The 72,089-nt window shown below is 33.5% G+C and overlaps 4 protein-coding genes across 5 annotated transcripts; 3 read left to right on the top strand and 1 right to left on the bottom strand.

The window, feature by feature from the left end:
- The first annotated feature begins 23,597 nt into the window (after positions 1 to 23,597).
- Positions 23,598 to 25,855, top strand: LOC101217866 (11S globulin). The gene is made up of 4 exons (XM_011653139.2): positions 23,598 to 24,185; positions 24,273 to 24,511; positions 24,604 to 25,134; positions 25,225 to 25,855. Exons 1-4 carry the CDS (start codon positions 23,858 to 23,860, stop codon positions 25,630 to 25,632), a joined length of 1,506 nt encoding a protein of 501 aa, XP_011651441.2. The 5' UTR covers positions 23,598 to 23,857; the 3' UTR covers positions 25,633 to 25,855.
- Positions 25,856 to 26,056: 201 nt separating this feature from the next.
- On the bottom strand, positions 26,057 to 28,216 carry LOC101218102 (patellin-6). The gene is made up of 5 exons (XM_011653138.2): positions 27,766 to 28,216; positions 26,937 to 27,635; positions 26,686 to 26,810; positions 26,452 to 26,593; positions 26,057 to 26,355 (listed from the first exon to the last, which is right to left on the bottom strand). Exons 1-5 carry the CDS (start codon positions 27,880 to 27,882, stop codon positions 26,086 to 26,088), a joined length of 1,353 nt encoding a protein of 450 aa, XP_011651440.1. The 5' UTR covers positions 27,883 to 28,216; the 3' UTR covers positions 26,057 to 26,085.
- A 7,030-nt stretch (positions 28,217 to 35,246) lies between these two features.
- On the top strand, positions 35,247 to 39,316 carry LOC101221181 (rho-N domain-containing protein 1, chloroplastic). 2 transcript variants are annotated; one of them, XM_004151939.3, is made up of 2 exons: positions 35,247 to 35,422; positions 37,845 to 39,316. In XM_004151939.3, the coding sequence occupies exons 1-2, from the start codon at positions 35,383 to 35,385 to the stop codon at positions 39,020 to 39,022; spliced, it is 1,218 nt and encodes a 405-aa protein (XP_004151987.1). In that variant the 5' UTR covers positions 35,247 to 35,382; the 3' UTR covers positions 39,023 to 39,316. The 2 variants fall into 2 exon arrangements, with proteins under 2 accessions (XP_004151987.1, XP_004151986.1); XM_004151938.3 differs by having other exon boundaries at positions 37,830 to 39,316.
- Positions 39,317 to 64,458: 25,142 nt separating this feature from the next.
- Positions 64,459 to 71,126, top strand: LOC101218342 (protein LIGHT-DEPENDENT SHORT HYPOCOTYLS 3). The gene is made up of 2 exons (XM_011653137.2): positions 64,459 to 65,155; positions 70,860 to 71,126. Exons 1-2 carry the CDS (start codon positions 64,597 to 64,599, stop codon positions 70,883 to 70,885), a joined length of 585 nt encoding a protein of 194 aa, XP_011651439.1. The 5' UTR covers positions 64,459 to 64,596; the 3' UTR covers positions 70,886 to 71,126.
- The last annotated feature ends 963 nt before the right edge of the window (positions 71,127 to 72,089 follow it).

Below are 72,089 nucleotides of genomic sequence, written 5' to 3'. Positions count from 1 at the left end.
TCCACATGCATTCGACAATATATAAATTTTAATAATTAAAAACATAATTGAAACATGCAAATACAAATTATTTAAGTTTAAACCCCGCAGATGCAATGAAATAGAATGGAAAGCCTAGAAATTCAAGCTAGAAAAGAGTATACCGTTAGCCTCTAATGTAGATGTTGGACACGGATGAGCTAAATTGACTAAGAAATCAGAGTCCATTTGGACTAGAGGTGGCTAGAATAAGAGGTGGTCATACCTAAATAGCGGAAGTCATGTTTTAAAGAATCGTGCAGCGCTTGGGACAACGTCGTTGTGCAGACGAGAACCATCGTGTGAGATATCTTTCAAGTGTTGCGACGTTCAAAGCAACGTCGTGATGCTATGCACTTTTCATACAAAAGTGAAATGCTACCTTCCAACATCGTGCACAAAGTCATAAGTCACCGTGATGTTGCAAGGATGAGGCCGATTAGACTTGTTTTCGCTCTTTTGACATTAGTTGATGCATTTAGATGTTAAATATGTCTGAATAAGCTCAATTATGCTCATGAAAATATCTAGTAGACAAAAAGTTGGGTGATGTTAAAATAAATTATTGGTTTGGATTTCTACGAACACTTATTTTGTTTTTGCCAAGAATATGCCCCATATTTTACTTTTCCCTCACAATTTCTAGATACACCTATTCTTCGTTACTTTTTCCTACACTTTTATAAAAACCATATTCCTCATCCCCCCATTGTTAGAGTTCCCTCTTAGTTTCTCTTTTTTTTTTCTTTCTAAAACATCCCTCTCTTTTTCTCTCTAATTTCTTCTTCTTCTACTCCAATCTCTCTCACGAAAAGGAATGTTGCCTCCTCCCTCACGAAGGAAACCGCCACACCTCCTCCTTCACAAAGAATACCCCCGCTGTCACGCTAGTCGTCAACCACCACGCAGCTGGTCGCCTGTTCGAGCATTCACTCATCGTCGTCACATCGTGCCTAGGATCCTTGTCAATGAGTTTTTGGCCTCTTCTTCTTTAAATTCTCAGTTTGTCTCTCTTTTAAACGTTTCTGCCTTAGTTTATCTTTTTCTTTCAAGTACGGTCTGGTGAGTGCTGAACTACGCTCCTGGCTCATCAAGCGTTGCACTGACTGAATCTTCGTTCTTCAGTTGAAAATTTACCTTTCAACGTGGGTATGCTAAAATTTTGAGGTATGTCGATAATTTACCTTGGTGATCTTGCGAGGTAAAGTCTTTTGAACTTTTCTAAATAGTATTTAATCTATATCTGACATGTATATCTAAACCCAAAATATGGTTTTATCAATTAGCAAGGTTGTGCTTTTGGTTTATTTTATATCAGTGGAGCTCATAAACTGAACAATAGTATGAGCTAGATTAATTATATAATAAAGTTCAAATGCCTAAGTAGGGACAATTATAACACACAAAACATGGATGAATATCATGAGTGTGTTGAGTAAAGTTAAGAATGATTGATTGTAGATACATTAGATAGAAAATCTTACATATCTCTCTTGAATGTGAGTATATTTATTACTTTCATCAAAAATCTTTTCTTTATTTCTTTAGTTTTTCAAAAAATGTTTTTAATAGTTTGGTATAAAACTTACATTTTGTTATTTTCTGTTGAAGTGTGTTGGAATGTAGAATTAATGTTCTTACTGCCTGGTTGTGTATGAATTGTGTTTTGGTTCTATCATTGATGTGTGTGATTGTGGTTCTAAGTAATGTCATGCGAAAAATGGGTAGACTTAATCCCTTTTGTTGCATGTTTAACTCTATTGATGTGGCAAATTGCATGTGTACAAGTTTTCCTCTGAACTCTGTTCGGTCTTCAATCGCTAAATGCAGCCGGCGACTCATCCTGTTCGCGTCCCTCTTCCCGCCGGCGAAGCCGTTGCCGCACACGTCTGCCACAGCCAAGCGGTTCGTCGTTCGTTGATGCTGGAGTGTTGATCGGCTGCGCCTGCCTCCATCCGCAGAGCCCGACCACCGACTGCCACATATTTCCACCATCCGTTCGCATTAGCCCCATTCTGTTTCCGTGGCGCGTGAAGTCGGTCGAAGATCCGACTTCGTCTTCTTCCAATCCTCGCGCCAAAGTTCGTCAAGCCGACGTTTGTTGATTCGTTGTAAGTTGGAATCCGATCTGAAATTAATTTTCCTTTGCAACTAAACCGTGCACAGTTTTGGCTTTGTTTGCTATCGTTGGATTTTAATTGTTGGTGAAATGCTTAATTTTTGAAGGTACACTTTGAATCAGTGAGCGACTCTTTGATTTTCCAAAAGGTTGAGGTGAAATTGATTCTCCACTTCTTAGGTAAGTTGTGGAATTTACTTATAGGGTGAATTGGATGGATGAAATTATTTAGAAAGACGTGGATTTTACGTTTGTTTATGTTTAGGATTCGATTTATTGGATTTAGTTCGATTGAAGAACTTGCATAAACTTGAGGTAGAGATTTCTACTACTAGACTCTACCATGGATTTCAAATATGTTGACTGTGTGAATGTCTCTTAACTGAGTATGAGTGTCGAAAATGATGTGTATATTGATGAAGAAGTGATGATGAACGTACGATATGGTTGACTGATATGTATATGTAGATGTAGATGTGATGACAAACAAGTTATGACTGTCTAATATGTTTATGTGAACATTATGGAAAATGTCTAGAATATGTGATTAGTATATTAAAGTATGGTTAGAGTATTTGTGAACCGGGAGGAGTATTATGCATATAGCTTGATTGCATGATGTGTTGTTTTACCACTGGCTGACTTTATAATAGAATTGAGAAATTTGACTGTATATGTGATGCACTGAAAGATGGATATGATGGTAGTTTGAGTTGTAATTTGAAGTGAATGTTTAAAATGTTACAACTAGCTGAAGGAAAATTGTTAGTTTTTCTATTGGGGTGTGCCTTGCAAGTGTCCCACGGGATCATCACATATTGTGCATCCTTCGGGAGTGTCGTCACGTGCCCGAGACGACGTGAAGAGGCTGACGTCCTCAAAAGAGTTATTTTAAAAAGAAAATAGGAGTCGTCACCAATCTTTTTTACATTGGACATCGAAATAAAGTAAACTATTTTTTTAAAAAAAATGGTCTGCGAAAAATAGAGTTGACTTTGAGAGTCATTTGTGTGTGGGGAAGATATTAGCACCCCACAACACCCATTTGAAAAAATGGTTGTCAAATTTTAAATCTTGAATTGAAAATATTTTTTTATTTATTTAAAAACTAATATCTTATTTCACCCCTCGTTACTCTAATATTTGAAGCAACAATTTCATAAAATAAGTGAAATAATATTCTATTAATTAGACTATATATTGAGGGAAATTTCTCACCTTAAGAAAATGAGAAAATATTATAATTTCTCAAAATCTATCACACGCTAGTCTTGAAATAAAGACTTTTTTTTTTAAAAAAAAAACATGATTAAATTCATTTTTTCTTGTGATCACATCTTGGACTTCCAAATATGTGATCCCTCACCTTAAGAATTCTATAAAATCGAACTCCCAAATTTTCTAAATTTCATCATAGGATTTCTTTTAGCGAAGTAGAAGTGAGTTATTAAAAAAGTTGATTAGGAAAAACTTACGAAATATAGATTTATATTTTAAACTTTTTTAAAAAGATTAAAAAAGATAGTTTTAAAGTAAAAATTTCTAAACGGTTAAAAAAGGAAATCGAAAGACTTCAAAATTAGGTCAATAGGAAATAATGCACAATGAAATAAAATATATCACACAACGAATTACCGATAAGATTTTATTTAAAAAAATATATATTGGGAATCGATCTTGGACTCCCAAAAAACCGATTCCCTCACCTCAAGAATTTAGAAATAATGGACTCCAGATATTTCTAATTCCATCATCAGAATTTTTTTAGAATGATAAAATGTAAAGATGATAAAATGTAAAGATAAATATGATGCAAGAAGAAAAAAAATTAAATAATTGATATAAAATATCATGAAAATATTACAAAGTGTAAAAAATATTCATAAATTTAATATTACATGATAATAATTATTACGCATGCAACAAGAATAAGTGAAAATAAATATATAAAAAAATAAAATAGAAACGGTAAACGAAAATAAATAAATAAATAAACAATAATAAAAAGGAAAGAAGAAAGAAATTAAAGAAAAAGAAAGGGAATTAAAAAAAAAAAAAAACTTGCCGCCACTCATACTAATACTACTAGTAATAATTATAATCATAATTATAATAATAATAATAATTATTATTATTATAATTATAAAAGGAAGTAGTTATACAAACGAAATTAATAATATTAAGTTTTTTTAAAAAAAAAATATATATATATATATATATATATATATATATATATATAAAGTAATAGCAATAACAATAAAATAATTAAAAGAGAATAAAGAGTAATATGAAAAGAATAATAACAATAATAAATATAGTAATAATAAAAAGAAAACAGTAATAAATATAAATACAAGTAGAACAACAATAACCATAATAATATATATATATATATAATAATGATATAATTCTCTATTGTTCATTCTTTCCCTCTATATCCCTCTATACCAAGATTTTAAAAAAATCTCGTCTTTTTCTCTTTCTTTGCTTTTCTAGGAAGAAGAAAAGGTTAAGGTTTTTTTTTAATAACAACAAAAGTAAAAGAAAGCAAAAAAAAAAACAACAAATCTTATATAATTCTTTTTCTTTCTCTATATCTTTAAAGAAAAACGAAGAGGGAGAAAAACGAAGAGTAAATTCCTACTACATGCAACCTCTAACAAAGTCTATTTCAGCACGAGATTTGATTTACTAAATAGAAACCCTAAAGATTTTTTTGTAAGAAATTTTTCTCTCGTAAAATATTCTTTGTTTAAGAAACTCTTCTCAAAGAATTCTTTTTTTTAAAACTCTCTCCCATTTCCAAACGACAAGGTTCCCTATTTATAGATTCGGAGTGTACCACAAATTAGAAAAAAATAATAAGAATAAAATAAAATTTTGATAACGTATTAATAAAGTAAATTTTATTTTTTCCTAAAATAAAAGAAATGAAATATCAAGGGATTTTGTAAAAATAAAATGATTTATTTTTTTCCTAAAATAAATTGAAAAAAATTAGTTTCTCTTTTTCCTAAAATGAATTAAAAAGATTTTATTATTTTCTTTTTCAAAATGAGTTAAAAGTGATTTTACTAATTTATTTTTTCCTAAAATGAGTTAAAAACAAAATTTTATTAATTTTTTTGAAACAAAAATAAGTTAAAAAGAAGATTTTATAAATTTCTTTTTTTTTTTTTTCTAAAATGAGTTAAAAAGAAGAATTTATTAATTCCTTTTCTTTCTTTAAAATGTGTTGGAATTTTTTTTATTAGTTTCTTTTTTCCTAAAATGAGTTTAAAAGAAGATTTTTCTTTTTTTTTAAAAAAAAAATGAATATAAATAAGTTAAATGTAGTATTACTAAAGTAATTTTCTTTTTTCTAAAAGAAATAAAAATTTTCTAAAAAATATATTATTATAAAAAAAATCTTTTTTTGTTTAAAGAAAATAATAAAAATATGTAGGATAAAATTAGGTGGCTACAGAGAGCACTAGACTCATATGTGCTTTCTGCAGAACATTAGACTGATATGTGCGTCCTTCAGAGCGTTAGACTGATTATGTGTATCCTACGGGGTCAGAAGATTGTTAAAGTGCAGGGTACCCTCAATAAGAAGTTAACAGTTTTATTTTTTCCCTACTGGGGCCAGTAGTGGGTCTCTTACTGGGTATGTTACTACTCACCCTTTTATGTTTAACTTTTCAAGCAAAGGTAACTCGAGGGGCAGACCGACGAGGGACAAGAAGCTGTGATTGCCATAAGGAAAATGTCTTTTAAACTGCTACCGCTGGTGATTTTAAATTCTCTTTGTGATTGAACTGAGTTTATGAACAATTATTTTGTAAACAGTACTTTTAGAATTTTATTTATTTGAAATAGGGCTCGAACTTAAGTTTTCATTGTTCGTTATGGTTTCAAATAAATTTCACCATATTTTGTGTCAATCAAATGATTTTGTTTAAAATAACTATTTCAACTTAGATAGAAAAGTTGGATCATTACAACATTAAAGATGTGTCGTGAAAGGGAATGGACATGAGCGTAATGCATGTATTGTTGAACAAATTTTGTTGAAGGCAAAGAATACTGAAGGAAAGCTCTTTCATTACTACGTGATACAAATAAAGATCATAATTCCTTGAGGTGATATAAATTACATACTACTAAAACAAAATTAAGACGCGAACAACCTCGTGGTGCTTTTGCCATACTTGCTCACCTTTCGGGATGCAAATATTGAATTCATTAATTAATTCATATCTAAATCCTTTAGGTAGCAATGTCAATGATTTATCCACTAATTAAAGCAAATAACCTCCTGGCACCTTATTGTCAAACACTCTCGCATTTCTGATATGCATGTTAAGGAGAAATCCATAGAAATGATTTTATCATTTAAAATCCTTTATATGCTTGTCTAGTGAGGTCTTGGTTACTTGCTATCTCGAGTAGTTAACTCTCAATGCCTGATTCAATCTCTTAAATAGAATTAGGTGTTGAATAAAACTCTGACTAAACAAGATAAACATTACAAACTTCTAGATTTTTGAACGAGCTGACTATACTTCTTTGTTTCATTCATAAAGCAAAGAACTAAAAGTATATGCAATGAGTAAAGAGAGAGGAGAATAAAATTGAATTGAGATTGCATTAACAATAAAAGCATTAGTCCACTTGGCCAATGTAGTTCACAATATTAATACAATACAAGTAAAGATTACAAATGACAAGGAAAGATAACACATCAAACTGCATATATAATACAATTTTTTGTATTCCTTCGCCCCATTTTTGCCTATTATATAGAATCAGAGGAATGAGAAATGCTAAAGCGCATAGACAAATGGTTAGGGATGAAGCTAAAGACCTTTAATGAAAAAATCAACACACGCTAAAATAAAGAACTTGCTCTCATATTTATAGGCTTTTCTTGATGGGATTGCTTATGGCCCTAATGTGCCATTAATTCCACTAACTTCTGAACACTATCGTATAGCGTCGAAAATGTGATTTCGTTCTTTTCGCTGACAATCTCACGAACTTCGATGCTCATAACATTTTTTGTGGAAACGTTTTTTTCATAGCCATTACGAGGGAAAAAGATATACGGGGATAAACTTCAATTTTGATTATATAAGACAACTATTATCATTTAATATTTTGGAATAGGACACATATAGGAAATTTTAGTTGGCTATTTGGATTGAAATTGTGTAATTGTTGAAGACATTGTTGAGAATAATGAAATTATTGTTGGTTTACATATTATACTAAACTTTTTGTCCTTTTTCTTGTTGTGTAATTGTTCGTTGGAGAATTTGTTTTGTTTATGGATATGCCTTATTGAAACAAATGTATGTAATGCAGGAAATGAAAAATGAAAAAAGAAAAATTTAGTATTTTTAATATATTAATAAACGATATACATGACATTAAAAACATGTCACATATACTATCTTATTTGAGTCAAATATATCATTTTACTTGATGGATATATAGTGTCAACTATAAAATTTTACTTGACGTATACATAATGTCAAACATATTATCTCACTTGACAGGTAAATAGAGTCAAATATATATCTTACTCGACTTGTAAATAGTGTCAAGTATACTATCTCACTTGACAGGTAAATAGAGTCAAGTATATTATCTTACTTGACATTAAAAAATCGTCAACACAATCTCTTTCTTGGCACGTAAACAACGTCAAATATACTATCTTACTTGACACAAAAATGATGTCAAGCAATAGAGTACTTGACGTTTCTTTAGTGTTAAGTAATAGGACTATACTTGACAGTCGATTACTTGACACTTTTTAAAACGTCAAGTATAGATTTACATGACACTGTATTAACGTCAAGTAATTCAATTTTTGTAGTAGTGTTCCTTGCCTTCTAATGATTCATGCCACCAAGTATCTTTTTGTATATTACCTAATTAATTGACACGAGAAATGGCCGCCTAAGATAGCTTTTTCATTTTGCGTTCCACCTCATTTCACTATAATCCTGTAGTAAAACATGGAAAACCGTGATAAATAGGTGTTTTATTTTTTGCAACTCGTAGATCGCATAGTTCTTATTTTTTGTCTGCTTTGTTAAACTTTCTTCTCCTTTATATCGCAGTGTTACTTCATTATTCTACTTAAAAGGTTATAATAACTTATACTTCTACAAGTTATCATACCCCTAAATTTAGAACAATGCTTGTTCTCAAACATAACTTCCATAATTAAAGAAAGGTTTTCAATTCCTTTGGAGTGATGACTAAACTTCTGATCATGCCTCCTAATTTCAACTGGCATTCAATCCTAGCTCTCATTCACTTATCACATACTACCTACTAACAATTTTTTTTTTGTTTGTAAATGCGGCAAACTTAAGTATTAAAGTATCCTTGTTCAATTCCAAAATATCTTATTTTCAATTTTAGAAATGTGCTATTGTTTCAAGAATAATTGATTCTTCTCGGGAAGTCTTTTTATTAGGTTATACATACAAGGAGTTGATCGAAAAATCATTGGTTTCTTATGAATTTTTTCCTCTTCACAACTAGTTATAACTGATCTTATTATCGTTTACTCATAATGCTTCTTATTTTTTTGGTTGGGATGCGACAACATTGAAGTTTTATTTTTAAGGAATTGCGATAAAATGACAAATTACTTTTCGCTTTAACTCAAATCTTATGCACCCCCAAATTTAAGAGAGCAACAAGGTCCTCATTGTTGAAACTGAATGATATAATGAATTAGAAAAATTTAACAAATGAGGTTTGAAGTAATGCATGCTCGTCTACTAGCTAGAGTTCCTAAAATGTTTTGCAAAGTGATTTCCTTGACTAAAGAATGAGTGCCTAAAGTACTAAGGTGTAGTTAACTTGACATAATTAACATCATTAAAGTTATTATTGTGCGACTTTAAAAGAAAAAAATACTAGCTACTTAAAGCACAAACTTAACACAAGCGGTAAGAAAGGTAATTGCAAGAAAATAAATTAATAAACTTGTAACGCCACATGTATTGAAATAAGGTAAAGTCAAAAGCTACAAAAGATATATGAAATAAAGTCAAAAGAAGCATTAGAGAACACCCATAAATTTTAAAAGTCCTTTTGTGCTTCAAGAGCATCAAGGACGATAGGATTTCCAGGATTTTCACTAAAGGGTTCTTCAAGATCAGGTGGGATGATCAGAGCAGGCATGTGTTGCACACATACTGCGTGATGTAATTCATGATGTGGTTTTGAACTGCTGGTCTTGCTGCTTGGATACTCATTTAGTTAGGTTGGATTGTGCCTTGACCTTAGAGGTGAGCTCGTTGTGTTTGGTTTCGAGAGTATTGAGTTTGTTTTTCAAAAATTTTGTGCTTCTCGCACAGAGCTATAAAGTTGTTTCTAAAACATTGGAAGGTTAGGTGATGAAGGTCAATAACTTCTTGTATCACATCCTTAGTCTCCAAGTAAGAATCTTAGACTCGACTATGCAGTTCTTTGTGAGCTTTAATGAACACCTCAAATGATTCATTCCTTGGCTTGCAAACAATATCGTCGATGAATTCAACACATATTCTACATTGTTGTTGGTTGCATCTTCTTGGGGTATTTCATCATTAGGCTGTGGAGGGAACTTATCTCATCATCATTGTCAATGATCATCGAGTTACCTTTGACGTGTGAGCCATCAACAACTTCCTTGGAATCCTTGATAGGTTTACTACCTTTGTCAAGTCTCAACAAAGGTACAATCAAGGACACTTAGATTACACCTTGTTCACAAAGTCTCCCAAGATTAGAAAGATTGTTGTGTTGATTATGTTGGTGATATATAATTAAAGTTGCCTTCAACCACCAACTTAAGCTTTTGGGTGAATTGGTAATTTAATATATTACATTGTTTTTGTGAGACCTGTTTCTAATTGAGTAAAATTTGGTTAAGTTTTTTTAAATTTACGGTTTGGATAAGAGGAGGCAATTTGAAATAAGACTTTGTGATAAGAAGTTGGCGTTTTAATCAATCCGCGAAAATGATTAAGTGATAAAATCTTATATGGTTAAGTATAAGTTTTGTGATTAAGAAGTTAGTTCGCAAGAAAGTTTTGAGAAAAGAAAGATTTGTGGTAAGACCTATAAGTTTAAACACTTTCAAGAGAAAGAGTCTTTGCGAAAAAATGTGGGTAATCCACAAGAGGAGTTACTACGTTAGGATCTTCAAAAATTATGTTAATCGGTTAAAGCTATTTGCGGAATGGAGTTAGGCAAAGAAGAAAATTTTGACAAGGGTTAACATGTAAGATTAAGGATTTAAGCATGACTAAGATAAATATTAATTTTACACATGTAAAGTTTTAAGTAGGAGCTAGCAATTGGACAAGGATTTGAGGATGACTAATCCAGGATAAAGAGTAGTATAAATAAAGGATTTTGGTCACTAAGTAAGGGAGATTTTTGTGGAAATTTTGAAGTGTTGAAGTGTTGTCATTCGTTTTTAGCGAGAAGCCTACTCGAGAAAGAAGAAGAAGAGATTTTTGGCTCTAAGGCTAAGTATAGTGAGTGATCTCTTCTTAAAAGTATTTATATGATTCAAACATGTTTTATAGTGTTTGAAGCTCGATTGATAACTATGATATTGATTATAAAATGGTTTTCAAACCATTAGTTACTTCCTTTGAATGAGCTAACTATTATGTGCACATAAAGTTAAAGGCAGCCATGTAGAAAAGGCTTGCATGGTGGAGTGAAGTTGGCCAATGTAGAAAATGACTGCATTGTGTTAGGCGGCCTGAACAACAAGGATGAATATGTATGTTTTCGGATGTTGTTGATACAATAGTCTAAACTGAGGTAATGAGACCAAGCGTAGAGAACGATTTGGGATCCTTGACGAAAGGAATGACTGTGACTAATGGATGTTTAGAAAGCTACCAGAAATTTAAGAGTTTTGATTAATGTTATTTATTTTGGTCAAGTGTTGTACTAAACACCTATTATAAATAAAGTATAAGTTATGGTTATGTTACTTATTGGACTTGGCATTTAAGTTGACTTCCGTTGCATTTGAGTTTCGTTTGTTAGTGTAAAAGGAGTTGAGGACAAGCTAGGTGATAAGACCAATTGCAAAGTTTCAAGCTAAATCACATCCTATTCGTACTACTTCCTATGTTTTAGTTGTCTTGCGGATCAGATATGACAGTTTTATATGGAGATGACACTGCTGAGATCATCCAATTGAAAAAAAATGGGTGATGAGTTTGAAATTAAAGACTTGGGAAATTTGAAGTATTTTTTTGAGATGAAGGTAGGTAAATCAAAAGAAGGCATCTCCATATCTCAGAGGAAGTATACCCTTGATTTGTTGATTGAGATAGGGATATTGGGATGTTTTGTTGATACTCCTATTGAATTCAATTGTAAACTGGAAAATTTAGGTGATAAATTTCCAATTGAGAAAGAAAAATTGTGAGCCTCGATTCTAATTTGAATATAAGAAGTAAAATTTGTCTAAGTGTTTTGAAATTGGTGTTTTGGATAAGAGGAGGCGTTTTGAAATAAGACTTCACGATAAGAAGTTGACATGTGAATCAATCTACGAAAAGGATTAAGTGATAAAATCTTATATGATTTAAGTATAAGTTTTGCGATTACAAAGTTAGTTCGAGGTGAAGTTTTGAGAAAAGAAGGATTTATGGTAGAGCCTATAAGTCTAAACGTTGGCAAGAAAAAGAGTCTTCGCAGAAAAGTTTGGGTAGTTCGAAAAGGAGTTATTGCGTTAAGACTTTCAAAAGTTATGTTAAGTGGTTGAAGTTATTCGCGGAATGGTTACGCGAGAAGAAATGTTAGGTGAGAAAATGTCAAATATGATTTGATAGGGGTTAGCGTGTAAGATTAAGAAGTTAAACATCGCTAAGATAAATATTAATTTTACATGTGTGAGGTTTTAAGTAGGAGCTGACAATTTGACAAGGATTTGAGGATGACTAATCAAAGTTAAAGAGTAATATAAAGAAAGGATTTGGGTCACTAAGTAAGGGAGATTTTTGTAAAATTTTGAAGTGTTGAAGTACTGCCATTTTGTTTCCTCGAGAAGGCTATGCGAGAAAGAAGAAGAAGAAGAGATTTCTGGTTTAAGGCTAAAATTTTCAGAATCAGAAATGGCTAAAATTTCTAAAAAAGAAAATATTAATCTTTTTATTTGGCAAAAAATAGAACATATAGAAAAAAGTTAATCGATTACTTCTTTGTTTGCAGCTCAAGCCTTATGTATCTCAATGCGCCACAGAACTTAAGACAAGTAACAACAATGAATCAACTAAATCAAAGTGAAGAGGTATAACATCTTGTAATGCACTTTGTTCTTTTCCCCTCAAATTAATTTGATTTAGCACAATTGATGTATAATGGTATTCGATTCAAATCCTAAATTTTCTTTTACTTCAGTTTTGAGTAATTATTAAGTCAGGTGGGCCTATTAGCTTTAAATAGAATCTTTTTTTAGGTAATGTTCTTTAGTCATACTCTAAAATGAGATTTTGTTTTTTACTAGGTTTGGAAGAATCCATTGGAGCAGTGACACCAACTTGGAGCAATTGATTGATATAAGACTTTTTGTATGTTTGGTAGCAAAATATGGGTTCCAATGTACTTATTTTAGGCTTGTTGGCAGCTAAAAATGTCAATGTTTATTCTTTTTGTATGTAAACTATCCTTTAACAAAAAACTGGTTATTAGTTAATCCTAAGGTACGTATACTACAAAGTGTATCATAACGTATATACATTAAAGTGTTGACTATTTGTTTTCACATGGGTGTGATTTATTATAACAACTTTGTGATTGAATTGGTTAGTATAATGGTAGAGCGGCAAGAATAGGGCATGTATTTTTTTTGTAAAAAAATGTAGTAATTGAGGAATATACACGATAGAAAAAACATCATAATATATGAGTTTGTGACATTTTGTAACTATCGTCAATATCGAAACAATCACATTTAATTTTATAAAAACTATCATGATTCACATATCTTTAATAGGAAAAAAATGTCATAATATACGAATTCGTGACATTTTGTAACTGTCGTCAATATCGAAACAATGACATTTTATTTTGTACAAACTATTACGATTGAAATATCCTTGACAAGAAAAAATGTCATATTATACAAATTTGTGACATTTTATAACTGTCGTCAATAAGCAAATGATGACAGTTATTTTTGTGTCATAAAATAAAAGATGACAGTTATTTGTTGTCATAAAGTATTAAATAATGACATTTTTTTTGTCATGAAAACACTTATTGTGATAGTTTTTTTAAAATGGTCATAGAAGGACTTTCCACAACATACGATACTATGATTGCAAATAACTGTCACTGATTTTATTTGCGATAGAAAATAAAAAAATTATTGTGGGTGTGTGATAACAATACACCAAACACTCATATTCATTACTTGTGAGAATGGTAAAATAGAAATAGAAACAAGAACAACATAAACTACTTTTTGTTATTTCTCAATTTAATTTGGTTCATTTCTTAAGAATGTTTTTGAAATTTTAGAAACAAGAAATCTAAACCCTAAATCTTTAACGTCCTTTAAGAATTTCAATAATTTAGTAAAGAGAAATAAAAATGGAATTGATAGAAAAATGAAAGGAATTTATGGCAAAGTATTGGAAAACTTAATGTCTTAACATAGTGTTGCGGTAGCAAGGAAGACGTGAAGAGGATGGCAAAGTGGAACTTTTGGTTAATTGTGTTAGTAGGGTTTAGGGTTAATTTTAGACGTTGAATGTGTTCAAACCACTTATGCGTTTTCCCTTAAATTACTTGCAAACGCTTTCAAAAACGAGTCTATTTTCTTGGAGAGGGTTACCAGACAAAAACTAGACGAGGAGACTTAGAATTGAGTTCATGAAAAGAAGAAAGAACATTTTCAGAGAGATTTTTTAGCAATCTTGAGTTCTAGAAGGCTACAAGACAAATTTCTTCAAGTTTGAGGTAAGCAAGTTAAGACAATTCTAAGCAAGTTTGTAGAAGGAACTTTTTAATTTTGAGGTATGGATTAAAAGTTATAGGTGTTGGAAGTTGAATGAAGTTTTTCAAATTTTTACAGTTTCTGCGTGGCCGAGCATCACGACGTGAAGAACTTGTCAAAGCCTGCAACATCCAGGTAAGAGAGATTGTTTTGGTCAGTTTTGGGCGTGCGACATGGCCAAAGCACAGTCGAGTGACGTAGTGGTGCTAGGTGTAACGGACATACTTGTCCAAGGTGTGTTTACCTATGGCCGTATGCTCCGATTAGCCCCAATTTATCTTGTCTTTATGTCTTGTATGTAGTTTAGGTAGTTGCTTTCAATTTCGAGTCGATATGCTTGGGTGTGACGTTTCGGCATTTTGCATATGCAAGCCTGCCAGAGATGAAAAAGTTAAAAATGTACTATAGGGGAGTCATACCTGTTGAATCCCCGCCCAAGCCTTGTCGTACTCTTTGCAACCTATGCTTTCTTATTGCAATTGACAGTCTTCAATGCTTGTTTTAACAATGTTTTCAATCAATTTAATCATCTTTCACGTTTTCTAAAAATATTTTCCAAGAACGTGAGGGGAGGTTGAAGCATGTGTTAAAGTTGTCCGCGAATTGCGGATTTTGATCGGCTGACTTGTTCGTCGAGCTAGAACAAGTGTCGCACAATCGTTCACATCGTGTTTGAAGGACTACGATTGTGACAAGTGGTATCAGAGCCAAGTTGGCTAGTTGACGGTGCGTGACAGAAAGATGTCGGTGGCGAAACAGTCTAGCAAGACTCAGAATGAACGACTTGTGGGAATCGAAGAGCAGATGCTCTACCTGGTGGAAGTTCCTGATTCCATCCGGTTCTTGGAACAACGGCTTGAGGATATTGCCAAGAAAGCTAATGGCATTGAAGCCGTGTCCGGTCGCCTTGACGGACTACCCATCCAAGAGTTACTGACTAGAGTCGACACTCTAGAGTCCCAAGTTTTGAGAACGGGAAATGTCACCTACGAGCGTGGGGACAGTTCATCGGGCTCTTTTGCCCAGATGGAAGAACGAGTTATGGAGCTTGATAACTCGCAAAAGAACATGTTGGAGATGATCAACGGCATGACAGAGGATTTTCGAGCAACCCTCGATGTCGTGAGGAATGAGCTCGCAGAGGTAAACACGAGAGTGAACCTTACTATGCGAGCACTAGCAAACCAGGCTCCAGCTGGAGGAGCCATTCCTGTGGGCAGGATCAAGGTTCCTGAGCCCAAGCCCTTCTGTGGGGCGAGAGACGCCAAGGCATTGGAAAACTTCATCTTTGATGTCGAGCAGTATTTCAAAGCCACGAACACAATTGCTGAAGAGGCCAAGGTGACGTTGGCAACCATGCATCTGTCAGAAGATGCGAAGTTATGGTGGAGGTCTCGATACATGGACATTCAAGAAGGGCGTTGCACAATCGACACGTGGGACGCCCTAAAAGGAGAACTTCGTTCGCAATTTTTCCATGAGAATGTCGAAATTCTAGCCCGACGGAAGCTGCGTGAATTGAAGCACATGGGGAACATTCGAAACTACGTGAAATAGTTTGCAGGGGTGATGTTGGACATATACGACATGACCGAGAAAGACAAAGTTTTCTGTTTTGTCGAGGGCTTGAAGTCGTGGGCTAGGACCAAGTTGTATGAGCAACGAATCCAAGACCTCACGTTAGCATACGCAGTGGCTGAACGGTTGTTTGACTTATCTAGCGAATCTCAGGATGCAAGACGGCATCAAGCTTCCTCACCTGGAGGAAACAGAAACAACCGCCCAAATTCCCCGAAGACTGCAGGGGGAGACAAGCGACAAGGTGGAGATCGCAGGCCCTTCCAAGCGAATGCAGGAAACAACTGGCGAGGACCAAACAATCAGAACAACTCCGGTCGTTCCATCAGTTGTTTCATATGTAAAGGGCCCCATCTTGCCAGAGAGTGCCCCAACCGTACCGCCTTCAACGCTTTTCAAGCCACCCTAGCCTCAGACTCAGACGATAGATTGAGTCAGACTGAAGGAGACGTTGGACAGATAGAAGAGGGTGAGAATCCTCGGATGGGGGCCCTAAAATTTCTGTCATCGCTCCAGAAGAAGATGGGAGAGACTAGTGGACAAGCAAAGAATGGTCTCATGTACGTGGACTGTTGGGTCAACCAGAAGCCACCCAAGAGTACTATGGTGGATTCTGGTGCCACCCATAACTTCATTGCAGAGGCAGAAGCCAGACGGCTGAATCTCCATTGGGAGAAGGACGCAGGAAAAATGAAGGTCGTGAACTCAGTTGCCCTACCTATCGTCGGGTTGGTAAAACGAACGACCATAAAGATGGGAGAGTGGAGCGGCCTCATAGACTTGGTGGTTGCAAAGATGGATGATTTCGATGTGGTACTGGGTATGGAGTTTCTACTTGAGCATCAAGTCATACCAATGCCGCTAGCCAAATGTCTAGTGATTACTGGAACAACGCCTACTGTTGTTCAAACGGAGATTCGTCAGCCGGATGGGATAAAGATGATCTCGGCTATGCAGTTGAAGAAAGGCCTTGCTCGTGACGAACCAACCTTTATGGCTATCCCATTGGAGTCGTTGGAAAGCTCAAGGGAAACAGTCCCCAAAGACAGACATCCTGAGTGTCTTAGAGAAGTACAAGGATGTGATGCTAGACAGCCTGCCGAAATCATTGCCTCCGCGGAGAATGATTGACCATGAGATTGAATTGCTGCCAGGGGCAAAACCGCCTGCGAAGAATGCTTATCGTATGGCGCCACCGGAGTTGGCCGAACTTCGGAAACAACTAGACGAACTGCTGAACGCATGATTTGTGAGACCTACAAAAGCTCCATATGGAGCTCCAGTCCTTTTCCAGAAGAAGAAGGATGGAAGTATGCGGTTGTGCATCGACTACCGCACCCTAAACAAGATCACGGTCCGCAACAGATATCCGCTACCAATAATCAACGACCTATTTGATCGCCTTCATGGAGCAAAGTATTTCTCGAAGCTAGATCTGCGATCGGGCTATTATCAAGTAAGAATTGCCGAAGGGGATGAGCCCAAAACCACCTGCGTTACGAGGTATGGGGCGTTCGAGTTCCTTGTCATGCCATTTGGTCTTACCAATGCGCCTGCAACGTTCTGTACGCTAATGAACCAGGTCTTCCATGAATACCTTGACAAGTTTGTGGTGGTCTATCTGGACGATATAGTGGTCTATAGCTCCACGCTAGAAGAACACAAGGACCACCTCAAAAGGGTTTTTCAGAAGCTGAAGGAGAACCAACTGTATGTCAAGAGGGAAAAGTGTTCCTTTGCTCAAGAGCGGATCAATTTTCTGGGTCATGTGATTGAGTGTGGTCGAATCAGTATGGAGGAAGGGAAGATCGTTGCGATTCGTGATTGGGAAGTACCAAGGTCAGTCACCGACTTGCGCTCCTTCCTCGGGTTAGCCAATTATTACAGGCGATTCGTGGAAGGATTCTCTAAAAGAGCAAGCCCGCTGACTGACTTGCTGAAGAAGGACAATAAGTGGAATTGGACACTCGAATGTCAGGCCGCCTTCGACGAACTGAAGCAAGCTATGGTCAAGGGGCCAGTTTTGGGAATCGCGGATGTGACCCGACCTTTTGAAGTAGAGACCAATGCGATCGATTATGCATTGGGTGGTGTACTCCTGCAGAATGGACATCCCATCGCTTATGAGAGTCGGAAACTGAATGCCGCGGAGAGGAGGTACACCGTGTCCGAGAAAGAAATGCTTGCCGTAGTACATTGCTTAAGGGCCTGGAGACGGTACTTATTGGGGTCAACTATTGTTGTGAAGACGGACAATAGTGCTACTTGTCACTTCTTTACGCAACCGAAGTTGACTTCAAAACAAGCTAGATGGCAGGAATTCCTAGCTGAGTTTGATTTTGAGTTTGAACACAAGAAGTGGGTGAGCAATCAGGCCGCTGATGCACTTAGTCGAAGAGGCGACCACGCTGCTTTGTGCATGTTAGCACATCTCTACACAAGCAAGATTGATGGCTCTATGCGCGATGTCTTGAGGGTGTTCTTGCAGAAGGAGTCTGCGGCTCGGAGTGTCATGGGTTTAGCTGAGGCAGGTAAAACAAGGCAGTTTTGGGTTGAAGATGGGCTGTTAGTGACGAAGGGGAGACGGTTGTATGTCCCTAGGGGAGGAGACCTGAGGAAGAAGTTGCTACACGAGTGTCACGACACTTTGTGGGCTGGCCACCCCGGATGGCAGAGGACATACGCCTTGCTGAAGAAAGGATACTTTTGGCCTCGTATGAGAGACGATGTCATGCAATACACGAAGACGTGTCTTGTTTGTCAACAGGACAAAGTTGAGAAGGCAAAGGTAGCTGGGCTTCTCGAACCTCTGCATGTGCCAACGAGACCGTGGGAGAGTGTTTCTGTGGACTTCATCACCCATCTTCCAAAAGTAGGCGACTATGAGACTATATTAGTCATCATAGATCGATTCTCGAAATATGCCACTTTCGTTCCCACTATGAAGCAGTGTTCAGCGGAGTTAACAGCTCAATTATTCTTTAGACATATTGTGAAACTGTGGGGCGTACCGACAAGCATTGTGAGTGATCGAGATGGACGGTTCATTGGCACCTTTTGGACAGAGTTATTCATTTTCTTAGGGACAAGCCTGAATGTGTCCTCAAGTTACCATCCCCAGACAAACGGTTAGACCGAGCGGTTCAACTGTATGCTCGAAGAATACTTGTGTCATTTCGTTACTACGAGGCAAAGAAATTGGGCTCAATTGTTGGATGTCGCCCAATTTTGTTTTAACGCTCAAACAAGCTCGTCAACTGGAAAGAGCCCTTTTGAAATTGTTTGCGGAAGGCAACCAGTTCTGCCACACCTTGTTTATCACCCCTATGCGGGGAAGAACCCTCAAGCTCACAATTTTACTAGAGAATGGAAGCAGACGACAGACATCGCTCGAGCCTCTTTAGAGAAAGCCTCGAAGCGGATGAAGAAGTGGGCAGACAAGAAGCGTCGCCCTCTAGAGTTGCGGGTTCAGGTTCTCATTAAGTTACGACAGGACAGATTCGGTTCCGAGGACGCAAGGACCAACGCCTCGTAAGAAAGTACGAGGGACCAGTGGAAGTGCTGAAGAAGGTAGGGAACACATCTTATAAAGTAGCGTTGCCCACATGGATGAAAATCCACCCAGTAATTCATGTGAGTAACTTGAAGCCCTACTACCAAGATCCTGATGACATGCAACGTAATGCCATAGTCCGACCGGCCATCAACCTCAGCCAGAAGGAGAGTAAACAAGTTGAAGAAATCTTGGCCGAACGAGTGAGGAAGGGTCGAAGACCCACAAGAAGGATCCACGAATACCTGGTAAAGTGGAAGAACCTTCTTATGGAAGAAACCAGTTGGGAACGTGTCGAAGACCTAGAAGCCGAGGCGCAGAAGATCGAGGAGTTCAAGCTTCACCAGTCGACAGGGACGTCAACTGTTTAGGTAGAGGAGAATGTAACGGACATACTTGTCCAAGGTGTGTTTACCTATGGCCGTATGCTCCGATTAGCCCCAATTTATCTTGTATTTACGTCTTGTATGTAGTTTAGGTAGTTGCTTTCAATTTCAAGTCGATATGCTTGGGTGTGACGTTTCGGCATTTTGCATATGCAAGCCTGCCAGAGATGAAAAAGTTAAAAATGTACTATAGGGGAGTCATACATGTTGAATCCCCACCCAAGCCTTGTCGAACTCTTTGCAACCTATGCTTTCTTATTGCAATTGACAGTCTTCAATGCTTGTTTTAACAATGTTTTCAATCAATTTAATCATCTTTCACGTTTTCTAAAAATATTTTCCAAGAACGTGAGGGGAGGTTGAAGCATGTGTTAAAGTTGTCCGCGATTTGCGAATTTTGATCGGCTGACTTGTTCGTCGAGCTAGAACAAGTGTTGCACAATCGTTCACATCGTGTTTGAAGGACTACGATTGTGACACTAGGCAGTGCGCATGGCCATGCACTCAAAGAGGTTAGCACGTGTGAAACAAGACATCGTGCAAAGGTGCATGTGCGCAACACCATGCAACCAGCCATGCACAACATGTGTGTGTACATGGCAAGCACACGGTTGGACGTTTTAATGCCCTAAGCTCGCAGGTGTGCTACCTACTCCCATATCATGAGGTCAGCAGTATCATGGCATTCTTTTGGGATGCTTGGTCAAAAAATTAATTAAGATTTAATTATGAATCAAGTCAAGAAGGATTTGAAGGAATTTTTGAGCCAATGGTTGAATCAATTTTGTGAGTGATAAAACGAACTTATAAAATTAAGTTATAAGCATGTTTATTAAGTAAAATTTTAAAGCATGTTTTGAGCAATGTATTTGAGCTTACTGATCTTTATTAAGAATTGCAAAGCAAGAATGTTAAAGCGTTTGTAAACTGAACTCATGATTTAGCAAAGCAAGAATATGTTATAATCTATGTACTCTCTATAGCCCTATGTGCTTATTTGGTTAACTCCGCTACTAATGGAAAGGTTGATGAGCCTATGGTTAAAATTCATGAGGGAAGGAATTATGCTTCGACAACCAGACAGTCTTTTGACGATGAAGTGTTAGTGCTACCTAGATTTCATGCTAAGAATCGGTTGTGGATTCTGGGTCTAGAATGGTTTATGAAATGTTTTAAGTTCAAAGTATCATGTTATGAAAGGTTTTCCACTATTTGAATGTTTCTGTAAGCCAAGGAATTATGCTCAACTGTTGTAGAATGTATGTTTTATGAAAATCGTCACTCACTAAGTTTTTCAACTTAATCGTTCAAATGATTTCTCATTTTTCAGATATGGATTGTGCATTTCCTAATGTTGGGTGTATTTATGTTGGGCCCATCAGTTATTAGAAATTGTTATGTTATTTGTAAGTTAGTTTTGATTTTATAAGTAAGGTTTAGACTTAGTGTATCTTTAGTTACAAGTTTCAATGCTATGAGTTGGTATTGTCATGTTTAAGCTTCAATTGATGTATCACAGAAGTTGCAACTAGAGATCTAATAGTTAGTAAAGCATGCAACATTTGTTATTGTTCCTCTCGAGCATGCATTCATGTTGTGACTGCTAGTTGGAGTCAAATAGGTTAGTTAGGTGGTGAGTGTTGCCCAGATATAGCAATGCTTGTCATCCCTCACACCCTTTCTTGGAGCTAAGTTAGGGGTTTAGGAGAGGACCTCCGGAAGGAGGTGTGACAAAAAATAAGAATCGTTATCAAACAAGTCAAGCAACAGAAATGTTATCGAACGAGTTCATAATAATTCACTAATCTAATGCATAACATTTAAACATTCTTACTGTGAGACATATACTTAATAGAAGGATCATTTTGGTAAATAATAATTTTTTTGTCAAAAAGTTTTTAGGGGATTTTGAAGAAGCATTTTGTGATGGAAGGTTGATCTCTAGGTTGTAGCAAACCGAAATAAAAAACGTAGAGTAGAGTTTGAGAGTTGAATCTCGAACAATCATATGGAATTCCTAGAAAGATTGAAGATAAAAAGTTCATCCTAAGGCAATTTTGGTGCTTGTTCGATTGAGATGAAGGACATAATCCTTAAGAAGTTGGGAACTCAACAATCTCAAAGCCAAGTTTGGCCAAGATTGACTGTAGAAAAGCAAGTCTAGGGAGATCTCAAGCAATCTTGGTCTTGAGTCCGACCGAGATTGAAGGTAAAAGATAAAATTTGAAGGATCTTGGGGCTATCTTAGGGTTGTGCCAATTGAGACTAGAGACAGGAAAGAGTTTAATTGGTGACCTCGGAGTGATCTCAGACCTATCCGATCAAGAACATTATAATTAAATTGTTCGATAGAGTTTGAATCCAGGTGTTTAGACATGTAAAGACTTAGACTTTATGTAAGCAGTAGCTGGGAAGTTTATAAGAGTTTAAAGATTACTAATCCAACTTAGGATTAGTTTAAATAAGGATAAAAAGTCAAGAAAGAAGAAGGTTATTCTTAAATCTTCTTAAAAGAAAGGGTTGGGTGTTGTATTACCGAGAAGTTTTTAGAAGAGGAAGCAAGGCATTTTGAGCAAAAAAAAAACCTAGTACCGTGAGTGATTTTCTAAAATAGATTCCAGAATTCTAAAGCTTTCCTTTCTTAATTTCATATTTCATGTATGATCATGTAATTCACATTCATGTTTATAAAAGCATGATTTATGAAGAAACTTTTAATATTATGTTTTAGAGTTAAAGTTCACGTTTTATTGATTGTATTGTATGATATGTTTGTGAGTAAATCATTAGTGATCATATTCCTATCAATGAGCTAGCTATTATGTGCACATAAAGAGTAAAGGAAACCATGTAGAAAAGGATTGCATGGTGGAGTGAAGTTGGCCAATGCATAAAAGAAGTGTATTGAGCTTAGCGGTCCAAGCAACGAGAGAAATTAACCAAAAAAAAAATTTAGATGTTGTTGATGAAAAGGACATCATAGTAGTGATCTAAACACAAGATGTCAAGTCTTGGCGCAAGAAATAGTTCATGTACTTGGCAGAAAGGAATATTTGAAGCTAATGTGTTCAGGTGATTAATGGATTAAGGCGTTGGGCCTGTATTTGTGAAATGAAAATGATTTATGTGATTGCATTGTTGAAGGTTGAAGGTTGTGAAGGCGTTTAGGAGTTCTTTGTTAATTTCTTGTATTAAGAATGTTTGTATTATTCTGATTGTAGAACACATGAGCTTAAGTTATTAAAAGTATAAGTTTCATTGTTAGTTATTTTCGTTAGGTTATATATGGTTGTGTTCTTTATCGTTTAGTAGTTTTGAAGGACTTAAGCGAGTGTTTTAGCATTTCGCAAGCGCTATGATTGTTCAAGTCGTGTTCTATTCCATATAAGAAGGTTAAGTACCCGTGGAGGACAAGGGGTGACACTTACTACACAAAATTCAAATCAAAATGCCATTTGTTCTAAAGAGTTCTCTTTTTAAAAAAAACTGTCCATACTTGGAAATCTTTTCAAAATTCAAGGTATAAGTATCCCAACAAAAAAAGTAATAAATAAACCCACCTATTTGATAACAATTTTAATTATCTTTTTGGTATTTGATTATGTTTGAATTCTTTCTTCACCGAAGGATTTCATGTAGCTGAACGAAGTAAAAAAAGAACTTTAACTTTTTTAGTTTTTTTAGAACACTTGTAATTGAAAAAAAAAAAAGATAACAAGATAAAAAAAAATTATTAATAAAGAGAAAGTGAGGTTTGTAAGTTTAATTTTTAAATAAAAGCTGTTAAAATTACCATCTTAATTCTCCATCAAGACCTATATTGACTGTTGATCTTTAGAAATATAGATATCCAAATTATAAACAAACAAATATTATTGTTGAAATAGGCTATGAAGAACAATCCAAAACGCCACATACAAACGACGCCAACTAAAGTAAAGCACAAACAGCCTTTGCCATACATTTCTTCAGAAACCCAAAGCCACCTGCTAAATAACATTGCAATTATGTGTTCAAAAAATAAGCAATTTTTGCCATGCAATTTGAAAAATGGCTTAAACTTTCTTCCCCATCTTCTCAAACGTGTCTTCTCCTTCTCCACCTTTCTCCATCTATAAAATCCCAAACTTCTCCCACTCTCTTCTTCACTTCAAAACAGTTCAACCTAAATAACCACAGCCATGGGAAACCCTCTCTTCCTCTCTCTTTCCCTCTGTTTCTTGGTCCTCTTCAATGGCTGCCTAGCAACCGATGAAAACCTACGCGACGTCTCCCGCCGCTACTACGGTGAGGGCCAGAGCCGTTATCGCGAGTGTCGTCTTGATAGGCTTGATGCCCTCGAACCCTCCCGCCGTATTGAGGCCGAAGGTGGCATCATCGAGATGTGGGATCCCAGCCACGAGATGTTCCGGTGCGCCGGTGTGGCTGTCCAGAGATATATTATTGATCCTAATGGCCTTCTTCTCCCTCAATACACCAATGCCCCACGACTTATCTATGTGGAGAGAGGTATCAATTTTCATGCTTTTGCTCTGTTTTTTTTCCTTGTTCAGTTTTAGTACTGTTGAGCATGATGGGATGGATTTTGTGGAACAGGGAGAGGGATTAAGGGAGTTGTACTTCCCGGCTGCCCGGAAACGTACCAAGAGTCCCAGCAATCAGCCGGGGAGTTCCGAGACCGACATCAAAAGATCCATCACGTACGTGCCGGTGACCTCTTCGCTGTGCCGGCTGGTTCTGCTCATTGGACCTACAATGATGGCAATGAGAAATTAATTGCAGTGGTTCTTCTTGATGTTAGTAACCACGCCAACCAACTTGACTTCCATCCTAGGGTAAGTCCGTTATGTTTACAGCCTTTTTTGCTCAATCGATGTTGTTGAGACGTTACAGTAAATTTAATTTCGCTTTTCTGTAAACTATGAAGGCTTTCTACTTGGCTGGAAACCCAGAGGAGGAGTTCCCAGAGTGGAGATCGCAATGGAAGGGAGAGCAAGGACGACACAGCAGTCGCAAGGAAGGATCAAGTAACAAAAACAATATCTTCTATGCATTTGACGATAGAGTTCTTGCAGAAATTCTGAACATAAATATTGAGTTGGCGACGAAGATTCGCGGAGGAGATGACTTCAGACGCAACATCATAAAGGTCGAGGGACAACTTCAGGTGATCAGACCACCAAGATCAAGAGGAGGACGCAGAGGAGAGGAACAAGAATGGGAAGAGGAACAAGAAGAAGAGATGCAAAGACAACGTGAACGCCACCAAGGTCGTCGATGGGATGACAATGGTTTGGATGAAACTATTTGCTCAATGAGAATGAAGGAGAACATTGGTGATGCTTCACGTGCTGATATGTACACACCGGAAGCCGGTCGTCTTAGCACCACCAACAGCCACCGCTTCCCCATCCTCCGCTGGCTTCAACTCAGTGCCGAACGGGGTGTTCTCTACAGAGTAAGAATTTAGAGCCTGTTGGAAATGATGAGAGTTTTTTTTTAGCAGGAAAACTAACATAGACGTTTGTGGTATTAATTATTAATGCAGAATGCAATGTATGCTCCACACTGGAACCAAAACGCGCACAGCGTAATATTCGTAACAAGAGGGAGAGCGAGAGTACAAGTAGTAGACTGCAGGGGCCAAACTGTATACGATGGAGAGTTGCAACAACGCCAAGTTCTAGTGGTTCCACAAAACTTTGCCATAGTGAAGAAGGCAAGCGAGGAAGGGTTCGAATGGGTTTCATTCAAGACCAACGATAACGCCATGATAAACACACTGGCTGGACGCACCTCGGTCATGAGAGCATTCCCAGTTCAAGTCCTTGCGAGTGCGTACAGAATGTCGACAGAAGAAGCTCGAAGGCTCAAATTGAACAGAGAAGAGACCACTTTGTTGGCCCCTAGAATGTCGTCATCGCGTAGGCCGGCTAACCCGGTAGAAGAAATGTAAAGGCTTTGGCTTTGGTAGGAAGGGCCAGTTTTGGCTTTTGGTTTTATGGTTGTAATAATTTAGGGGTTAAAGCTTCGGAATAATCATAATAATAATAATAAAGACGAGGCCTTTCTTATACAAGAACTTGTGTTTATGGCCTTCATGTAAAAGACAGCTTTTCTCTGTCCTTGTTTTCCAATCACAAAGTTTATCTCTGAATAATAACAAAACCTTCCAATAATCTATGCTTTTTCTTCCTTAATTAAATGATGATAGGTGCCCTTTTTTTTTGAGAAAGTCATTTAGGTTTTGAATATTATTTGAACTATTAACTATATAGTTTCTATATATATAGATGTCATAGCATATGAAAAAAAAGTTGTTGCATTATATATATGACAGAAACTTGAAAGAGAGAGTGAGTTTTGTTGTGTGTGTTTAGTTGTAATGGAGAAAACAAAAACGAAGTTTTTATTTGTTGAATAAAATGTACATAGGTACAGTGGGCTTCGCTTTTGATCTGTAGTACACAGTTTTCTTATGGTTAAAAGTTGGATTCTCAATTGTAATCACAATCTTTCCAGGCTCACTAATGTAGAAACAATTCCTTAGGCTCTCTCCCGCTTTCTTTTGATTTTGCAATTGAATTCTGTACGATCCTTCATCTTCTGGCACAAATTCTTCTTTGTACACCACATCCCATCCCACCACCGTCACGTCCCACACCATCGTCACTCCTACCTGTATGCACAATAACGTCTCACAATCAACAACTTAGTTAATTAAACTTTGTATACACACCACCTACCTAGGTTCCAATAATTATATATTTTTTACCTCAGTAACCGGGAATTCGATGGTTGCAGCGAAGTTTCCTCTTATGCTTAGCTCTGAAGCATTATCAGCCGGTGAGAAGTCGTCATCTTCGTCTCTTTTAAGCCCCCCGTATCGAACAGGTAATTGTTCCGGAGCTATAAACCTGGTAGTTTAAATTAGGATATATATAATTAATTACTTTAAACTAATTAATGTGAATAAAAAAATAAAATCTTCTTTGCCTCTCCTCCTCACTTGAGAAGTGTCTTCGTCACTTTGGATGGACTTGCAAACACGAACTTAGCCTTGGTTTTATGGTTGATAATCTTGGATCGAAGTATGTGTCTGGCGTAGTACCAAAACGGAGCGTTTATAACTATCTGCAAATTTATTAAAACCAAACAGACACGCATCCTATAATATATATCCCTTCCCTTTTGTTAACATCAAATAATAACTAAGAAAGAAAATTAAAAGAGGATATGTATAATGTTATTCTTACGTACGTTTTTATAGACGAGTTCGGGATAATGATCTTGTAAAAGCAAGAGAGCTTTCTTGCTAACAGAACGGAACTCTTTCATGGCAGGACCAGGAGAGTTTTTCAAATCAGTAATTTGAACAATAGAATCAACCCCACCTTTCTCAAACCTGAGTTGTTTAATCCCTTTCTCCATATTTTGAACCATCCATCTCAACAACTCTTCACATTTCTCATCACTACCAAATATTCTTTCATACATTTCTCTATCTTTGAAAACCCCATTAGCATGAAACCAAATTGGATGACCTTCCCTATCTTTACCTTCCAAAAACCCAACCATATTATAAAGATGATGATCATCACCACCGAGTTTTTCTTCAAGAATCCCATCAGCTTTGTATTCTTTTCTCCATTTCAATGTCTTTCTAAGCATTTCAAATGCTTCATGTACTTTGTAATGTTTGGCTTTTAAGAACTTTTGGAGTAAAACATCTGTTCCTTCATGCCCTTTGCTTGGTAATAATGGAACTCCCCAAAGCCCAATTTCTTTATTACTGTTCTCTTTCTTTTTTGGTTTCCCAACAAGATAATTCCCTATTATTGCATCTTCCACTCTACAACGAAATTCTAATAAAGCTCTCTTCTTTCTTTTCTTTCTCATCTTCTTTTCCATTTCTTGTATTTCTTTTAATTCCCCCATTTCCCCTTCTCCAAAATTTTCCTGTGTTCATCAATCATTGGAAGAGCATAATATTATCAGAGAAAATAACCACATTTTTTTTAATAAAAAAAACAAAATTATTCACCAAAAGTTGTAAATACATAGAATGGATAAAGAAGATAGGTCTAACCAGATGATGATGGAGATGATGAAATCCTTCTTCATCGTTGTTAATGGAAAGAAGGTGCAAATCAGCTTCCACAGTAGTCCCATCATAAACCTTCTTCTCATTTCTCTCGGCCACCATACTTGCTTCTTCCAAATCCAGGACTCCGGCGGCCGAAGAGAGGGAGTTGTCGGAAAACCGAATGCTGCCTTAGCTACAACCGAACAAGCCAGAGATCATTGGTGATGGAAAATAACAAAAATTTATCATACTAACTATAATTGAGGTCTTCATAACACCCAAACAAAGAAAGGGAAAAAAATAAAATATTTTTGTTGAATCATTTACAGAGAAGAGAGGCTGCGAATTCTCAAAACCACAAAACCCATTGATTTTCTTCACCCAAATTTAGAAGTTCTTTTTTTTTTAAGATTATAATTTTCGTTCATTTGCACATAAATAAAACCCATGAAATCAACTGATTTTGTTCTGACGTGGTTTGGTGTTGTTACAAATTCGTGGTTCTTATCATTCACAACATCAATTAGAATATTTTTTTTAATTAAAGAAAGGAAAATTGGAATGGAGGACTACTTTAGCAATAATAATTAAAGATATAGCAACATTTAAATTTTTTTGTAAATATAGCAAAAATATCACTCATAGACTTGTATCGCTCATAGGCTTCATATGGTATATGAGTAATAAACTAATATTTACAGCATGGTCTATCAGTGATAGACTTATATCATTGATAGAATTTGACAAATTTTGCTATATTTGCAAATTTTTTAAAATTGTGTTATATATTTAATTAATTTGAATTTAATTGATAAATTTGCAACTATCCCTTCAAGAAATTGTGCCTATATATATATATATATATATATATGTTTTAATTAGTTAAATATTTTATAAATTTAAGAAGAGTCCTTGTAACAAAACAAAAATTTAGGAAGGTGGGCCATAAGCTTTTTTTTTTTATTAGGAAATTTTTAAAAATAGTAAATTTTACCAAATATTTACAACCTATACCAAATTTTATCAATGACGGTGATTGATATGCCATAGTGATAGAAAACCATCAGTGATAAAATTCAAAATTTTGTTATAGCTTTAAATATTTTAATTTATTTTGCTATATTTAAAAATGCCCCCTTTTTATTTTTGAATTAATAATTTTTTTCAATCAATAAATAAAATCGTCGGTAGCCAAATCTAAAGTATCGATTATAAACAACAGTGTACAAATAATCTTGAAAAATATACATTAGTACATCAGTTAATTTTGTTATAGTTGTGAATTTTTTATATGAATTTGATGGAATATAATTTACATTAAAACATATACATAATATTAGTGATATATTATGCATAATCTATTTATGGGTTTTCTAAAACATACAGTAGACCAACAAAATATTTACACTATAGAACAATTTTGAAAATAGAAAAAGCTCACTAACATGATAACTTGTATTGCTTATAAAAGGACAGATTATTATGACATTTTAGGTAGAACAATTGAGCCAAAGAGCAGAAGAATGTGTCAAAACACGTAGCTTCTATTGCAAATCCATAAACATAAGAGAATACAACTTGCATAAGTCTCCATGCACGTTTTACTATGTTTTTTAGTGTTTTATCGTAGGATTTATAAACAAAAGAAGACATAGTAAATCGCAAGAGGACGTGTGCACAAACTCTACGATAGGAAGCATGTTTGGTGATTAAATATCTCTAGGCAAAAAGTCACTTCATCACGCGTTGAAAATTCATTGAGAGACAAGAATAGTAGTTGAAGTTGATGTAACCTAACATGACTGCAATCAACGTTAACTAACATGCACAGAAGAATAGAAACCTCCCGCCTAACGTAGTCTGGCTATAAAAAAGGGTCCCTTCCTTATCATGTAAGAATTATGGTTTGAATGGACCAAAACCTAGAGAGCTCCACAGGAGCTAGTGGAAAGGACGAGTCTTTCTGCCTTCTGTGAAGAATATTTCATCTCTTCTCCAGTCAATCTTGTAAGTGAGAGTTTGGAGTAAGATTAGAGAGAAAAACCACAATCTTCTTCCCCCAACTTGTAAAAGAGCCAAAGGATGCTTCGACATTTTCTGGGGCTCGACTCACATCTCTTGTTTTCCATTTTTATTACTTTCTTTGTAATGTATGTGTTTTATATTATGCAGTGGTTGAAGGCCCCCGTTCTTTAATACATTGCAAATTTATCCCCTTTCAATCTATCATTTCTTTACTATTCACCTGTTGAAGTGTTATAAATAGCTTAAGCTTGTGGTAAGTTTTTTTATAAGAGATCTAGCTTATAAGGTTCATTGTGTTTAGTTAAGCTTTACTCCAACTCTTGGCCAGAGTTCGTCGGCAACTACTCGAGAGAGTAAGTACAAAAACATTGCTAAAGGTGTACAGGAAGGAGTTTAGAGACAAACTTCATCCATCTTTATGTTATTTGTAGTTTATTTTTATGATGCATTCTTGATAAATAGTCTTTATTTATATTTCTTATTGTATTAGCTAAGCTACACTCATCACTTGGCCAATGTATGTCATCAATTGCTCGATAGGGTAAGTAGCAAGGACATGGCTAATACAAGCAACAAAGAGTTTTCTCAACCTTGCGAGATGACTTCCCTCATTTGTATCCCAAAAGGTAAACAAGTGTGGATAATAGGCACCAAAAAGTTGTTGTCCTTAAATGCGAAGCACTCTGAGTAGTATGAGAGTAGATACTTCCTAGATATAAATCACTAAACTAGTCTCAGTCATTTGGATCCCGAAAGGAGACCAAATGTGGTGTTCAATGACTTCAAGAGGATCATGTCTTAATCATGAGATAGCTTAGCAAGTTATATCGCATTAAGGTGGTCCTATAACTTATTTTCCAAGTAGCATTAGACATTCCTTCACCCCTTCTTGTAAGTTAAAGCACATCTCTCTCACAACCACTTATTTCTTTAGGATAGTTAGGTAATTATGATTCTTTTTATATTCTTTTAACTCATTTATCATATTAGGATAGTTAGGTAATTATGATTCTTTTTATATTCTTTTAACTCATTTATCATAACGCCTAGTTGATAAGTAGATCCTAAAACTAAGCTTTGATATCAAATCTCTGTGTTTGATCCTAAATCACCCAGGTAAACCTATTGCTTTGCTTACACTTGGGCAAACAATATGAAAACTTGCACTTTGTGGATTTAGAAGTAGGTAGTGGAGACATTGGGAGCATTTCGCATGCAATGACATGTCAACTCGCATGACAAAGAGAATATTGGAAAGCATTTTGCATATAATGATCTATATTCTATGACATGCCATCATACCACAAACCAAACATATAAACAACCATTCTACAAAGAAAACAACCACAAACCAGTAATTAAAGGTTTGTAAAACCAACAAGCACACGCTCATCATCTGTAGGTTGAATCTCATGTGTTCGGACCTAAAAATGGAACTTCAACAAGTGCTAATTAAGAGACTAAAGCTTAGAATACTATAGTGAATGTGGAGGAAAAAAATGAATCGTAACGTACCATTTGCGACCCAAAGACCTAGGACTCAATCACCTTTAACCCAGGTGAGTGTGTGCAACTACACCACATTATGCATGATATCGCAAATGATGACTCCCTATGAGCAATCAACCCACTGATGGACAACAGTGTCTCGTAGGACAAGATCTACATATACAATGATATCATTAACACAAGCAAGTAACTAATGAAATCAATAAAACATAGTGAATATACTGCCAATGAAATCAATGAAACATAGTGAACATATAATCATAAACCCAAAAGGCAAAGAGAAATCCATAGAGCCTATACGACCTTCAGGGACTTGTTATTGGCTGATTTCTTCTTGTGTAATGCTACTTTTCCATGAAGTGCCCTTTTCAAACCAGTAGAGGTCTTGGTCCTGATAGAACTAAGACATGCACAGCGAAAAAGTAATCGAATTTCTACCCTAATTGCCATAATTAACAAGTAACTCTAAAATAATCAAATTAGGGTTTTACGAAATATTACCTTTGAAGCTTTCAAAAACTTTGATACCTCCTTAGCAATTCAAACCGAGACGACCACCAGTGCTCAACTACTATTCTCTGGACAAAGAACCGGGTTGTTGGACCCAATTTGATGTAGAAAGTAATGGAGATAAAAGGAAATTGGAAGGTTGAAGTTTTTTTTTTCTTGGTTGAGATATTGGAGTATATAAATAAAAAGGCAAAAGTTTTCAACCATTTGAAAACTCCCATATTTATAACATAATTACATGCAAAAATGCATGTAATTAATTTGCCAAATCTCAACACCTAATGTTCCACTAACAATTAGTGGAACTTAGTGGGCTAGGTGTCTACATCTCATATAGCCACATATTCCACTAAGAGTTGGTGGGATTATCCAACAAAATGTTGAATTTTCCCACTAACTTAGTCCAAGGGTAAAATGGTCATTAGATATTGTAAGTCAAAATCAATATTTTGACTTTTTACTTTTTTGTCCATCTTGACCAATTCTAACCTCCCGAGCATGAATCCGCATTCATTTTTCCAAAATTCAAATCACATTTGAATATAAGGCCGGTCAAAGTTTGACTTTTCAAAGTCAAAAGTCAACATTTTGACTTTTTACTATTTATTTACCAATTCTATCAATTTCAAGCTTCTTAGTATGAATCTGCATTCATACTTATAGTACGTAAAACATAAAGCTCTATTTCTAATTAGAAGACCGACGACTATATCACTATATTTGTCGGTTTCTCTTTCTTCTCCCAATTCGACTTATTTCATCACACTGTTCTAAGTTTAATCCATATGAGCTAGCAGAGGAACCTAATGGACCTATAGATCATGGGCTCCAACGATTCAAGATTAACTAGCTAAACTCTTTTAGACCGAGTTAATCAACATTCGTTAACTGACGGGTCATTCCACTAAAGTCCCGTAGTTGCACTCCCCTCACTATAGATATATTTGTGTCCATTTGATAAAACCATAATCAGTAAGTTAATCCTTCACAGGTTGCTCGTAACCTTGGCTGGGTCAAAATACCGTTTTACCCCTAAGATTACATCTTGCTCCTTAAGTCCCACTAATCCACTATTGAACAATTGGTTTAAGGTTCAACCTATAAACTTAATCCCTCTCGGGCCAATGAGAGGGTGGGGCCCCTTGTTCAAGACTTGGATTCAGTGCTTAAGAGAACAACCTATCTACTAACCCTAAAGCGGGTAGGAGTGAATTCCATCTTGTACCCTATGTTCCCAGCTATCCACCCGATCTTACCCCTGAAATGGGAGGCTTATTGGGCCAACACTGATGAGCTGCCCTCACCTATGCAGATATAAGAATAATCTCGTGTGAACTGGAGTTCATAGTTAACTCAGGATTAAAATTAAGTTACCTAGGTCATCAATAATCGAGATAGTCAGTTTTAAACAGTAAACGGTGTTATAACGTAAAAAAGACTAATTCATGGTTCAGTCTTATGTAAACACTTTACATAGGATGCCCCCACTTTCATGTCTCTACATGAACGATTCAGGATCACCTTGTTTGTACTACAAAGTGGGCTGCATCCATAGTTTCTCTAAATAAGGCGCCCAACCTTTATTAATATACTATAGACTATTTAGGCTATATATACTCGAACTTGATCCACGTTTATGTTTACACATAAAGTTCAAGTTTATTAAAAAAATAGCATTGAAACTTTATTTATTGGATTTAGGATTATAATATTTAATTTCTCAATAACAACTTTATTGAAACGGAATATGATTACAAACTACGAGTTTTAGGACAAAAAATTCCAACAGGTCCATACCAATTCACCCCAATCGTAGCTGATGAAGTCCTCACAATTGTCAATCAGAGCCAACACCGTCCAATCCATGTGTTGCTTCCTTTTTTGACCCAATCATCGCAAGCTCGATGAAGTAGAATATTGACATTTTCACTGCATCCTTGTCATTTTCAAACTGAAAGATGGGGTAATCTTTCTCAAACTCAGAGTCATTCATGCTTGTCCTATCCCCTAAATATAGCCTTCTTAATCAAAGGGCCTTATTATGTTCAAACTGGACCTCACGTTTGGGCCTATACCTCAATCTCTTTATTAAGTCAAAGTCCTCCGGCCCAAAGAAGATCTTCTCATCCAATAACTTAAAACTAATTGTGTTTTGTTGTCTTTCATCGACCTCTCTCAACAAAATTTAATGGCAAAGAGGTCCATTGAACACCAATTTCACGTTCAAGAAGTGTCCAAAGATGGTTTTCCTAAACATATGAAGTTTCTTTGATGTTAAACTTATTTTTTGTATACTTTGACATGGTCTTCGATAGATGCTAATAACATGTCAAGTTTGCAAGGAATAAGTTCTTTGAATTGATTTTGGTCACAAGAGACACCTGCAAAACACAAAAATTTGAACAAAATAAGTGTTTTGTGGGTTAATCTTGGGGCGTTCTCGGTCGAGATTACATGGATAAGGAATATAACTCGAAAAACATTACACCAAGATGCCACAAGATTAGGGTTTTTTGCATGCATTATGTGTGGTAATTTCAGGTGAAATCGGTCCCGAGAGATTATCCTACAAAATGCATGTGGAACCCATCTTATCTTAGGACATCTTCAATGAATCTTAGGACAAATTCATAAATCTCGTCCGAGATTCATCATCTGCACAAACCAGGATTCATGAAAAAGTCAAGATTCTTTAAAGGAGTTCACCATAAACAATACACATCAACCCATATTAATTCAAGTATTAATGTTTTGAAAGTTATGGAGTACCTTTTGTCAAAAGTACAAAGTCCAAGTGTGTTTTCGAAAAAGCATATTGTACTCTATTTTTTTTAATTCATTAACAAAGTCTTTTTCTTTATAATTGATTTAACATGATTTTTAAATATTGTAAATATAGTAAAACTATGGGCGATCAATTTTATTTTTGGTAAACTTTTATTATGGTACGTATAGTCTAAGAACTTAGTCTAAAGTGTGGTGTAGCTATAATTATTTTAAATTATGCTATATCGGTGGATACTTTAGGCGTGCTTGGTGAATTTTAAGAGGAAGGTCATATCCAAATAGGATTGTTGCAAATTTAGCAATTAGATTCAAAATAATTATCTATAACAACATTTAAAATTTTTTACAAATATAGCAAATTTGTCAAATTCTATCCTTAATGTAAATATTTGTGTATTAACGATAATTTTGTTATATTTACAAATTTTTTAAAATGTTTCTATATTCTTAATTATTATTCTTAAAATGATAACCATTACAACTACCGAAATCGTGCCGCTCGCCTGAGCAACCGAAAGAGATGGTCACCGGGTTCAGCGAAGGCATTTTGGGCTTAAGATACGGTGAGAGAAGCCCAGTCCCGATGGCCCAACTACATCCTCTTCGCCCGAGGAAGCTATGGCATTAAACCAATATCTTCTTCCATTATCAATGATAAATTCACAATTACAGGCCAGCAGGACAAAGAAGAACGAACCGGAAAAGCGAAATTCTTCAAAGAAATGCAAATAAAAAACCCTTCCTTTCCTCACTAAAACCTTTCCTTCCTTCCAGGTGTCTTAACCAGCAATGTCTCAAGCCATTCACCTTCTTCCTCACAACCCTACAGGTATCTGTTCTTCATATCCACAAAATCTCTGTTGGGTGCTCTTTATTTTTGTTCTTTGCTTGCTTAAAGGCTGGGAAATTAAGTACACTATTATTTTTACATTTACTGGGTGTTTCTAATTTCCATATAATTTCATGTGTTTTGTCCTAACGATCAAATGTTTGCATTAAGGTCTCTAAAGTTCTCGAATTTTGAATTTCTATAGGTTTTAGCGCCTCTTGGTTTTATCTGTGTTTTGTTGTTTACTTTTCTATTTGGTTGAATCTGTTTGTGGAGAAATTAAAGCTTTGCACTGGTTGGATTTCGTTCGACTTTTTGTGTTGAGCTTGTTCTGTTTCTCTCTATTTTCCCTTTTCTAAGTTTAGGTTTGATTTTAGAGTACTTAATACCATTTTCTGATTGTTTGAAAATTCTCTACTTGGTTGGATTACATGACCCTTTGGTTTCCTTTGCTGTATCATATTCTGGCCTTCTCGAATTGATGTAGATGTATGAGTTTTCTTTTCCTCAGTTTTTGGAGGAAGGTCAAGATGTAATGGTTACATCTGATATTGGGATATTCTCACTGCTTGCTTGAAGTTGGGGGTATTTGCATCGTCACTTTGCAGTATTTGCATTTGTTGAATCTTATCTCTTTGCTGTATGTTCTGTTCTGATATTGACTTTTCCAGTTTTCACATCCAATGTTTTAAAAGGTTATTGAGGTTTACGTCTTGAGGGTCGCCTCAGGGCAAGACTCTAACTTTTAGCTGTGAGAATTGTGGCTTCTTTGAACCACAAGAGGTTTATGCCATTTTGTTATAATGCATCAAGGCTTAAAAGTATCTATGACCCATATAACGATTAGAATAATAATATTAATTTGCCTCATTCTTCAAAATTATAAAACTTCGTGTTCTGAAAATAGGAACTATTACTACTTTTTCTACCGTGACTTTCAAAGTAATTATAATATTAGTCAATCCTTTAAATGATAATAGTAGAGAAGTTAAAGATATCTCTTTTAGATTTTTTTTGTTCAAGCGGCAGTTAATAGGGGTGGTTTTTTATTTTTTATTTTATTTATTTTTCTCTTTTATGATCATTATGTTTAGCAACACCTGGTCAAACTAACTTAGGAGTTATTAAATGTCTTTAGTTAAATTCGAAGCTTACGCCTTATGCTGGTTTAAGCCTGTGTTGTGCCTTTATGAGGAAAAGCCACAAGGGCGCTTTTTTCCTTTGTTAATTTCCATATTATTTTGCACATATGAAGATTGTTTAAACTGTTTTGATTTAAGGGCTTTGCTATAACTTCATCTTGAATTATTTTGGAGTGTTGTTTCCATAATTCAACGACGTGCCTCCATCTATTTCGGGAAGAGATTGACGATTGTACGTTGTCACATTTATAGGATTTATTTTGATTTTTATTTATTGTTGATCACTGTTGATGCATTATTGATGTTCAATAGTAACAGATAACGAGTCTGGAATTACATGTCTTGGTTGTAAAAACATTAGGCTGTTCATATATGCTCAAATCATGAAACTTAAAGCCTATGACTTGACCGCTAAGTTGTTTTCTCGATGCCCTTTACCTACAGCAACTGGTCCTAGTTGTTGCTTCTCCATTTTTCAATGAATAACCACACTATTATTGGTTGTTTTGATATACTTAATGGAAGCTTCTTTGTCATTTCTACATTTCTTCTTTTTCTCTTTTCAAGCAATGCCTTTTCTTTATTTGAATGGGACTTCAATGGACTTCAATTGCATATTTCTAATTTTGTGATTGTTTTCTTTTCAATGAATAACCACACTTACCTAAAAGAAATGCCTCAAGCCAAGCAAAATAAAACTTAGGGAATGTTTGCATAAAGGTTCCGTAATCTGAAGCCAACAAATTGAAATGTAATCTAGCAAGAGACCAAACATTAGAAGAACTAATTGCGTAGTTCTAATTTTGTGGTTTATACCTTATAGCATGATGGATGACAACTGTTGCTGTGTTTATGATTGCTTACTATGTGTTTATGATTGCTTACTATTAATGTATGGCATAACACTTTGGACTAATAGGTGGAAAATTCGAGGTTGGTGAATTTTTTTTTTTTTATTTGTTCTTTCTGAAGGTATACTTCTTTTTCTCTTTCGAAGGCAACATCTTTTCTTGCTGCAGATGGCTTTCCTAGATTGGAGATTTTAAATAAATGGTTAAAAAGAAAGACTTGGGAATAAACCTGCTCTGTTTTTGCAACGTTCAGGGGATTTCAATATATTTATGGAATGGGAATCATACCCCATTTTTTACTTCGATACTTCTCCCTTATAAATTCTGTTCTTGTTTGCTTTATATAACTTGGGTTACTACTCGTGCTCGAAATCTTATTAGTTCTTATAAACATGGAATCTGGATTTGATATAGGCTTTGGACTGTCAGATAGCAGATGCATACCTTGCTCTGGAGTTTCAGGACGAGCAGCCTCGTTCTCTTTTCACTCTTTATGTGCTGAACATAGAATCAATGTACCAGTCAAATTTAGACCTCTAAACTGTACTTCGTTGGGGGAGTCTTTTACGTGCAAAGCCAGCTCAGGAGGTCACAGGAGAAACCCAGATTTTCCAAAGCAAAATAGGCATGGCTTCTCAAGAAGCAGAAATAGGCAAAATGAGGAGAGAGAGAGTCTTGACAATGTTGATGAATCTGATTTATTATTGTCTAAGAATGGACCATTACTTTCCATCTCTAGCACCCCAAAATCCCAGGCCACCGCTACCCCAGGACCAAGGGAAAAGGAAATTGTTGAACTTTTCAGAAAGGTTCAAGCTCAGCTTCGGGAGCGAGCAGCAATGAAAGAAGAGAAGAAAGTGGAAGCTCAAGGACAAACGAAAGGGAGTGAGACAGTAGATTCTCTTCTTAAGCTATTGCGAAAGCATTCCGTGGAACAAGGGAAGAGAAGCAGTGGTGGGGGTGGCAGCAGCAACAAGGACATCAGTTTTAACCATGTCAAAGAGAATGGTCCTTACGATGAAGGAAGAGGCTCAAGCTTTTTTGGACTAAGTCCCAATTTGAGGGAGAAGGCCCAAAGACCCGTATCAAATTTCCAACGTAGATCCCCCGTGCCTCGGGTGAAGTACCAACCAATTTACCCTGGGGAAAGTATTGTCAACTCGACCAATGGTATGAATTCAAAAGGTGTGAAACCTAATGGAACTGATACAGGTTCTCAACTGAAAGGAAAGGTATGGACTCGGCAAGAGTCGGAACGAGAGCACTGGGAAGAGCTGCAATCACAAAGGGAGGCAGAACAGGAGCCAGAGCCGGACCAAGAGTTCGAATTGGAACCAGAGGCTGAAACATATGATCTAGAGCATGAAGGTGATGAAATGGAGCCTGAACTTGTTAATTTATTAGGTGTGTCATCAGACGTCGATGACACGTTTGAGGATGATGTTAAAGACAATGAGGAATTTGCAAAGCATGGTGAACAAGAACATGAGGACTTGAACTCATTGAAACTTGCTGAACTGAGGGCGATTGCCAAATCTCGTAGTTTGAGAGGGTTTTCGAAGATGAAGAAGAGCGAGCTCGTGCAATTGTTAAGCAACGGTCAGTAAGGATGTCATACTGGACAGGAACCTCTGGATTTAGGTTGTTTAGGTGTTTTTTTGTACTTATTTTTGTTGTGCTTATCAATCTGTTTGACTAGTTTTGAGTTAGAAATTGGTATTAGCTTTTTACAAACTCTTTCCCAGATTGTATATCAGGCTAATCTTCGCAGGTTCAGAGTACAAGTCAACAACAATCTCTTCTTTTAGTTTTTTCTCTTCTATTCAGACTCTTGTTCACTTATAGGAACCATTTTTTAAAGGGATTTTTATTGCTAACATGGTCCTCAAGCGTTTCCATCATGTTGCTCAGTGGGTGGGATTGATTTGAAAGGTTTGGAAGAATGATTGCTGTTTTTATGTGTTTGGTAAAAGAAATAGTTCATTAAAAGACTCCATTTCCAAGGTTAAAATGATTTTTATCCGTTTCTTAAAGATAAAAAGAATTTTGATATCTTGCTTACATCATTGCAAGAACTTTTAAAAAATTATCATTTTCTTTTCTTTTTCTTTCCGTTGATGATCCTTTGATTTTTTTCTCTTTTCTTACCTTTTTTTTTTATTCTCTTCTCCCTGCTTTGGACTTTTACTTTTCTTCTTCAACGAAATATTTTTCCTTCTTTAACGAGACCACACACCAACTTTGGCAAGACCGCTCTAGCAAACAAATTTCCCTCTTTGTTTTAGTTTGTGTTGAAAAGCAATATCAAATGCCAGATTGTGAGAGATAGGGAGGGAGGAGGGCAGTTTTTGAGAGAAAAGGGAAGGAGAGCAAGAATTAGCTAATCTAATGTGCATGCACGAGAATAAAGTTTTGTGTCATGTTCCATGAAAACGTTTGGTTAGAGTTATGATTGATGTGCATCAACTTTACTGATTTTTAATTACATTGAAATAAAAAAAAATGATGATCAGAACTCAATTTATTAACAATCGTAAAGCTCCTTTTTCTCTCTTTTTCTTTCGGGAGATATATGATTTTTATTGATCAATTATGAGTTTAAATATTTTGAATTTTATATCTATAACCACGTGCATCTACAGCGAAATTAGAGAATTCAGAACCAAAATGTTTCCACCCACGCATCATCTGTTTGAACACGTTTGTCATGGTACCATCTCATGTAAGAAGATCCTTCTTGCAATACAAATAAGCGTTGTAGTTTTGGTGTCAAAGAAAAGTGGCGCAATACTTTATGCAAAAAAATTTCCTTCTGTTATTAGAACTAACCTTGTACCGAAACTCACCACAGTTGGACAAAACTATAAATCCTCAAACTCCTTTTAATACAGGACACAATCATACTTACAAGCATGAATAGTTTCATATCCAAGGCCCAAGTCACACAATTTTCATTTGGCTTCGTAGAATGAACTAGGGACGTTCGTACCACACATTGAAAACACACGTTTTATTAAGTCTAACATCATGTCAAATGACTTGTTACTCCAACCATTTAGAACTTTTATATGCATCATCTTAACCAAAAAATTCAGAGAAGAGTATTAAGAACAACCGGGGTATAGATCACTACGAGCTTCAGTCAATAAGTCCTTAAATATGTTTGTTGTTTCTTCTTCTATATCTACTCCAATATTGAAGGGCATCTCATTCTTCAAACGTTCCTCTATTGCATGTTCGTGTTCAATCGGAGATTGTAAATCATTAAGCATACCAAACATTTCATCTTCTTCGTCCAAAGGGTTACTACTAGTTCCTTCATAAAATCTTTCAATACCTCTCCATGATACATTCATTCTGTATAGGAGAGGGATATTCCGATGGTTAATAGATGTTGCTTCACACCCTCTAATGAGTCTCAATTTGAGTACATACATCTCTTACTTGGACACCTTATTTGTCCGTAAGCATCGATGTGGAACTTGACAATCTCTAAAAATTGGGACACACCCTCTCTATATTCAACCGAGAACTTAATCATAACTTTGATCCAACCCTTGTCCATCGTTAAAGACCTAAAACATAAATATGTTTGATTGTTAGTCTTATATTTCTCCTATCAAACCCTAAACTTAATTAGCCCATGAATAAGCTATGTCAAATCTTTCCAATCTTTTAACTGAAGCTAAGTTCAAACTACAAAGACTACCATAATTGCACGATGGCCAAAACAAACTAACCAAACACAATACTATCTAACAAATTCAAAACAAATCATAACTTTAGGATAGCCAACCGCCCCCGCCCCCTAAAAATTCTAATTCAACCCCGTCTTTAACTTTCAATTCCCCACGCCCCCTAATTTTCAATTAATTCCCCACTCCTTGATTTTTTCAACCCCTTAAAAATTCCAATCCGACCCTCCTAAAAAATTTCAACTCACCCCTCTTTGAATGTGAATTCTTCCCCCTCTAATTTTCAATTCAACACCTCCCTTACAATTTCAATTAAACTTCTCCTTCAACTTTCAATTCAACCCCTTACAATTTAAATTGATTCAACCCCCTCCCTATTTCAAAATTTAAATTCAACCTCCCTTAAATTTACATTAATTCATGAATCTAAAAAGCAATTAAAATTCAAATTGAATACCAAAAACTAATTCAAAAACCAAATTCAAAATCTTATTCCTAAAACACAATTTCTAATGTAAATAAAAATAAACTACATCTAAACTAATATAAAACAAAAGTACTTACCAAAATTAGTAGAACCGGCAACGATAGACGATGACAATGAAATGGCAGTGAGCAATAGGGACCAGCAACAACATATTTCTTCTTCTTCTCGGTCTCTCTCTCTCTCTCTCGTTTTCCTTCTTCTCTTTTGATTCTGTAATTTACAGAATGGAATGGGTTTATCAAAATGGGAAACTCCCGACGTATTCCAAAAACGTCAAAAAATCCATCCTATTCCAGACGTATCACTAATAGCGTCGGGTATGTGGATCCTTTTTCCCGACGTCTCTAATGTCACGACGAAGGAAAGCCAATGATACAATTAATTCTTTAGCCTCGTCCGATGCAACACTATAGACATCGATGATATCGTGTATAAACATCTGTTATTATAGCTCATTTTATTAGAATAATGAGGTTAAAACGCATAAGAAGATGTTCAAAACTTGTAACTTGTGTTGCAAACGCATGAGTATGTGGAAATACACTTTACATAAGTATTATGCCTATTTTACACGATTTTAATGTCTAAACGCAAGATAGTAAACAAAGAAAGAAACTAGTGAACCACAAGAAACATCTCGCGTAAGGACTATGCAATAGGAAACATATCTGGCGATTAACTTCTCCAAGCGAGGAACAACGTTATCACCCGAGGAAGGGTCACTAGAAGACAAAAAGTGGTATTTGGAGCTTATGTGACGTGCAACAGACACTTTTCAGCGAATGACGCTGATATGTTCAGAAGAATAGAAACTTCTCTCCCAAATGTTGTCTATATATACAGTCATCTCTTTCAACCTAGAAGAAGACACCTGAATGAGCGCATTGCTTTAATAGGCCAAAATCCTAGAGAATGGCGAAAAAGAATAGCCTTTCTGCTATCTGTAAATATTAGGCGCCGAGAGATGTTGTTCTTTATAACAAAGTTCTATAAGTTTCATAAGTGAATTCTTCTAGATATTTTTCGCTTAATCAGACTTAGTCGTGTAGATCCTGAAATGAGACTATGTGTGGCGTTTAATGATTCTAGAGGAGTACGCCTTAATCATAAGCTGGTTAAATAAGTTATATATATCTCATCAAAGTTCTCGCATTGTTTAATCTCCTAGTGGTGCGTAGACCTTCCTTCACTCGCTCTCACATACAAGTTAGTCAGCATACTATTCCATTTCACATCCATTTATTCTCCTTTATAAATTCTCTAGGCGTACATAAGTAGTTTTAATTCTAGTTTTGATTCTTTAATACTTTAGCTAATAATTCTTATCGCCTAATTAATGAGTAATTTCGTAGAACTAATGTCGGTAAACAATTCTTAATGTTCAACCCTGGATTATCCAGGTAAACCTACTATTTCGCTTGCACTTGGGCAAGTAGTAGAAAAACTTGTACTCAATGAGGACTTATGTATTACACGATGAAGAGGTTCAAGGTACCAGAGTAATCTGTGATTGCTTGAACCAACCCCAAGATCAATGTATCTTTTGGTAGATAGCCAAGAGGATTCTCAATGGATGCAATCTCTCAAATGAAGATGAGAACCTCTATGAAGGCATCAAAGAAATTTTCCCTGCGTAAAGTTGGTGAGATTTTTATTTCACTTAGCCACGCAATAAGGACTAAGAAAGATCATTTAAGCCTTCCGATGAATGATTGAGAGTAGAGACTTATTGCAATGAGCAATCATGATGGAGACAGTCATGATGCAAATGAACTACAAAGTTCAGGAACGATGTGGTTAGAAAGCTATGCAGAGCACCTCCTCGCTAAAAAACCTGAATGCATGGATGCACATATAATGTATATTTCTTCCTTTTTTTAGAATTGCATCATTTTATTAGTGTACATATTTACTTATACTCTTATACCTCTATAAGTAATTCTTTTATATACTTGTAAATGAGTTTCGTATTCAACTTAGTCTTACACTAGGGAGCGCGGGTTTCTAAAAACTTTTAGTAGGTGAAAAATCTTAAGGTTTTGAGCAATGAAGCCATCTTGCGAGGAGTTTGTGTCAAAATGCAGCAAGCATTTTGGTCTTCACGCAAGCTGTCGAGCAAAAGGCAACCCTAATCGCTAGATGCGTTTCCTATCGCGTAGTCTTTGTGCAAGATGTTTCCTGCAGTACACTAGCTTCTTTCTTTGTTCATTGTTCTGCGTTTAGACATTAAAATCGTATAAAACAGACACAATACTTATGTAAAGTGTATTTTCAAATACTTGTACATTTGCAACACAAGTTACACATTCTAATCATCTTCTTATGTGTTTTGACCTCATTACTCCAATAAAAGGAGCTATAATAATGAATATTTATACACGTTATCAGTCGACAGTACCGAAGGCAGTCTCGATGTGCTCATTATACATGTTGGGGCTTGGCCACATTTTTTCAGCGTGCATTAGGGTATGTCAGAAGAAAGCACCGCTTTCGACATTATTGGTTTTACGTCGGAAGAAACCCCTTATACTGACATTCCTTTGCCCGACACATTTTTGTGCATCTAGAAAACTCTGATTTCCAGTAGTGCATGATAAGGTAATTGGTGAGTTTAAAGTGTTTGTGCAGAAAGTACAACCATTAGGGCATCAAGTTTACGAACTCTGTCACAGGAAGAGAAGCACCTTGCACATTGGTGCATCCTCAACAACGTAGATGAAATAGCGAACTAACGTAAGTACGTATTTCCAACTTTATAAACAAACCTATTTTAAGTCTTTGTAATTGTTGTCACACAAACTCACAATTATCTACTTTAGGAAACACTTAATATTGATACATCGTCACCCTCAAAGCACTTCCGAATTATATAAAAGACATCAACGAGCATTTCCTAATTGGTTTAGAGCTTCGATATATTGCATACATGAATTTAGGAATTCATATATCTTATTTGTGAATTTATATATGAATATTCATTTACGTGATTTCAGGTTCTAAAAATACGTGAGAGAGAATACCTTTCTCATGATTTCTTTTCACTTGCGATGAGACCATCATCTGAGGTTCGCTCTTACAATGGATGCATTGTTGATGGGGTACGATTTCACATGGTAGAGCGTGATTCCTGATGCACTATACAAAACAGTGGAGTCATGGTAGTCAGTGAAAACAGTGGCAATGGAAGTGCTAACAACAACAATTTCTATGGTGCTTTAGATGAAGTGTTGGGCGTTCAATATCTACTGCGACTACGTGATTGGCTATTTAAGTTTACATGGTTTCACACCGACAAGAACAAAAGCCATAGAATGAAATGATAAAAGCGCTTGGCAACAAAAGATTTTACAGAACCATTCCTCAATTTAATTTGGGAATCCTAAAATACCAATACATTGGTAAAATAATACAAAAACTAGTTATCTTATTATAACTTAAAGGCTAAGCATGCTTTCTAGATATAGATTAGAGAAAGAAAAACTTACTTAGTTTAATGCTTTTGAATCTATAAAAAAAAAATTCAAACTGGGACACCACTCGTCAGAGATCTTCCTATTCTTTAGGATGAGATTGATTTGTGGAAAAAGATTTAAAGAGAACTATTGTTGCAAAGAGCAAAAACATTGACTTTTTCTGGATTAATTATGATGGAAGAAAACTGTTTTCTTCTAAATATTTATAACTCTATTTCCTTCATAGAGTAGTAGATAATTATGAGATTCTATTAATTTAATATTTATTAAATTAATAAAAATTTCAAACCAACTAATTAATTAATAATTAATCAATCAATTAATTAATAATTAATTAAATCATATTTAACTAATATTTCATTTAAATCATATTTAATGAATATCTCTCCAATATTTTGTAGTTTCAAATTAAATTAATTAAATAAAATTAAAATAAACTATTAATTAATTCTCCAATTAATTAATAGCTAAATTAAATATCTTATATTTATTTAACTTAAAATTAAATTTAAATCATATTCAAATATAAATTTCTCCCATGACCAATAATTTTAATGTGAATCCAATTCACACTAAATTAACATTTGAACTCATTCAAATATTTTATCTCTAATAAATTAATTTTGAATCATATCCAAAATTAAATTTATAAAATAAAGTTTGATTAAAATATAAACTTTATATTATAATGTATCACCATACATTATATTAATTTCAAAGTAAAATTTAACATTTCAAATTACAACCAATATAAATATATTTCATTATCCTTTACGAGCTAGGAAGGGGACCTAATGGACCTACAGATCAGAAGGTACAACAATATGAGATTAATTTACTAAACTCATTAACCACGTTAATCAATATTCATTAACTATGTACACTCCACTTAAAACTCATAGTTGAACTCTTCTCACTGTAGATATATTTTTGTGTCTACAGATATAAACGAATAACAGTAAGTTAGTGTTTCAAGAGTGTTCGTAATACCAGTTGGGTCAAATAACCTTTTTACCTCTGGGTCACCTCTAATCCTTAAATACAAGTGCTCCTCTAATGAACAACTTGTTTATGGTATAACCAATAAACAGAAACACCTATTATGTCGTAGAGAGGGTAGGGCTCTTTGTTCAGTTTTAGAGACACTATTTAAGGGAACACTCATCTACTTACCCTAAAGTCGGGAATGAGTACAAGTTTTCCTACTAATCGACCAAGTGCAAATAAATAATAGGTTTACCTAGGTGATACAGGGTCGAACACAATAATTTATTTTAGATGTTAGTTTGAGATTTTACTTTAGCATTAAGGCGTTATGACAATTAAGCTGAAAGAATGTAATGCTAACTATAATTAATTATTTACAGCTTGAGACTCACGCAAAGAGAGTAAAATGATCTAACTTGTATGAAGATGAAGGTTGAAGTAAATTCCATGCGCTATCAATTGCTTAGATGTTGTGATAACCTTAACACGCTATAATTGCATAATGGACACATGATTAAGGCGACATTCTCTCGAAGTGTTTAAACGCCACACTTGTTCGCCTTTCGGGACATAAATGACTAAGCTTGCTTGGGTAAATTATACCTAGAGAAGTTGACTTATAATACTTATAGGACTTCTCGTTTAAAGATGACAACCTCTCGGTGTCTATTGTCCGCCCTTTATGTTCACCTTTCGGGATACAAATGCTGGAATTCCTCCTTGCATGCGCTAGCCTTATCCTTATCGGGTAGTTGCCGATTGATATTGGCCAAGTGATGAGTATAACTGAACTAACGTGACAAGAATTATAAGTTGAACTCCTTATCGAGAACTTATCACATTGTTCTCATTTAATAACATGAAGATAAATGAGATGTTAAGAAATGGTAGATTGAAAGGGCATAAACATGTAGTTTATGTATAAATAATATAAGCCTTCGACCACTATACAATATGAATGATACATATACTACAATGAAATAACAAAATGGAAAGACAAAAGAATGGAATGTATTGTTACAAGTTAAGAGATAAACAACGAATAATCTTTCCTTTTATCATGGCTGTTTAATCTCCAGGTGTTTTATACGAACTCTTTCCCTCTCTGTTATTTTCTCCGATCACTTGAGTCTCTCTCTCTCTGGCCTCTTTCCAAGCCTATTCATGCTTCTCCCCCCTCCCTCTCTTTCTTGGTGTAGAGGCAATGCTTATTATAGGCTGCTTTTTCAGCGAAAAAACTCAGTTACTCTGAATGTGTCAACGTCGTAATCTGCCCTCTTTGAAGTCACATAATTCTAACTACTATTTTTGTCTTTTTGGGAGCTTTCCTCGCATGATGTTTAGGTTCATTGTCTGGGGTTGTTAGTCGCTTGGCACGATCCATCGCCTTGTCTTTGCGCGAGATGTCTTGTGTGAATTGATCCTTTTTGCTTTTTTCCACTTGTCCTGCATTTGGACACGGTAAACGCGTAAAACAGGAACTACATTTATGTAAGCCTTATTTCTAAGCATTTATGCTTTTACAACATAATTTATGCGTTCTGAGCATCCCTTAGGCGTTTTAATTTTCATTATTCAATTAAAAAGGGCTATAATAGTGATCATATCTGCCCGATATCACTTACAGTACAAGCATCAACTCAAATACTCAACATGTTGTACATAGTGATATTGATAAACTAATACATGAAACAAGAGTAAGATTACTTATAATCGCCATAACAACTCTGAGAGAAACACTCCCTCTTAATCAGAAATCACCATGTAATAACTCTATCAAGCTTCACTTGATCATCTATGATCTTTATTAATTAAGAAACTCTTCAAACATAGTTGCAGAACTTTGTTGTCAAGAAAGATTACTTACAACAATTTATATATCACAAACCACAGAACCTCACTATATTTATTTCTTCAAATTGCACTCTTTTAAAAAATTTGGCATCCCTGAAACAAGTTCTGGACATAATAAAAGGTCAAACACTATATCCAAACTAAAGTCCAAAAAAGAAAGACCAAATCCAAACAACCGTCCAAGAGAAACAAAATAAACCAATCCATCAATAGAGAGAAAATAAATAAATAAGTGGGACCAAATAATTTAACAAAGTGAAATCGTTGAGTGTGAAAGAAAACTTTACCTTCTAATCTTCAATTCAAAATAGTGGTTTTCTGAGTATTAAAAATTGAACCACGTGTGTGAATAGAAAGAGGAGACACGGTGTTCTCTTTATCTCTCATTTCACTAACCTTCTCTTGATTCTTTCTCATGGGCTTATCATCAACCATTATTCTACCATTTTCTTTAGGCCTGAAAAGAAATTTATCAAATTAGTCCAACGACAGTCTTAACCCATCAATTTAAACTTTTAGGTCAATCAATGATTTAAGGTAGTATCTGAGCAGGTGGTTGATAACTTGTAGAAATACAAGTTATTATAGCCTCTTTTATTAGAATAATGAGGCCAAAATAGGGAAGAAGTACATCAAAACATGTAGTTTATATTGAAAATGCATAATTACTTAGAAATAGATTTTACATAAGCTTTCACGTTTGTTTTATCATGATTGCAGTGCCTTAACACAAGATTAATAAGAAGGAAGGAACTAATGAATTGCAGAAGAGCTCGTGCAAGTATTACTCGTTCAAAACTACGTCATAGAGGAAGGTTCCATAGAAAACAAGAATGGTAGTTGGAGTTGATGTGACTTTACAAGCCTGCAATCGATGCTAACGTGCTCAGAATAAGAGAAATGTTCTCCTTAAAGTTGCCTATAAAAGAACTTCTTCTTCACCAAGGAACACACACTTGAATGAGCCAAATAAAATTGATATTGTGAAAAGGCCTGAAGAGGCCGAAACCTAAAGAGAGAGCGGAAAGAAATAGCCTCTCCGTCAGCTGGAAAGAGTTTCTTCTTCTTCTCCGATCATACTTTAAGTGAGAGCTTAGGGTATGTGTGGCGAAGGTTCCATTCCCCATTCCCACTAACTTAAATTGATTTCCATTATTTTGTCTTCCTTATGTAATATTTGTATTGTTCATATTGTGCAATGGCCAAAGACCTACATTCTTTATATATATTACATAATTATACATTTTCAATCCATCATGTCTCTACATTTCATCAGTTAATGTGTTATTGATAGTTTAGGTAGGTTATAAGTTCTTGATAGAAAATTTTACTTATCAATCTTATCGTGTTAGTTAAGTTATTCTGATCGCTTGGCCAGCATAAGTCGCCAAATAACTGAGAGGGTAAGTAGCAAGGACATGGCTAACGTGTGCAAGAAAGAGTATCTTTCTTTTTTAGATAAATTTAATCACTTGTATCCCAAAAGGTGAACAAGTATGGGGAGTAGGTGTCAATAGGTTGTTGTCCTTAATTGCGAAGTTCTATACGTCTCATCAGTAAACTCTTCTAGATATGTCTTGCCTAACCACACTTAGTCATATGGATTGCAAAAGGTGACCATATGTGGAATTTAATGACTCCCAAAGGAGTATGACTTAATAATAAGCTGGTAAAGCTAGTTGAGTGAGTTATATTGCATAAAGGCTATCGTGTGGCTTAATCATGTTATAATGCATAGAAATTTCTTCACTCATTCTTGCATACAAGTTAGTTCACATATTCATCTCGCATCCATTTCCACCCCCTTTACAAATCTCTAGGTGTATTTAAGTAAGTATTATTTCCAGTATTATTCTTTGATTCTTTTATACCGCCAAAATGATAAGTAAATCCTAGAAATAATGTCTTGAATCAATTTCCTATGTTCGACCCTGAATCATCTAGGTAAACCTACTGTTTCGTTTATACTTGGACAAGCAGTAGAAAAACTTGTACTCAACGAGGACTGAACAATATTTGTGCAATGAAGAGGTACATAGTGAGTACTTCACATACATTGATCATGACCAATGATTTATCACATAGAATTAATTGTGCATTTAGATAACCCTGAGTCCGAAGGGAAGAAAATACACATCCACCACCACACCAAGTTTTTGGCTCCACTTCCACAATTCCTGAGCAAACAAACAACAACCAGTGGTCCAAGAAGTTGTATGTGCAAACCCTTGAAACGTTGCTTTCTCCCCAAAGATATATAGATACTAAATCATTTAAAGAACTAGTAGTGTACAAATTCTAATTTTAGTAATGGAATCTTTTAGTAGGTGTTTTTAGTACTCATATTTTTCAAAATCTATTTTTTAGGATCTCAATAGACACAATTAGGTAGTCTATTCACATTGTTATGGACTAGAGTTGTCTTGTTTTGTAAAGTAGTATCAGAGCAAATCTTGTTTCCAAGAAGGCAGGTTTTGGAGGTTTAATAATTAGATTCAAATATGAGAATGACAATGGTAAATTTTGAAATTGGGAAGTTCGATAGAAAGGGTGATTTTGCCATATGAAAGGAAAAAATCAGTCTTTAATTGGTCAACAAAAGATTCACAGGGCCCTATAGATCCTTCAAAACTTCTAAACAATATCATTGCACAAGAAAGAGAACACATGGCGTTAACGACCGATGGAACACTTATTTTGAATCTCATTGATAGTGTTCTAAGGCAAGTGATTGAAGAAGAAACAACATGCAAGATACTGATCAAATTAGAAGGACTATATGCAACTAAAGATCTACCTAACAACATGTACCTAAGGGAGAAATTCTTCACCTACAAAATGGATCCCTCTAAATTCTTAACTGACAAACCTAGATGAATTGAAAAAGATCTTACTAAAATTCAAAAGCCTTAAGAAACTTGGTTATTCAAATGAAGCTTATGTGATTCTTAATTCTTTACCTAAATCGTACAAAAAGATGAAGAGTGCACTCAAATATGACGGAGTGTTAGTGACAATAGACTCCAAAATATCAATACTTAAAGCTAAAGAAATTGAGCTTCAATCATCTTAAAAAGATTAGCCCATTGGAAAATGTTTGTTTGTCAAAGGCAAGCCACAATCAAGTTAATGAAAGAATGGAAAACCATAGTAAAATGAAGAAGAAGAAAAAAGCAAAGTCGAAAAAGAAGTGTAAATATTGTAAGAAAAATGGACATCTAATTTAAGATTGTTTTTTCCTTAAAGAAGAAAACCAAGAAAAGGATAAAGAATCCAGAGGGAACTAACTTGAAACATATATTTTTGAAAGCTAATATATTTACACAAATGCTCTGAAGGGAAAAAATTGTGGAAGCATGTGATGTTGTGCAATAAAGAAAGAGTTTTTTCATAAACAGAAACAACACACTAATCATACACTAGCAAGGATAAACATCCATACAATCGTAGCATACTACTAATGTAGTTGGAAGAAAGAGAAGAAGAACTTGAAAGAAATCGAATTCCCACGGAAGCATGTGATCGTTGTGCAATATTGAAAATGATTTTTATATTAACGAAAACGGCCACTAAAGTATACTTTTAGAGAGAATAAACATACATACTAGATTTAATATAACGTAAGCATGCTTTCTATTGAAGATGAAGAAAAAGAGAATTATAACTTACTCTTGTAGACTCCAATCTTCTAGTTTTCCTCTCCTTTAGTCATAAACAAGTTCAACCCAAGTCATGTACTCAAACTCTTCAATGAACGAACAAAACCAAGGAGATCTTTTCTTTTATTTTCTTGAATTCTAAAGAAATTATTCTAAATATGGTCTCTAACTCCAAGGAACAGGGAGTGAAAAGTGAATGATGGATTGTACATTGTAAAATTGGAGGAGTTAATGCTTGTCAAGTTAGTGAAAGATTAAGGCCTCATTGCTCAATGTAACACACCGAATTTTAAGGCATTTTTTTTATTAAAAAAAATCAAATGACCTTATGTGCCGTAAAGTAACGTTTGTCGTGCGACTCTTTGCGCTCCAGTCAACCACTGTCCCTCTTCTTCTTTTTTCTTCGATTCGCGAAGCCGCGCGCCAATCTTCATCTGTGAAGTTGTCGTCGGTCTCCGTCTTCCTTCTCTTAATCGTCAACGCGAACCATCCTCCTTAGACGACCACTGGCCGACCCAACTTTTGCCTCTCTTCACGTCCGACTGTCTTGATCCATCGTGGAGTGTCGCCGCCACATTTTCGTCCGCCAACCGTTAAGCAGCCGCGCACGACTCTCCAACTTTCCATTGTGAGATTCAAGTCGATGTTCCCTTCACCTATCACTCAGATCCAATTTTCACATTGTTGCTCAACTAGGTTCGTTTACCACTGCCTATTTACGCTGCAAGCTATAGTGGCTTTAGTGGTGAATATTTATCGTGGATTGTGAATCTATGGTGTGTTTTTTTTTTTCCTTAGGAATGAAATGTGGAATTAATCGAATGGTTCTATATTGGTTATTGAAGGAGACATTGTAGACGGTGTTCGAATTCTTGGATTACGATAGGCTGATTGGGGCTTAATTCTCCATCTACTTGGGTAAGTTCATGGATATCACGGTTTAATGATTTAAATGAAGAAACAGATTTGGGGAAAGTACTAAGATTTTGTTTAGAATTGTTTCGTGGGCGTTAGTTGATTAAGGAGCTTCCCTAACTTTGAGGTAAGGGACTTTCTACTGGACCCATATGTGGATTTCAATTATTAAAACGATTTGACTGTCATGCATGGACTGGAATGACTTAAAGGATATGACTGCTAACTGTAGGTTGAAATGGTTAAAGAGACTTAATTGATTTGAGTAGTTTTAAGTGTGTTGATGGATTGACAAAATTTAAAATGTTTGTTGACTGAACTGAGGATGGTTGACTGTTATGTTAAAGAACGGATGGTGTACGTTTGACTGGATTGACTGAACTAAGATGAGTGACACTTATGTATGAGTATATCTATTTGAGAAATCGTTACGTTAAGGTCGGATTATGTATTAGTAAGAGATTTTCTACTACTGGACTCACCTATAAAGCATAATATGTTGACTGTATGTTATCCCTAAACTGAGAATGGATGTCAGTTATGATATATATAATTTGCAGTAGACTTGAGATTGAATGTATGTTGTGTTTGACTGAAACTATATATATATATATATATATACATATGGATGTTGAAACGACTGCAAAACTGAGTATGTTGCCTATATAATATGTGGATGTGAACTGGTTGGCTCTCGTGTGGACCGAGTGTAAATTATACCAAGTATGGTTGTGTGCTAGTGAACTGAAGGGATTTTATGATTACTTAGTTTGTTTGACTGATGTGTTGATATGTTATTGACTGACTTGGGCTAAAATGCAAAGTTGACGGTTAGGGTAATAAGTGAAGGGATTATGTGTTGAGGTAATTTTACTGTATTATGGTTGACTGAGAAGATGTTTAAAATGGAATGAGGGGAAAAATTATTAGTTTCCTATTGGATAGTTACCTTGCAGGTGTCCTACGGGATCACCACCCTTTTTGTGCATCCTTCGGGAGCACTAAACTGATATGTGTTTCTGTAGAACACTAGACTGATTTATGTGTCCTTTGGGGCGTTAGACTGATTATGTGTATCCTACGGGATCACAAGACTGTAACTGTGCAGGGTACTCCATAGGAAGTTAATAGTTTATTTTTTCCCTAACGGGACCAGTAGTGGGTCTCTTATTGGGTATGTTTATACTCACCCTTTTATGTTTAACTATTTCAGGCAAAGGTAACAAATGAGGTAAACCGACGAGGGACAAGAAGGAAGCGTGATTACCATAGGAAATATTTTTATTTTGTTTCCGCTTTATGTTTTTTATGTTTAAAACATTGTGATGTAATTGGGCTTACAAACTTTTTTTTTTTTTTTTTGTAAACAGTACTTTTAAAGTTTTGAATATTTAAAACCGGACCCGACTTAAATTTGTTTTTCCTCGATTGTATGTTTTTCAAATATCTTATATTTCATTTTGTATCAATCAAGGTCTTTTGTCAAAAGCTAACGACTTTGACTTAGTTAGAAAAGTTGGGTCGTTACACTCAAGGACCTAGAATCAACTATTAAGGGGTTGGGCTTAAGGTTAAGGTGGAACAGAGTAAGTAAGCTATAAGCTCACTCCCTATTTTGGCTAAGAGTTATTTTTAATTTGGAGTTTAGGGTTGAGCTTTGAAATAAATTAACCACAATGTACTTGTATTCTTCAACCCTTTGATTTTGCTATAGTACCACTATTTTCCTCTCTCTCGTATTCACATCTCCCCCTACCTCTTTCTTCAATTTTCACTCCAATATAATGTCCCCTCTCAAACTTTAATGAAAATATCTCGTTCGCTACGCCTTCTCTCTTTCTTTCGTCTCTTTCGATTTCAATGCTTCTCTCTTGCAATTGAGGGATTTGGTCTCTCTTGCAATTGAGGGATTTGTTCTCTCTTCCAATGCTTTTCTTTCGCTTTTATCCTCTATGTTGATTTCATATTTGTAAAAAACCAGATCATACTCCTCTTGCATGTTCGCTTTCTTTGCCGCTCATTTTTCCATCTTGTCACTCCAAACAAAACCCTAACCCTTACCGCTCATTCTTCCATTTTTTACTCCATTCAATTTTATTATTCTTCAAACCATTCACAAAGCTATAGATCTATGCAATTGTGTTTGATAGACATTTTTTTTTAGTTAGGCTGGGTCTCACAATCGCTGAAGAGGGTAAACAATTGTATGGAAAGTTAGCCGATTGTGTAAGAAGTAAATGCTTGTTTAAAAGTAGAAAGCTAAACAATCGTGTAAGAGGGTAAACGATCATATAGAAAGCTAAATGATCATGTAAGAGGTTGAACGATCATATAGAAAGTTAAATGACCATGTAAAGGTTGAACAATCGTATAGAAAGCTAAACTATCGTTTAGGAATGAGCCCATACAAAATACAATCCGACAACCGACCCCTATTTTACAAGTTGTGTGTTGGATTGGGTTAGAAAATTAATTCAGGTTATTCGAGTTGCCAACCCAACCAACATGAAAATATGGGTTGGATTGAGAATGTCTCCCAATCCAACCCAACTCAACTCGTTTACACCCCTACTTCCTACAAGAGCAATTCAGAATTAGTACAAATTTTTTCCAAAATAATAAATTACAAATTTACTCTTGCTCTACTTAGGTACCAACTTGACATTACCGTCCTAGACACGACTTAGATTTCCCAAAAATCATACTCAAGGCTCTTACTATTTTGTTCTCTAAAAACACAATTCTGAAATATCTCCGGCATCAAATTACTTGAGCTTCATACTCTTCTTAACTTGGACCTAGGCTTCCTTTCTTTTCTTCCCAAAACTACTACTCTGATATTGTCCTGGTATCGGGCCACTTAGTCTTAAACTTTCACTCTCTTCTCCTAAGAAACTTATGTTCTGATACCACTTGTACGTCCCACTCCAAGTATCACTTTATGTGACCAAAAGTGGAGGTGTGCCACCTAAACATCGCAATGAAGAGTTGATTATTGGGAATTTCATTGTTGAAGGTTGTCTAATATCCGTTGAGATATTAATTGCAATTAACGATGATGATTTCATGAATGCACATTGATATGTTATTTAACATCGCTCAAATAGAACCATTTGTAAAATCCTGTATAAAAGGCAAGTTATGCCTTTATTCTTATAAATATAGAAAAGTAGAAACGATTTCTCACAAATATTCAATCGTCAACTTAACCTTTTTTTTTCTATCACACGCTTTCAAATTGACCATTGTGAAATTTTTTGTTTTTGTATTTTTTATGGTACTAGTTTTTTTATTGGGTTATTTCAAATATAGAAAAATGAACCAAAATATTGGATTATTTCAAATATAGCAAAATGAACCAAAATATTTACAAAATGTAGAAAAATATCACCACCTATATTATGATGAATCGTGATAGACTACTATTTGTATCTATGTGTATCATGATAGACATAAATAGTAAGTCAATCTTAGCCTATCATAATTAGATTGTGAAACATTTACTACCTTTTTAAATATTTTTACAAGTTTTTCATTTAAAATACTTCTTTTTCTTTTTTATATTTAGGTTTGGGTTTAAATATTTTGGATTTATCTTTAGAACTGTCAATAATTAAAATGAGAAGGAAGCTCTTTAGAAATGGCAAATGGTATGCACATTTAAATTTAAAAATGACCAAATGGCATAGGCAAGCAAGCAAAAGAAGAAAATAAATAAATGGAATGTGTTTTCAATTGAATGGAATGTATGAGTTCATTGGAAGAAAAACAAAGAGATGTAAGTTCATTTCCATCAACTTTAGAATGTTCTCTATAATAAAAAATATTAACAAACGCAATGAGACTAAGTTTTATTCAAGCTTGGATAACTTTAATTAGGGTCTTAAATACTTGAAGTTTTATCTCTAAAAAAAGATTTGCATATGGCAGTCTCTTTACAAATGGAAAGTGATATCTTTTAAAACCTCAAAACTTCAACCAAAAATGGCCAAACAATAATAATGCTCACACCCAGAAAAGAAAAACTGTTTATTTAAAGTTATTGTGAGTTAATCAAAACCTCGGTTGAAATTAAAGACTTAGTTGAAAAATATGCCTAAAAGAAACCTACAACCACAACTATTAAACTAAGATAGTAAACTAATCTTTAACTCAATTGATAAAATCAGAAACTTAATTTTTAAAAAAATAGTCAAATAAAATAGGTACACACTTGAAGAAAATGACTTTCAAACAAATGAAATTAATAATAAACAGTTGATGAACGAACACACTATTAATCGTTCAACAGTCTATCAAACAATATTTATAAACTAGAGTGGAATATGATATGGGTGCTAAAACTATATCAACTAGTTGAGATATTTGAGTGTACCTATTAACCACACTTTTAAAAACAATACTCAGGAAGAAACTTGGAAGGTGACAAAAATAAACCATGCAAAAATAGTTGAAAACAAGAGTGAGTTTGATTGAAATCATGTGCTAACGATGTTGAAGGCATTTTATATTTGTTAGTTTGAATTATTTTATTATATTTGCAAATATGTTTTAAGGTTGCGATAATTTTGCTATTAATTTTAGTGCATCTTTCCACATAAGCCACCAACATTGGGGATTATGAATTTAAGTATATGAGGTTTTATCTCCAACAAACCTAAACCAAATTCTCGTGGCAATTAAAAATAATAAAGAATAGTAGCAATATTCGCCTAACTCAGAGCAAAGAAGAAAGAAGAGAATGGCGATCAGAATTTGAGGAGCATGAAATTCGGAGGTACAAAGAAGAAAGAAGAGTGACGATCATAAGATTGAGAATATTGCGTGATGTCATCTGGAGCTTGATTTTTCTTCTACGTCTCTTATGGACCTTTGTTTTTGGACTTATCCATATTAAGTTTACAAGGCATATTATTGAGAATGCTCGTTGAATTAGAAGGAATAAGTTCGACATCGGATCACAAAATCTTAACGAAGGTAGCTCAACCTTAAAATGATTAATTGATACCTCTTTTGAAAAATATAATCAAACAATCCTCGTAACAAAAAAATAAAAATAAAAAACACACTCGCACAAAACAATACAAAAGTTGTTTTCTAAAAAGACGTATTCTTTTATTAAAATCATGTGTGAGTTCCTTCACGGTGATCATAATGACTTTTACGATTATATTGTGTGCTTCCAATAGACGGATTGTTGGTGAGATTTTCTTGTTTCTCTTTTGTATGCTATTGGATTTGAGAGATATATATTTAAATATGAGGTTCTTGTAAAAATAACAAAAAATTTAGTCATAATTGTAAATTTAGCAATTAGATTCAAAATAATTAAAAATATAACAACATTCTAAATTTTTTTGCAAATATAGAAAAAAATTGTCAAATTCTATCAATTATAAAAGTCTACCAACGATAGATCATCTTGCCAATATTGATCTATGAGTGATAGATCATACGAGTCTATCAGCGATAGTTTTACAATATTTGCAATTTTTTTAAAAATATTGTTATATTCTTAATTATATTCCTAAGATGATCATCAATTACAATTACCAAAAAATTTATTGTAATAGAATTTATGTTACAACACTTTCTAAATTTGCAAATGTAGCAAATTTAAAAGTGATGTACTATTTGATAACTCTATGATTACCGTCTAATAGTCATATGATTACCATCTGATATCACTAATTTTGTCATATTCGCTATATATAAAAAAAAAATTTAATATCATGAGCGGTTTTTTTTCTAAATTTTTTTTGTCATTTAATGCAATTTTTCCTTAAATATTTAATATCTATCTCAAGAACAAACTTTAACTAATTTACTAACTTACGCCGGTTGATATTTTGGTTGTACTCCAACCAATTTCTTATATGTAATAAAAACATTGTACTCCAACCAATTTCTTATATGTAATAAAAACATTGATTCATCTCGAAAATAAAAATTAGAACTTAGAAAGAGGAATAAATTGATATAAATTGATTCATCTTGTTGTAATATAAATTGGCACAAATATAAAATCATTTTTCATAAGTTTAAAATAATTAAGTGTAAAAAAAATAGGTAATCTAACTTTTTTTCCCAATAAATTGATATGGGGATGGTTTGATTTGTACCAGCTAGACCTATTTAATTACTCTAATAATTACCATCCACCAAAAGTAGGTTTTCGTTCAATTTTATTTATTCTTTTTCTTTTTTGAATGAAGGAAAAAGAAAATGTTTTTAATGAAGATTGGTAGATTGGTAACTTTGAAAGAGTGTAGAGTTGTTTTGACGTATCAAAAAAAACCCTCTACAACACACAATCGAAAGGAATAAATTCCATTTCACTCAGAACCAAAAACATTATGTTTTGTTTTTGTTTGTTTGTTTTTCTATAAACAAGTAAACAAATAATAAAATAGGAAACGAAAAAATTGGTTCTTGGAAGTGATTTTTGGAATGACAATTGCTTCTCTTACACTGTTTATTGTCAGTTAATCTTTTACATGTTTCTTTTTGTTTTCTTGTTAACTTTGAAACATGTCTATGGTAGAAGCTACCCATGTTACCCCATGCATGTCCTAACTATTTTCCAATACCCAAACCCCCCAAAATTAGGGTTCCCACTAGTTTAAGTTTCTATACCATCATCTATTGTTAAATTTAGAGTAGATTGGATTTGGATCTGGATTGGAGGTCCTTTTTTAATTCAATTTCACCCATTAGCTTATGATTTTGTCTTGTCATTCATCTATTTAACGGGTTGGATGATCAATGGGTGATTTAAGATATTATACAAAATATACAATTAAAAGGTGTTTTTGACTATTCACCTTGAAAATTTTAATTTATTTAAAAGATAATCTTAGAGAATTCTTTTCTTTTTGTCTATTCAAGTTGATGAGAAACTAGCATGGTATAAGATGTAATATTCCATAAAAAATTATTATGAATTTGTTTTAGATGAAATAAAAGGATACAAATGGATCTCAATTTTCAATATATGCAATTACAAAACAGTATCATTCATTATTTTACCCAAGGGAAGACACCATTCATTTGAGATATATCTCAAAGGCATTGACTATTAGATCCCACCACTTTTTAAAATGATAAATAATAATAATAATATCAGGTTTTCTAATTTTTACATATCAATTGTCAAACCAATTTGCATTATTCTTTATTTTAACGAAAATATATTTTTGTAACATTTCAAATTTCAAAAATATTTTTAGAACAAATTTGTATGTTTGAAGATAAAAATGAAATATTATATTTTTCAAGTACATGAGCACAATTGAAATAATTAACACCGAAGTTGGGTTGTATGTTTTGTATAATAATTTCTTTGAAAAAACCAAAAAAATTAGTTATATATCTTAATAAGTAAGATACATAAACAATCGTTCCAACCGTCCATTAGTTTTGATTTAGAACACTTCAGATGAATATGGATTCTTTAAAAACTTAAAAACTTATGTGAATGAAAGAGTAAAAGGGAGATAGACAGAGACTTTGATCCTATTTACTGTGAAACAAATAAAAGTGGGCATTGTAGGATCAAAAAATAAAGTTATACTTACTGTATGTCTGGGCAAAATTAGACAAATTTTTCTTGGTTTTTTGCTTCTTTGGGTGTTTTCAATTTTTTTTTTCAAGAAAAAAAAAAAACATTTTGCTGCGAACTGGGGTAGATATGTGGTTAACTTTTTTTTTTCTCTCTTTTCTCACTCTCCAAGAAATATATTTTAAAAGCAACATGTAAATATTGGGTCTACGTGTTCATATATCACTCAAATTTCTTAACTTTTGTTATATGTTGAAATACCATCATCAATATATATTTGAATGAGAAAATTTTGTCTCCAAAAAGTTTCACCTCAAGAACTAAAAGGACTTTGCCAACTCAATTAGATCTTTTTTTCCCTTTGATGATAGGTGGGTGTACGTAGGATCTAAATACCTGATCTTTGAGTTGATGATATATAATGATGTCCTAACCAATTAAACTGTATGTTTTCATGTTTTAGTTGACAGTAGATAAGAAAAGAAACAATTTATCAATCATCAAATATAATACATATGTGAATAAAAAACTAAAATGATAGTGAATATGGTAATTAAGTTTAAATCTTCTCTCTCTCTTTAAACCAAATTTGATCGTGGTTAATGGGTCTCGGGGTCTTAACTAGCCTATGAATAGAGTGAAGCGTTGTGACTAAGATGATAACGTTAAGGATTATTTTAGTTCACTAATCGTAAAGATTGAAAATCAAAACATCAACTTTTACAACTTACACAATTAGTGTCATTGTCTCAATTCAATTATTCTCTAATTGATTAATATTATGAAATTTAAACATACAACTAAATATTTTTAATTTAATACTACGTAAATATCGTAGAATTTAAAGTTTAAAGTTATATTTATGTTGATAAACTTTGACCAAGCAAGATGTATCCAGTCAACAACGGCAAATGTATTTTAGGAAAAAACAGCTCACTTGCAGGCAAAGAGAAACTGGACATCAATATGATGTAGGCCACAGTTACTTCGAAGCTTAATTTAAAATGTTGTACGAAGGAGATGAAAGTATTTGGTACTGGTTGGAGAACTTACTTGTTTTCATCATCCTCTCCTTGTTCTATGTATATGTTCATGCCCTTCTTCTACTCCTAATATCTAATTAGCGGGTTTGTATTTGAATTGGTTGTGCATGGATTATCCTTAGGACGAGGCCGACCAATTTCAAGGTCGAGCTTACATTGGGTCTTTGGCCTTTGAACTCAAATCATAAGCTCGACCTTGGGTGTGGCCAAGGTTGACTAGACCCAATTTTTCTCTTTGACTTAAGTTTGTTTCTTTATTCTTGTTGTTCTCTTGTTGACTATTTTTTATCGGGTTTTTGGTATACACCCACAATTTAAAACGATATTCAATAAAAATGTTCAAGGTAGCTAAATACTTAACAAGTATTTAATTTATTTAAAAGGAAAGGTAAAATAATAAAAATTAAACTAAAAAAAAAGATATGGGTTTTCTTAGCCTTATCTACATAAGGAATATAATTATACTTATTGTGGTATATGTCCCTAATGATCAATAAATTTGACGTTCGCAAAGAGAAAAATGATCAATAAATTTGACTAGCCAATATTATTTGCACAAGAAGAAGCCATCTTTTTCAAAATAATAATAAATAACAAATATAACAATATCAAACATTTTCTTTTAGAACTATGATTACTGACTTTTCTTTTCTAGATTCATCACTTTTGAATAAGAAAACGTAGAGTTACCATATAGTTATTGTTTGAATAGTGCCATCAAGAAGTGCTTAAAATATTCTATCACTATAATTTTAATTACTTTATGCAATTCTTCCCTTCCTTTTTTCATATTCCATGTCACTAAATATGTTGATTAATCTAATAAAACTTTATCTCTAATTATCGTTGAAAGCTATTTTAAATGAAAAAAAACAGAGAAAAATACTTACCAAATAAATATAGCAAAATATTTCATCTATCTACCGTCAATATTGTATATACCACATCGTTCATATTGCTCATATTTAATAGTTTGATCTCATATTTTTCATTGTAGATAGACAACAACATTTTACTATTTTTTAAAATAATTTTATTATTATTCTTAACTATTATAATTATAAAAAATAGTTCAGGAACGTAATACGAAAAAGATTTCGTATGATAATACTATTAGAATTCGTTCCATAGAAGTTAGTGCACCATATAACTTATAAACATTCAATTTAATAACACTTAGTGTCGCTTGACAATTCTATATTGAAAATATGAGGAGAAGTTTTTAGCAGATTACAATTTTAAAAAGATATATTGATTATTTTATTTTTTATAGTCAATTAATAATATTGAAGATGAAACTCTTGCGTTTATCTATGGGTATTAGAGGTCAGTAAATTCAAACAATAAAAAGAAAGGTAAATAAACATAATGTTTAAAGGGTATATGGAAGAAGAATAAATCAACATCAGCAAATGGAAAATGAGGAGTGTGACCAAACCATTGAGCTTTCAAGTATCAAAACTATTAACCCATTTGGGAACATTTATTATTATTCAAAGGATTTGATTACTTTATTGATTTTTTCCTCTCTTCTTCCTTCTAATTAAATGCACCAATTTGAACTTAGGATGCTCATGGCATTTATTCTACTAAGATCCAACAAAGTTGCCATTAAAATTTGTTCAATTATAGTTGAACATGACTAAGACCAAATTGGCATCCTAAGCACTCCCAAGTTTACGCTAAAGCTAAATTATCCCTTCTCCAAAATGTGATTTCAACTTAGTTAAACCGTTTGATGATACCAACATGATTGATTTATTCATCAAAAGATAACTATATATATTCCTAGCTATTATATATAAAAATATATAGGGTTTGAAGGACCTTTAGAGAAAAAAAGCTAAGTTGATTAGAGGTATGAAGGGTCCATTTATATAGAGGATTTTCTATATATATATATATATATATATTTCGTGGGTCAGCCGTGATTATTATAATCAAGTCTAAAGTTCCAAAGTATTAGCATAGACAGAAGAAAATATAGATAGAAGAAAATATAAAGAAATTTATTTAAATTGGTAAGATATAGCAAAGTTCAGATCAAGTTCTTAAAATCTATAAGTGATTAATTATATGGTTGGTAAGAGTCATGATACGTCTATCAATGATACATTTTCTATACTTAGAGTATTTTTGTAAAAGGTTAATAGTAAGTAAAATTGCAAGAATAGAAAGTACATGTTGGATAATTTAACTAAATAAATTTATGCTCATTCATGTTTTGGTTTTGGTTGTACCATTTAAAACCTCAAACAAATAAATGGTAAAGTTAAAACTCCAAACTTTTGTAAATGAGTCAATTTAGATCAAATTTGAAAACTATTTGTGAAAATAATCTTTTAGATATAAAAATAAGTGGTTATTCGTGTTCTCATTTTTTCCGCTCTAACTTATTTTTGAAAGAACTATATCATACATTTTTATTGATATAGTAGGAGAATAATTTAATTGTAAAAGTTGAATGTTTAAACTAGGTTAGATATAATTAATTACATTAGAGGATGTATAGCTGTATGTCTACTGCTCCAACTCTATTGTGTAGGATGTTGTTAAAAAAAATAAAATTAACAAAACATAAAAAATTTAGGAGTGGTAGATATAGATTAATTTATTTCCCAAAGTGTTGCTAATGTAATAGGTTTTAATTAAGAGGAAGAAGGTAAGAGAAGTGCAATATGGTCATTTGAGAAAGGAATTGGGTTGGATGATGAGGTGTTGAAACATATCATGTTATTCCCTTGAATTTTAACATTTCAAGCTTTTTGGCTGTCTCCATCTTAACCTACTGTCCATCTCCTTTCAGCAAAAGAGAAGTACCATTATCAAAAATTAAATTAATTTTTTTTTGGAAAAAACACTCTCTCTCTTAACAAATTCAGTATATAATAACTCCTAAATTTTCCCCTTCTTCAATTTCTTTTTGAGGTTAAAACCAAAAAACAACAAAACATATTCACAAACCAAAATTGCCCAAAGTGAAAATTTTATATCAAAATTCAGCTGTTTCCACACAGTTTCTTTATGGGATTTCTTGCATATATGGCTTAAAAACAATGTAGGGAAACCCCAAAAGAGGTGAAGTCTTCTCATTTCCCATCATCAATCTCATCATCAAAAAATAAAAAATAAAAAATAAAACGTTTTTTTAATAAATTAATCCTTTTTTTTCCTTAAGGCTCTTCTTACACACACTTCAAGAATGGAAATTTAATAATTCCAATCAAATAAATCAAATCTTGTGTCTTAGATTTTCTTTCTTTTTGTCCACTGTCTTTCTTTTCATGACAATAACCATCTAAAATAATAATGAATAATCTCATCACCTCTCAATAACATTTTAATCCCCCCCCCCCCCCCCCCCCTCTCCCCACCACCCCCCGTCCTCTCAATATTTATTTCCAACCCCTCCATGAAAGAAGAAACTAAGAAACCCTAGCTACCCAAAGAAAAAAAAATCCAAACCTTTTCCTTTCCTTCTACAAATTATAAAGATCTATACCAAAAATGGATTCAATACTCTCTGAATTTGAATCCCTAAACAACAACAACAACCAACCATTCGGAGTCGTAGTTACAAACAACACACTTCAAAACCTAGTGGTTGGTTCATCGTCTTCATCTTCATCTTCCTCGTCATCCAGTCGTTACGAGAATCAAAAGCGTAGGGATTGGAACACATTTTGTCAATACCTTAAAAATCATAGACCCCCACTTGCTCTATCAAGGTGTAGTGGAGCTCACGTTCTTGAATTCCTAAGATATTTAGATCAATTTGGTAAAACAAAAGTTCATACACCAATTTGTCCATTTTATGGTCATCCTAACCCACCTGCCCCTTGCCCTTGTCCTTTAAGACAAGCTTGGGGCAGCCTTGATGCTCTTATTGGGAGACTAAGGGCAGCTTTTGAAGAGAATGGCGGGATGCCCGAAGCTAACCCTTTTGGTGCCCGAGCTGTACGGCTTTATCTACGAGAGGTTCGTGATTTGCAATCTAAAGCAAGAGGAATTAGTTATGAGAAGAAGAAAAGAAAGCGTCCTCAGCAACAACAAATTGCTCAATCAAGTAATGGAAATTGAATCATTTTCAACTTCTTTCATTTTTCTTTCTTTTTTTTTTAATTAATTGTCTTCTTAATTATGATTGCTATTATCATGATCTTTATCTTCATTTTGCTTTTTTGCTTTTTTTCTTTTTTCTTTTTTAATCAATTCTAGGGTTAGTTTTTAAATTTCCCTAACCTAGAGGGAAAATATTATGGTTTGATTTGAAATGTTTTTTTTTTTTTTTATGCTTTTAAGGTGTAACTCACTTATGAATTACAAATTTAATCATCAATATCATCTCTTTTCTTGAAATTTTCATGTGGGTGTTTTTTTTAATCGTGTACTTATGATATGATTGATAATATGCAAATTTAAAGGATTTATATGTTTTTAAGTCAAGTCCATAGAATATGATCATGCCTGTATATTTGAGTTTATTTTTTTTAATGAATTTGTGTACTTAGTATCATCAACCTCATCTCTTTCTTAGAATCTTAATGTGGGGGATTTTTTGTTGTGTACTTATGATATGACCAATATTGTGCAAATTTAGAGAATTTTTGTATTTTTAAGTTAAATGAAATCCGTAGAATATATATGATCATGTGTGAAGTTTTTTTTTTTTTTTAAATTGTGTACTTATGACTACTATTTGCGAATTAAATCATCAATCTCATCTCTTTCTTGGGATTTTCATGTGGGGGTTCGTTTTTTTTTTCTTTTTTATTTATTTATTTTTGTGGAATTGTGTGCTTATGATATGACTAATAATGTATGGAAATTTAGAGAATTTATGTATTTCTGAGTAAAATATTCTATAGAATATGATCATGTGTTAATATTTAAGTTTTTTCTTTTATAGTTTTAGTATTGTGTATTGTGTTTGATCAATTGTCTTTTCTTTATGTCTGTGTTTTCTGTTTGGATTACAAAAGGGCAGAAACAGTCACTGGATTATATCATAAATTGTTGTGCTTTTGATGCAAAACAGTGTCTGTGAGACCAGCAGTGATCTGTTAGTGGGTACTGCAATTTTTACTATCCCAAAAAAACAACTTTTTTTTTTTAATTAAAGAAAACTGATGGAACACATACTATGTACTTGGGTTTTAACTTTGCAATTCTCTTATAAAAATTTTACAGATTATTTGACAGATTTTGTTTCCATTCTTACCCCACTTTTCATCTTCCAAATTGTGAAAATTGAAATAGATTTATATTGAAAAACAAAGAAAAGAAAAACAGTTATGTGTAAATTGTTTTCCCAAAGGTTTTTTTTTTTTCAACTTATTAGAGCATTTAGACAAATTTGTACCAATGATTGAACAAGATAAATCTTACCAAGTAGCTAGATTTATGTATGTCAATTTTAGGGTTTAGGGTTGAGTAAAAGAGTGTATCAAATCTGAGATATTATATTAATTAAGTGATGATTATAATTTTCATTTAATTTTTGGTGCTGTCATGTCATTGGTAAATGAAGTGCTAAGACAAGTGGTAAAACTGTAATTTTGAGAAATGGTTTTGGCTACTATAATTAGTAGAGAGTGATGTCATGGTTGAAAAACTTTCACTGTTTGTTTTTCACTTATTTACTTGTAAAGTTGCTGCTGCAAGTTTCCTTCTTTGTCATGTCAGTGTCTACCATGTCCAAGAAGATGAGTGATGTATGAGGGGGTGAAAAGGGAAAAAAGGATGGTGTAAATTAAGAACCCTTTTGCATTGAAAATATTGATATATAACAATTAAATATATTATAATTCATGAAATAAATTTTTTATTTTCAATGAATTTTATGATTTAACATGGTGTCACATAGTAGATATGGAGGATGATAATTTGTATGGTATTCACTTAACTAGCAAACTTTAGTTTTTTTTTTTTTGCCAATTTAGGTGGTATATTGTTCATCTAGTTAAGACATTTTCTTACCTCCATTTTGTTTGACTTTTAAAAAGTTGTATTTTTAATTTTAACACATTCCAAAATTTTATTAAGTTTTTTGTACTGCTCTTTCTTTCTTATTTAAAACTTTTGTTTGACTAGAGATTCTAATTAATGTGTTATGTGTAATGTATATTCTTTTTTAGAAGGAGAAAAGGTTAATTGTGTGTTGAGCTTGGTGATCAAGCTATTACTATTAGTAGAATAGAATAAGAATTTTTCTAAAATAATATATGATCATTTCATCATGATCAAATTCATTCTAGCTAGATTATTAACTTTTATACTTATATGTCCATTGATGATTTAATCAATAATTGGAAATTTTTATGATTCTTATCAAAATTTTATGGCTATGATAATTTTAAATTAGAAAAAGTTGAATTTTAAAATTTGAAACCTAAATTTGCTAGAAAGTTAAAAATTAATCCCTATAGTTTTAAAAGTTATAATTTAGTTGGTGTGGTTTTATAAAATTTCATAAATAGTTCCTATTATTTGTTTAAGAACTAAATTTTCTGTAGTGGATTCAAAATAAGTCTAAAAAAAAAAAGCACAGAACCAACTATAAAAATAGAACAAAACTAAATCAAATCAAACATATAGAATTAAATGAGAAATTCATAAATTTATAGAGTTAAATTACAGATTTTAGTTAATTTTTACTAAGAAGATATTAATTATTCTACCAAAGTAAAGTCCGAAACAATTAACCTCTTAAAAGTTATAAACCCATCCACCAGAGGCCTATGAATTTTAAAGCCCTCCTCTTCATATTTTTATGCTAATGTCCATGAAATATTAACTTTTTAAATACTTATCATTGAATGTCTAATATGATTTTAAACTTTAAATTTGGTGTCAATTACATAAAATTGAAAATTCTACGTTTTGTCTTTAACCAACAAATAGGTAATAAGATTATTAGTAGATGGATTTGAATATTTCAACTAATTTTTTTTTTTCTCTGAGGAGGGTACCAAGAAAATTTAATGTTGTAGTCAATATAAATTTGAAAATTCTAAAACAAAATGGACACAAGATTCAAAATGTAGTACACAAACTTACCGTTTAATCTTTTCTATAAAACATTGAGACATTGTTACAAATAACAATTTAATGTGATACTTGTTATATTTAAAAATATTTTGAGCAGTTTTTTTATTTAATGTTTTTTTTAGTTTTATTACTCTCTTTTATAAATATAAAATATTAAGGTTTAAAATGTGAAATTTTCATAAAATTATCCCTAAAATATGGATATTAAAGGACATTTATAATAAAATGATATATAAAAAAAAAACAGAAAACAACTTTTTAAAAATAAAAACTAGTAAATGGATTTTAAATAGGTTAAAAGTGTTTATATTATATCAGCACAGTGATATTTTGTTGCAAATCCCGACTTCAAATGTTTGATAAGATAGATGTGTTCTTCTTATTATCAATTGATTTTTAAATGAAATATCATACTATTCACTATGATATCAAAGTCATATATTAACCTAAAAAAGAATTGTGATCGGATGAATCGAAAAAAAAGCACCACATAAACGGATAAAGTTGAGAATTCTATATAAAAAATCTAAATGGATTCAAACTATTTTAAATATACATAAAGTACTTTTATCTTCTGTTAGCAATTCTGGTTTAGGATGTAATCTTAATTATACTATCAAATAAAATATTCATATTTAATTAATTTTTTTTGATGATATAACAAAAATATCAATTAAAAAATTTGGTTTGAATCTGTATACATGTTAAGATATCTATATTATAATGTGAGCATGTCTGATAAAAAATTGAATATTAGATATAAATTGAAGATATTGATGTGATTGAATGTAATGGGTGAATTAAAACTCTTTCCTCCCATCACTAACATCACTAACATCACTAACATCACTACCTATCACTTCAAACTTTTCCCATTCACTTAGTTTAAAAAGAAAATTAAATGAGAAATATGAGAAGACGATGTGCATTAAGAGGGTTGAGGACCACTCCATTTGAAGAAGCTTGAGGGAAAAAGGCTCCTCCATTTAGGATCTCTGCACCCTCTATTAATGGATGCTTATCAATACTTTCACTATTATTTCTCTCACAAAAAACAAACCTTCAGAGGGACAACAGGGGGTGGGAGATGGGAGGTTCTATTATTTGGTTACATCATATCGATAATAAATCTAAATACACTTTCAATTTTTAGCTTACAAAAACTTACTCTCATCCTTCTAAAGCTATTACTAGTCTAATAAACACACCTACTATGCCTATATAAAATTTATACTATTGATATCCAAGATTGAGGTCATTTTATTGTATTTTTTAAGAAATTATTTTAGTATGATTCTTCATTAAAAAAGAAAAAAAAAAACATAATCATGAACTACACGTTAGAAAAAGAAAGCATAATGTATGATCTCTTTAACATGTACTATTTCATTTTGAATTTTTGTTTTTCAAAATATCATAATTCTTTTCATTTCTATTTCTTAGTTTTGTTTTCAACTTTTTTTTTTCAATAATAAGATTTCAAAATCTAATGTTTTTGTTAAAAAGGAGAAATTTATCTTTTTTTAAAAAAATATATATATAAAAATAATTTTGTTGAATTAAGTTTGAGTTAAGATGTTAAAAAAGAAAATTCAGGAAGAAGTTATTATATTGGGCTGAAAGCAATATAATATTTCAGTAAGGTGCACTAGAATTGCCCACATAAATTTGAAGAAAAAGGTGACAGTTTTGTAATTTAATTAACAATTGAAAACAAATATATCTATGTGGATATGAATGTACCTATGTACTTAGGTACCATATTAATGGCTTATTTAAAAGGAAAGAAAAAAGAAGGGAAAAAAATGGCAAGTCTCATCAAAATCTTTGCTTTTTGAAAAGACAGTTGAGCTTATGAAAATGGAATTCTAAAATATGTCATGATTAATGCATAAAACATTAGATTTTAAGGATAGTTAAGTTGGTAGGAGACTACTCTATGTGATAAGAAAGGAGTGATTGAATAGTTTCATGGGATGCTTCTTCACATATCACATGTGTAAGTTTTACATATATATAAATGAAAAGGCTAACATTATATGAATTATCATTCCACACACTACTCCAAAACATTAATCATCCTTTACTACCAACCAAATCACATGCCAATTTTATTATATATAAAAAATAATTAAATGCCAATTTCCATTATGAAATGATTCATCAAAATTAAGCCTTTTTCCTACCATTCTATGCAAATATAGATTAGTAATTGAATAATATATAACACTCTAAACAAAAAAATATATAAAAAAAAAACATCTGCTAAACTAGAGGCAAATTAGTTGGGCTCAGAGGAGCCCTATCCCCACTACACCCTCTTTATAGAAATAATAATACTAAAAAAAGGACTTCCAATAAAAAAAAAAAAAAAAAAGTACATGAATAACTCTGTAATGGCAACAACAATAGTTATTAATTATCACGTCTAGAGTTCCATCTCAAGATTATTGGTAACAAGAAAAGAAACTCATTATCTTTAAGAAAGGTGAGATACCTCATTTTTTTGAATGTGGGAAGATAAGTACATAATAATGGTTCACCAAAGAAAAGAAAAAACTGTGAATAAAAGGAAGTGTTTCCAGATTGTTAATTGTGGATGGAAAGATAGTTTGTTTTCATGAAGTTGTATTATTTTTTTACATGGAAACATTTGTGTCGGTGAAAATAGTATGTAGGGTATATGGAGGCAAATCTAATTTCATCTTCAAATTTAATAGGTCCAAAAGCCAAAAAAGATTATTAGACCAAAAAGAGATCCATCCATTGGCCTAATGGTTGATTTGAAGCAAGAAGGGATCATGAATTTATGGGTAAACAACAAAGTTTGGTGTTTTATTTAATTTATCATCTCCATTATTTGATTGAACTTTTTCTACTGCTGATTCAATTTTTATGGGCCTAGTTAATTTGCAATTGAATTTCTCCAAATTCATATCTTTCTCATTAATAATATGATCACCAAATTGTGTTATGGTTTGAGTTAACATACTTTTTAAACTCAATTCAATCCAATTATTAACTTCTTTTAAAATAATTACACAACCATCAACCATCAAATATTTGAGTTGGTTGAGTCAGCTTACTCATGGCATTCATTTAAATCGTTTTTCTAAAAAGAAGTAAAATACTGATATGTAAAATTATTAGTTATAATTATAATCATGTATTAAGTAAATATTAGCAACTAAATTTCAATTTGTACCGTATATTTTTTAATTTTCTTTCTTAAAAAACAACCCTTTGTTAGGAGAATAAATTATCTCACAAAATCACAAAATTAAATCAAACTAAATTAAATATACAAGTCATAGACCATACCCGTAGTAGAAATCTATATTGATAGTTTTACTATTAATATACAATTCTTAAAAAATGTTGTTACACTCTTAATATTATTATCCATAAATATGATACCTAAATGCAATTAGGTCTTTAATTAAACACAAGATTTCATCTCAAATCTAGTTGATTGGAAAAGAAGTAACCTTAATATAATATTGTAAAATTTGTAAGATAAACCTATCTTTCTAATGTGCAAGATCCTTGATAGCACCAAAAACGTGTTATCTAGCTTAAACTAATTCAAGTTTGTTTCTATATTTTATGTATTCATTTGATTAATTCTTTAGGTTTCGAGTATTAAAGAGATAGAATCGAGCAACGTTACAAAGAAAATGGAACTAAAAGGGTCCAATTAATTCAAATCTTTAACGAAGTATTTAGACCAAAAGACCAAAAAATATCAAATCTTCAATAAAAGACTATGAATTCGGCTTTATTAATTTGAATCTTAAACCCACCAATTTTTCCCTGTTGATCACTTTTAGTAAATAACTAAGTTTATGAGAAACTAACATTTGTGCTTTCCTACAAATCCACTCGATTTTGACACATTTACTATTTAGTAGTATAAGTAAAAGGCTACATCAATCCTCAATAATCAAGAC

This window comes from Cucumis sativus, chromosome 3 (genome assembly GCF_000004075.3).
Source record: "Cucumis sativus cultivar 9930 chromosome 3, Cucumber_9930_V3, whole genome shotgun sequence".
Lineage (NCBI taxonomy): Eukaryota > Viridiplantae > Streptophyta > Magnoliopsida > Cucurbitales > Cucurbitaceae > Cucumis > Cucumis sativus.
The sequence above is the reverse complement of the archived record's forward strand: the minus strand, read 5'-3'. Positions and strand labels throughout refer to the sequence as shown.

What these genes read in the sequence shown, in the direction of transcription:
- LOC101218342 (XM_011653137.2), top strand. Translation starts at nt 64,597, where the DNA reads ATGGATTCAATACTCTCTGAATTTGAATCCCTAAACAACAACAACAAC. An exon ending in ACAACAAATTGCTCAATCAA is followed by an intron (nt 65,156 to 70,859) that starts GTAATGGAAATT and finishes CAAATTTAATAG; the next exon opens with GTCCAAAAGCCAAAAAAGAT.
- LOC101218102 (XM_011653138.2), bottom strand. Translation starts at nt 27,882, where the DNA reads ATGGTGGCCGAGAGAAATGAGAAGAAGGTTTATGATGGGACTACTGTG. An exon ending in ATCATCTCCATCATCATCTG is followed by an intron (nt 27,636 to 27,765) that starts GTTAGACCTATC and finishes TGATGAACACAG; the next exon opens with GAAAATTTTGGAGAAGGGGA. An exon ending in TCGAATTCCCGGTTACTGAG is followed by an intron (nt 26,356 to 26,451) that starts GTAAAAAATATA and finishes TTGTGCATACAG; the next exon opens with GTAGGAGTGACGATGGTGTG.
- LOC101221181 (XM_004151938.3), top strand. Translation starts at nt 35,383, where the DNA reads ATGTCTCAAGCCATTCACCTTCTTCCTCACAACCCTACAG. An exon ending in TCTTCCTCACAACCCTACAG is followed by an intron (nt 35,423 to 37,829) that starts GTATCTGTTCTT and finishes GATTTGATATAG; the next exon opens with GCTTTGGACTGTCAGATAGC.
- LOC101217866 (XM_011653139.2), top strand. Translation starts at nt 23,858, where the DNA reads ATGGGAAACCCTCTCTTCCTCTCTCTTTCCCTCTGTTTCTTGGTCCTC. An exon ending in ACTTATCTATGTGGAGAGAG is followed by an intron (nt 24,186 to 24,272) that starts GTATCAATTTTC and finishes TTTGTGGAACAG; the next exon opens with GGAGAGGGATTAAGGGAGTT. An exon ending in AACTTGACTTCCATCCTAGG is followed by an intron (nt 24,512 to 24,603) that starts GTAAGTCCGTTA and finishes TAAACTATGAAG; the next exon opens with GCTTTCTACTTGGCTGGAAA.